Source organism: Ruditapes philippinarum, unplaced genomic scaffold (genome assembly GCF_026571515.1).
Source record: "Ruditapes philippinarum isolate M1 unplaced genomic scaffold, ASM2657151v2 ctg2044_1_1_1_1, whole genome shotgun sequence".
In the NCBI taxonomy this organism is placed as follows: Eukaryota; Metazoa; Mollusca; class Bivalvia; order Venerida; family Veneridae; genus Ruditapes; species Ruditapes philippinarum.
Window position 1 is genome coordinate 40,015 of NW_026863766.1, and position 72,089 is coordinate 112,103.

At 31.7% G+C, this 72,089-nt stretch overlaps 3 protein-coding genes across 3 annotated transcripts; 2 read left to right on the top strand and 1 right to left on the bottom strand.

Annotated features, from left to right (window-relative positions):
* Positions 1–8,169: 8,169 nt before the first annotated feature.
* Positions 8,170–46,038, top strand: LOC132723275 (synaptotagmin-11-like). Its single transcript, XM_060707948.1, has 13 exons — positions 8,170–8,482; positions 34,061–34,213; positions 37,044–37,466; positions 39,547–39,747; positions 40,057–40,077; positions 40,785–40,906; positions 41,428–41,589; positions 41,999–42,117; positions 42,384–42,465; positions 43,065–43,190; positions 43,520–43,634; positions 44,370–44,575; positions 44,820–46,038. The coding sequence occupies exons 1-13, from the start codon at positions 8,470–8,472 to the stop codon at positions 44,940–44,942; spliced, it is 1,866 nt and encodes a 621-aa protein (XP_060563931.1). The 5' UTR covers positions 8,170–8,469; the 3' UTR covers positions 44,943–46,038.
* LOC132723274 (uncharacterized) lies at positions 20,952–26,533 on the bottom strand. The gene is made up of 3 exons (XM_060707947.1): positions 26,405–26,533; positions 25,831–26,108; positions 20,952–24,077 (listed from the first exon to the last, which is right to left on the bottom strand). Exons 2-3 carry the CDS (start codon positions 26,106–26,108, stop codon positions 21,227–21,229), a joined length of 3,129 nt encoding a protein of 1,042 aa, XP_060563930.1. The 5' UTR covers positions 26,405–26,533; the 3' UTR covers positions 20,952–21,226.
* Positions 46,039–55,189: 9,151 nt separating the features above from the next.
* On the top strand, positions 55,190–68,789 carry LOC132723272 (uncharacterized). Its single transcript, XM_060707946.1, has 9 exons — positions 55,190–55,615; positions 55,809–55,829; positions 56,573–56,694; positions 58,704–58,816; positions 59,258–59,313; positions 61,586–62,494; positions 62,667–62,772; positions 63,037–63,234; positions 68,140–68,789. The coding sequence occupies exons 1-9, from the start codon at positions 55,441–55,443 to the stop codon at positions 68,414–68,416; spliced, it is 1,977 nt and encodes a 658-aa protein (XP_060563929.1). The 5' UTR covers positions 55,190–55,440; the 3' UTR covers positions 68,417–68,789.
* Positions 68,790–72,089: the final 3,300 nt, after the last annotated feature.

A 72,089-nucleotide genomic window follows, 5' to 3' on the forward strand; every position in this document is an offset into this window, starting at 1 on the left:
CAAACAAATTGTCTTTTATTGATCGATATTTTACAAGCATACTTACCTTACCTGTTCATAAGGTTAATTCTTTTATATTATATCTCGAATTATACATACAAATGAATATGAAAACCACAGTCTAAAGGAAATGATTTGTATTAGGAAAAACGTCATTATATTTACTTAATAAGGGAAATCTCTTCGAACATTTCTGTTACTTATGCAGGTAGTGAATTGGCATAAGAAATGTTGTTTTTTAATCCTATGCAAAGAGAAATTTTCCTTTACTCTCTTCCTTCTGCTCTGAATTGAATATGAGTTGTGTACAATAAGATAAACAATTAGCATGTCTGTGCCTTGTATTGAAGTCTTACTAAGACAACTGAACTCGTCTATGTCTTGAATACCTGTAGTGGAGGATTACACAACCTAGTCAAAATTATAAGTTAAGAATCATATAAGCCGCGTCACGACAAAACCAACATAATGGGTTTGCGACCAGCATGGATCCAGACCAGCCTGCGCATCCGCGCAGTCTGATCAGGATCCATGCTGTTCGCTATCAGTTACTCTACTTGTTTTAGGGTTTGTAAGCGAACAGCATGGATCCTGATCAGACTGCGCGGATCCATGCTGATCGCAAACGCATTATGTTGGTTTTGTCGTGACGCGGCTCATATGATGTGTTTATAATTGTGGCGATTGCCGTTGGTCAAGTGGTAACAAAATTGTTGAGAATGAAAGATGGCCAAGTAATTCAAAGATTTTCAGTGTCTTTTTCACATTTCTGCAATAGTAATTAGCCAAGATACGCATATAAAAAGTATGTTTGTTTTTCTAAATAAAATAGTAAAAAATGTACTTAAGTTATGTTGAAATGTATATTTTAAGCAAAAGTCAATATTCTATCGAGTTCAAACTGTTAGAGCTAAATTTCTATACGATAGAAGTATTTTTAATGTTTTACAACTTATTCACATATGTCACGCTAAATGAAATTTGAACAAAAAATACAAAAAGGATAAAGTACTAAAATAAAATTTCTAAAACATTACACAAAATTATTTAATAAATGTGCTAAACATTCTAAAGACTAAAGAAGAATACAGGCAATGAAAGGCTGATTCCTACAGGTGCTTATTATGAGCTGTTATCTTTAAGACAACACACCTCGAGCAGTTAATATAAAACAATGAAATGTACTTTCAAGGAAATTGTCAGTACGGTTAAATGTGAACATCCATTATTACTGACATTTTGACAAAATGTATTTTTCTTTACATATTCTGCTGCGTTGACGAAAAAGGGGACACTACATGTCAGCATATGAACATTTTAAAGCGATATTTCGATTTCTATCTGAAAAATGAAGAAGTTGAAATGTAAGTACCACGCTAGATTCTTCTTATCGTCTAGCGGCATTCTGTTTTAAGGAAATAATATATCAATAACTCATATTCTTAAAAAAATCCAAATCAACTGTTTAAATCTATTTCTAAGTGTTTCGAGGTAGAATGACTTGACTTTTCATCTGTTTCAAAGTGTGAATTTGTTGTCCATTGTTGTTTAAAAGTAAATTAACTTGACATTTTCATTTACAAATTGAAGTTCTTGATCCGTAAAAGTAATTATTTACCAAGAGCCGTTTTGAATACATTTGCACATTGCATCACACATCATATCCAAATAAACTATTGAAAAATATATCGCAATTCCATTATTACACAATGTACACCTGAATAGTCTAAAAAATAGAAACAAAAGCTTAATTACAGTTAACCTACGCAAAAATGTATATTTATAAATGATGCATACAGTTTCCTTTGTGTTGTTTTTAATTGGATATCGTTAAGATATTATTTGAATAAATACAACAACCTTGGTGAAACACACCTTATTCGGTTCAGCATGGATAACTATACCACTGCTATAAAAGTAAATGTTTGAAATTGTTTTGGTATATGACGTCATTCGGGGAATACGTGACTACAATATATTCTTGTGTTATTGACACTTTTCAATAGAGATTTCTTTACTAGTCACAATAACAGTCTAATGTTATGGATAAACAAGAGTGTTGAAATGTTTAAAAATCAATACGAATATATTTTACGAGCTTCTATCTTTATCTTTGTTTGTTGAAGTATTTGTGTTTCCTTTTAGTTAATCTATTACCATCACCTGTAAAAAGAACTTGATTGAACGGTTTAGAGAACTGAAATGAAAGCATTTCCATGTTTGTAGTAATAATTGTTAATGGATTTTATCATCTTTTTTTATCTTACCAGCAAAACTACATTGTTTTCATATTCTAAAACATGTTCAAAAACACAATCAAAATGTGCAGATATATTGTTTCCGTCTATAATGTGCAAACGTTTATAGAATTTGGAACTTTTATATGTATTTACTTTTTTGCTAAGGCGAGCGTCCGATTACTTTGTCTTTTGATGCTGATATTAATAATTACTCTAATGAACATCTCTAACATGCGTTTTCATTCTAATAGCATGTTAGAATGATTTCATTGATACGATATATAATCAGTTATGAGAACATCAAAAAGATAACTTGAGCACAAGTCTTCCATACAAAAGCACACTTGGATGACAAACAATTCTACAGTGATGTTTGTGACAGATAACATACAAATGGAAGCGAATTAAAAATAGTTAAATTTTAAAACGTATTTTATTTTTAAACATGGTGTGATCAGATGGTACAACGAATTGAAACGCTGTATTTGATTTTGCTCTTTTCTGGTTCCCTTTGTATTGTAGATTATATAAAGTTCTAGTGAAGATTTAGTGCTGCATTTTTATGATCATGCAATGAATTATTGTCATGATACGAGTAATATATTTGATATAATATCAAAGTTTATGAAAAGTAACCAATAACCTTCCCGCGTTTGCACCATGTGATGTTCTTTTATAAATTTTATTATTCGCTTTCGTTTTCAGAAAAGAGAAAGAAAATCCATATCTATCCATATTCAGAGAGAAGACAATGTGTATCAGATTTATATCGTACTCAGTATAGCTTTTTTCATTTTCTGAGTTCAAAAATGCGTATCAAATATGTATTGAATATCATTTTCCGAATCCTGATATTTCATATATTGTACTCAAAATAACAAATATTATTCAAAATATCAAAAGTGTTCAAATATTAATGCAGCTAGAACGTTATATAATTCAATATAATTGCAAAAGACACGAGGTAATAAAGTTTATCGGGTAGATTATTGTCCAACAATATTGACCTGGCACTTCATTAACTTTCGTAAAGGTCATATGAATAAATACTGACCTGTATCTATCGAATATATCGATATATTTGCTAACCTCACTCGTCAGTGAGGTGTGGTTTATTGGTATAGATGTCGGACTACCAATCTGATGGTCTCTGGTTCGATTCCTTACCAACACCACGTTATTTTTTTATAATTTACTTGCAAGAATTAATTTGAAATCGTTTTATTCAGAACATCTGGTTTTAGAATACCTCTTAAGTGGTGTTTTATATACAAATATATTTTTTATTTCATTACCGTATCTTTCTTTCAACGGTTCTTTTTATAATATTATGCAATTGAATACATGTATGCTTTAGCACATACACGCTATAAAGGCATATATTAAAATACTACATAGATAGTACACACATAAAAGGTGTGCAATAGTTTAAATTTAAAATGAAATAAAATAAAAAAATAAATCGGTGAAATTGGGTTCGAACCTACCAGTTTATGTCTGCATTCTTCAAGTGAACCCTCTTTACCAACTGCACTAGAGAGACTTTTTAATTAACATCATTTTAACAATTAGATATTTATACATTCATATCGATTTACATGTAGATCGTAACGTTTACGGAATATACCGACTACAGGGTCAAATGCAAGAGTGCCAGGTCAATGTTGTTGGACAATAACATGTTAGCTTTAGATTGACACCACATTCATTAAAATTTGTTCACTTTAACTGAATTTATAGCTCGCTGGTATACTCAAAAACAAAATTGGTCGAAATACGGCCTTATATTAGGAATCGTTGTATGATTGCATTGGCATTGGGTGCAATATTCTCTGTGTATGGATACAACGATTCTATATACATTTAAAGGATTTTAAAGATAATACTTCTCAATTTAAACGGATAAATATTTTCTCTTAACCGTGTATGAAATCATATTTAAATTTAATGCATTATGTTCCATTGAATTCTTAGCTTACGGACGGTATTGTTGAATGATACACACTGTATAAATATTACAAATACATAAAGAGATATATATATATATATATTTCATAAAAAGGATACATTAAACGTATTTAACAAACTTACTTACACACTTATATATTAAATTGACCATTTATCTTAGGCAAAGGCATTTATCAGAAATAACATCTAGAAATTTCAGATCAACTGCGCCAATTATCTGCTTCTTAAAATAATGATATAATTACCAATGGTTTCATGTTTCATTTGCTTGCTTTCGCCCACAGCTCTTACTGTCTGAACGAAAAGTTTCTGTTGTTTTCTTATACAAATTAACCTTCGTGAAAGAAGAACCACGGTTCTAAATCATCAATAGCGAGAGTAGGCTTATTGTTTGTACTGATACATTAGTGTAACATACATTAGTGTAACATGATGCTTTATAAATAGGATAATGTCACAAACATACTTGTCATTCGTCATGACTGTAGTGGAACTTCACTGTTTTCAGAATCCAGTTAAACATAAACTTTAGTCTGAATATAATCAAAATCATTTGCACTGGCTAGAATTCAATATGAAAACTGTACTATGGTTCAATGAGGAAATTGAGAGGGACGCTGGAAGCTGTAAGCCTACATATAAATCTCACCGTCTCTCTGCACTTTAAAATAAATCAGTAAATTTTTCAAATACTAATAAAAACAATAAGCATGTTTCATTTTGATATTCATATAAAATTCCCATGAAGTATTATAATCTTGACTGCAACATTTTATACTTTCTTAGTTAGGATGGTTGCGATTCATATCTTCATACTTCAATTGGGGTCAAAAAACAATGCACATGCATGAACATTTAATAAATTATTAACAATGATACAAGATAAAAAAACAAAATTTTAAAAATCTGTTGTGTTATCTTTTTAGATATAATAAGGCAGACTTCTAACAAAAAAGGGGAAAAAAGAGAGGAAAAACACTGGTTGAAAAATAATAATACCATGTTTTTGAAGTTAAATAAATGATGTGGTGTACTATAAAAACTTATAATTATATGTTTAAGATGTTTTTATGTAACTATAGACAACACGTAGATAAAAAACGTGACAAGACATTTAACATATTGCGCGGTGGTTAACAGAGTACATTATTGGTAGACTTGCATTATATGATATAATTTGACAACTGATTTTATGTTAAAGGTTACTTTTGAGTTCATCTTATGAGTGTCTGTAAGCGTTTAAAGATAAAAGTAAAGAATTGTTTGATGTTATCCGTTTCATTGTGTATATAGATTTACTGGTGAAACAAACGATTATCCATTAACGCTGATGCTTTTTATCAATAAACACAAATTCTTATTCTTGTCCAAGAAAATGTTCAATTGATAGTTTAGCAAAAAGAAACGAAAGAATGAAAATCTGAGACTGAAATCACTTCCAAAATTAATCTTTATTTCCTTATACGCTGTATTGTTATATCAAGCAAGAATAAAAAGAGCGTCACTTTCTATCCGTGCTATTACTACGACAGTGTGAAGTTTAATAATTCTGGATTTTTGAAAAAATTTTTGAATTAACAAACTGTATTTAAACAACAAGCTATTGTAATTTTGTGAAGACGCAGGAATGTCTTGTTCTTTAAATACGCAGTGTATTATCGTTAAACACCATTCTGTAGTTTAATGGACTTGGTATGAAATACATGTATATATACCATTATATTTTTCTCTTGAATCCTTTACTTAAAAGCATTCGGTAATAGAATGGCGCTGAAAACAATGCATTTCTTTTTCTAAACCAAGGAAAAATTCAATTGATTCCAAATTTTCCGCATCTTATTGCAGGTTATTTCCATCTGAAATGACGTTTTATTACCAGTATGATTATAACCATTCCATTATCCCTGTAAAAAAACCTGGGAGTATACACAATGCAGGTAAATAACTCCTCACATAGATTTTACACAAGTGATAAAAATGAAATGTAGGCGGTAAAAATTAACATTTAAAAAAAAACATATATTAAAAATTATAATTCACAACACTAAAGTTCTCTTATTTTATACAGTGTTTAAATTTGGCATTTAGATTAATTCAAATATTTAAAAAAAATTGTATTTATTATAAAGATATCCTAATAATGTTTACTAAATTAAGTCTGTGAAATAGAAAATGGAGATCCGTTGAGAGCAAAGACAGCATTAGTAAAATGATGAGAATTGACTGAAGGCTCGGTGCATGAGAGATAAAGAATGATTTGACTGTCGTCGTATATTTTATATATTTTTGTTTGTTTGAAAACTTGTAAGGTTATATAATGGACGGACCTCGAACCTAATTTACTTATGTCGAGGATAGTAAACGGAGTTTTCTCTTTGGCAAAAAAAGAAGTAGAAAAATAAAAAATAAAAATAAATGCACTTGATATACGAGTATACGCACATTTTTATTCAGATGTGAGTATAAAATTAGTAATAGAAAGAGCACCGAAACACGAGGCTATCTGATTTGTACGATGGGGCGTAGCCCCCTAGTATAAATCAGATTGCCGAGTGCTTTGGTGTTCTTTCTCTTTTGTATCATAGTCAAACATAAAAGCACGTTCTCTGTTGTCACAATATGAAACCACGGCAAAAATGAACCAATGAACGAACATCTGAATTTCTGTCGCTTTCCCTTTCTCTGCCGGCACAATATGTAAACCCCAGCAAAAATTAGCCAATCAATGGCCATGTTCTGGAGTGCGGGTAACTAAAAACCGCACTCCAGTTAACGCACTGTGCATGTATATGTATACGATTTAACCCTGACACATTTTCAGCAGAAAGGTCTCCAAACTATGATACAATTAGTAGATCGCGACCCTTCAATTCAATTTTAGTTTCGGTGACTGTTGTCGCTAATATCTAGCGATGTTCTTTTGTTTAATTTAGTTTATCACCTTTCATAAGTTTGGCGCGAATCTGACATGTTTATTTCATGTAACTTACTGTAAGTTCTCATATTTCACATGATTTTATTGAGTATTTCTGCTTATGTAATATTATCTATAAAAGCTTAACTCCGTTTAGCTCCTTATTTAATTTTGGTGGGAAAAACTCACATGTTCTTAAATGTTCACGATGATCGTGCTTTTCTTGAAATCATTAAGTTCTTTTGGCGCTAAAATTTGGCTACTATATATGAGCCGTGTCACCACAAAACCAACATAATGGGTTTGCGACCAGCATGGATCCAGACCAGTCTGCGCTTCCGCGCAGTCTGATCAGGATCCATGCTGTTCGCTTACAAAGTCTATAACAAGTTGTGAAACTGACAGCGAACAGTATGTATCTTGATCAGACTGCGCGGATGCGCAGGCTGGTCTGGATCCATACTGGTCGCAAAGCCACTATGTTGGTTTTGTCGTGACGCGGCTCAATTATATTGATGTAATTGTGTTATAGCCATTTGTTATAGGAAAAAGAGTGAAAAAATTTCACATAAATAACTGTATAATTTTCAGTTCATGACATATCATGAAATATTTTAAATAAACACACGTTGCCTGGCACTAATGTGCTGTTACAAATAAAAATAATAATAAAAAAACTAATTAGATATGATTGCCAATTATATCAAAATATTGTCTAAAAATATATTGGAGAAAATCTTTCTTTGGATTTATCAAGTAACTTTGATTACGAAACGAATAAAAAAGAAATATATAAACCCGAACCCTTACAGTTTTAAGTCAACATCGTATGCTGTGACAGGTATGGTACTTGCCACGAGCATCAATATTAAAAGTCTACAACAAAAACATTTAAGACTTTAAAAACGCTTGAACGAGCGTCAGTTAGTTTATGCTCAAACTAGTTTGGAACTCCTGCAAAAGTGTTCTTTATTCCTCTACAACGTGTCACCAGCCGCAAGCCTGGAACTGTCGTCCAATAATTACCTGTCGTCTGCAGTTGAAAGCGTCTCGCAATCAATATCACTGGACGCTCTGTCAACCTACAATTCTAGGCAAGATTGAAATGTGGCGTTACTAGAAACATTGAAGAAAAATCACTGCATAGCATTTATCAAGTTATTAAATTTCAAGAACTTTCTCTGTTTAATTTTGCTTTTCTTTGTGAATGAGTTATATTGGAAATAGACAAGTATTTAAAAGATTTTTATAGGAACTTATAACAGAAGTAAAAGCAGATACAGTGAGAGGAATTTATTCTTGTTGCGCTTTACGGATTTTAATAGCAAATGCAAATTTTCTGGAAATATGGGCAGACGTGGTAAGGATACAATCATTTGTTTGTATATTTTGGAGTAATATTTTCTATATGATATTTTTGTATACTGTTATGGTATTGATCTTGATTAAAAAAAATATTTATATCTAATAAATGAACGGATATTTTTACGTGCGGTTTTGTTTAAGGAAAGCGATGGTTTTATATTACCTATGAATACATACAAGGAATATGATCGTCTGAGTGTGGTAATTTAACTTTAAGTCTCGTAAAATTAATGTACAATATTTTAATCAACTGTTATAGTTAAAAAAATGATGCCTGTAGAATACGTTTATTGCAATAGTTGAGAGAAAAAGTCCGCTGTGAAAATCTGCAATTTCAGATTTATTCAAATGTAATATGATTAATATGATGCATAGGGAAATAATTATGAATGCAAACTGGTATTGCAATGTAAAGTGACCGCGTCATTATTTTCCTGTATATTATCTGTTATATTGTTATAATTATTGGTTATTAGCATATATACGTGCTAAATTTATCACAATCATATGTATACAATATCTACCTATTACTAATATTGACCAGTATGTAATGTTACGCGTATTGTTCGGTGTATTATTACGGTATAAATTAATTTTATTTAATGTAAGGAACGATAAAACCTTAAGATAGACTTTTGTATAAAATAAAAAAATAAAATAAATGACGTGAATATTATTTTACGAATATTGAGAACATTTAATGGCGGGACATTATATATTTACATTATATTTACACAAAGTATCTATAAATAGTAAGTTCATGTATTGTAATGAGTATGATGTTTTACTTGAAACGTTTTTAAGAAATCTATATACTCACCGGCGAGATTAAATAAATGAGATTTTAATGACTCCTTATTTTTTTAAAGTTCAGGGACATTCCTATCACGTTCACGTGGCTTTATTACAAATGTTCCTTTTTTGCCCTAAGAGGAGTGGTCTTGATTCAATCATACAATAATTTCGTGTATCAATGAGGGAATATAAGTCGTTAATATCTGAGCCGCGTCACGACAAAACCAACATAGTGGGTTGGCGACCAGCATGGATCCAGACCAGCCTGCGCATCCGCGCAGTCTGATCAGGATCCATGCTGTTCGCTTACAAACCCTATAACAAGTAGAGAAACTGACAGCGAACAGCATGGATCTTGATCAGACTGCGCGGATGCGCAGGCTGGTCTGGATCCATGCTGGTCGCAAACCCATTATGTTTGTTTTGTCGTGACGCGGCTCATTTATTTTTATAGTATCGTGTCATCTCTCTTTTTCAAAACGTGCTATTCAACCTACAATTTGACAAATTAAATTAGTGTTACAGTGATGAAATGTTTTACAGTGTTTCTCTTGCGCAAAAGCATTTGATGTATGCGCACGTTAATTCAAATATTATTGTTGAAATAATTGCAGAGGATGAGTAAAAGCATGTAGCATAATCGCGTGACTGCAGGAGCGTTGATTAGTTTTATAGTTGCTTTTACTTGCTTGATTGCAAGTTCAATGTAGAAAATATAATTGTTAGTATTTTAACATATGTATCTGTTCGATAATTTATTAAGTTTTAGAAAAGTCAAATGCTAGTGTCAAATGAATTTTCGGCCATCTTTGAATAGTCCCTTTAAGTGATCAATGATTTTAACCAAGAATGAAAAACGGGCAAGTCCATTTAAGATTTTAGGTGGGAAGGGTCAATGTTGAGCATGTTTTCATCAGCCGCATCAATTCAATTCTCACCTTAGTTCGTCTCACAAAAGAGTTACATGGAAAGCAATGCATATAAATTGCTGAGTAACAACTTGTTGTTTGTTTCACATTAAATTTGTCTAGACTAAAAAAGGACTAAATAAAAACAAAGAAAAAACAACAACAATCAATGCCTTACACGTCTGTTTATGCATTACGTGATGCTTATACTTACGCAAAGACAAATTGTTTATACGCTTGAGATGTAAATCGCAAATTATTTTCTAAATGTTGGATATTGTATTTTTTCCGAAACAAATTATCTGGTTTTGAACCCCGACAATGGTCTTTCCGTCTTTTTTCTGTTTGCACCAAGTTCGCGCATTACCAGCAAAATTTTGGCACGAGAGTCAATAATGCTCGGAGTAATGAATTATTAGTAGATATAATAATTGTCAAAACGTTATCCCACAGGTTACAGTTACGCAATAATTGCACGAATAATTCTTCCAAGAATAATTCTTACACGAATTATTCTTACAGACATTTGCTACATGGTTGATCAGATAATTATATATCTATTAATTCTTTTACTTAGATTTATTTGTAACCGTTTATTACAAAGTAAGAAGTAATAACACAATTTAAAAATAAAACATAACAAACGGAGCTGCAGAATTGATCAATATAGAATGATATTTATAATAATAAACTTTAGTTAAAGTATAGAAATAACAAAATGCATATGCTCTAAACAAGTGTGCATGAATTTTTCTCTTTTTTATTTATTAATTATTTCATTTATTTATCTCTATCTTAATATATAGTTTATAAATTACATTTGTATACGTTCTCTTTGAATTCGTTTTTAAACTTCAGGAAAATCACTGTAAAAATAAAACATTTTCCATTCTGTTGATCACTATATTTGTTATTATGTCATAATTGACAGACGTTAAATATTTGTATAGAATTAATATATATAAGAGTTTATATTGAACAAGTATATGCCTTTTGCATTGACCTTAGTTTGTTTTGAATTATGTGAGATTATTTTCTCTTAGACAGTAAATAACTGTTAAGGGCACTTTGCTCTATGCCTTTTGATTTTAGTTAGCGTTTGTTTTATTGCGTTGGTTATTTAAAAGTCTTGTAACGGCGTACTTAATTAAACATAGTCTGTTTTATGGCTGGTGAGAATCGCTGGCCTACGATCATGTAATGGGTTATTTTCCTTTGAATAATTTATGTATTTGTATTGTGTTATCATTTATTGTAGGCGAAGAGCATTCCCGTAAGATTTTTTGTCATGATATTGTTTCTTAGTTCAGCCCTAGGCACTCCCAATTTTCTCCGCAGACTTGACTTTGGTTACGTTATTAACAAAGGCATGTGGTGGCAGTAATTCGAAAATTCGATGAGACATAACGAAAATGGTATAATGTCCACGTGCCATTGTACATATAATGTTTATTTTCTCACAAACTTTGAACACATTTTTTTCAATGAGCCTCAAAGTAAATCTATAGTTTATCATCTTGTATTTAAGAGTTAAAAGCGCCCACTTGTTGTTGTGTAATCAAAGTATTATGAATGTTGTCACGCGATATACTAATTATGATTTTAATGCAAGTCTGAAGTGAATGTATCAGAGAGCATAAGGTTTAACATTGACTCATAAATTAAATATTAACTACATAACTATTTTATCCTTAACAGTTGATATATGGGATTTGTAGCAGGTATATTTAGACACTTGTGGTTTAGTACAATGTAACATTCTCATAAATGCTTTTCTTCCATTTGTGTACAATGTCTCCTGCTCTAATATTATATATCCATGTATTAGCAGAATATTAAAAGATAACATTCAAATAGTTTCCCAATTGATATGCTATAACGTTCTTACAAAGAATCGTTTTAAAACCCATTTTATTCTGATTGTTTTTTTAATAAAAGTAAGATTTTGATGGATTAAAATAAAAGCAATACTATTATTTTGCGAAATAAAAAAAAACAACAATACGCGAATCATCAACGGCACTTCTGATGTTCTTGCGTGGAATGGAAACGCGATATCTTTAAGGCCATTCAGTGTCATTAGCAGAAACATTGTTAGATACAGATTTACTTATTTCCCAGTTGAATAAGTTTGAATATATTGTACGAAAAACCCGTATTATATTCCTGATATAAAAATATTAAATGCATTGAACTGGAAGTTTCTGTTCTAAGTATGTCTCATAAGATTCGGTTCCATCAATCGAAATGGGGTTAAGTCACATCTGTTTTAAATTCTCACATGATTTCAAGCCTGCTCAAACCGCTAAAGACAATTGCTTTTAGTGATAGTTCTAACATATTAGCAATACTGTAAAATAACAAAGGAATATACGAGGAGCTAAACAAGCTTGAAAATTGTTTCTAGCTATAACATATGCTTCTCATTTTAAGTAGTTAAAATTTCAGAACAAATTTTGTTTATAATTACGCAGACAGAATGTCATTAAAGTTATAATAGTATATAAGACGGTCTACGTATTATTGGATTAATTAAAATAGCACACGCTCTCGCTGTCCAACAGTGCTTTTAATTTCTAGTTTGTCACTGTTTTATTGAGTTGATGAGAGTCAGAAATATCAGATTATGTTTGTAATGTTATTATTACTTCACCAGAGGAAAGTCATGGTTATGCTTTTGTTTGACAAGTTTGGTATTAGGGCGCACAAACACAATTTAGGTCTGTCACATGGCGTCGAAAAAGGAACTATGATTTTGGCCAACTTCGGGTGTTACAAATTTAAAGGAACATCAGAGCTAAAAACCATTTCACCTGAGGCAAAGACGGCAGTAATTCGATTGCCGGTGGCAAAACGGTGGCTACAATTGTGATGCCTCAAGCCATAAAGGCAATCCTTCCGCCACAAGGAAAACGGTATTTGATTTTGAAGCAACAATAAATACGCATAGTCATGTGTTGAAGTTAAATGAGCCGTGTAAGTATGTAAGTAAGTAAGTAAGTAAGTAAGTAAGTAAGTAAGTAAGTAAGTAAGTAAGTAAGTAAGTAAGTAAGTAAAGGCTTTATTTATCGAGGCTACACATTTGGTTTCCCAATCTTCCATGTGGGCCTCTATTGTGTGTCACGACAAAACCAACATAATGGGTTTGCGACCAGCATGGATCCAGACCAGCCTGTGTATCCGCGCAGTGTGATCAGGATCCATGCTGTTCGCATACAAACCCTATAACAAGTAGAGAAACTGATAGCGAAAAGCATGGATCCTGATCAGACTGCGCGGATGCGCAGGCTGGTCTGGATCTATGCTTGTCGCAAACGTATTATGTTGGTTTTGTCGTGACGCGGCTCAAATATGACTAGTGTATTCATAGGATCTAATAACGAAAATGATGTGCCTCATTATATGTTTATTGTAAAACATTAGGCTAGTAGTTTACTTAACACGATCTTATGCTGATAAAATATAATATAGAGCCATTTGTCACGGCAAGCAGGTGCATCGGTGATAAAAGCTTTTTAATTTAAAACTGGTCTTTTCTATAATCATTCAAAATAATTTCAAACAATTTATCAAGAATGCAGATAAATCAATTTTCTGTAAGCAAAATTATTGAATTCTTTCAGATACTTATCATTATCTATGAAATTCATTTATTAAAAAAAAGAATGTTTTTGAATTTTCGTATTGTCATAATTATCTTGGATTTTTTCCGTTTGTTATGTTTTATGTAAAATAAAGATAAAAAATTTCATTAAATTTAAGGTACAATTATTATATTAAGACTGTTTCATATAAAGAACTATAAACAACAGAATAAACAAAAGTGAGACTGATAAACGAGTGGCATGAGTCAAATAGTCGATACTTTTGAAATGGATAATTTTGAAGGAAACGTTGGTTCTATATTTAACAGTTTACCCATGTAACAAGTAAAACAAATCGTATTTTATAATTTTATTTTATTTTTTTATTATTATTATTATTATTTTTCAACAAAAAGTAAAAGCTAGGAGGGCAGTTTCCGAATTTCATAACGTTCCTTATGTCATGATAGGCTGTTTACCTCTTAGAAGCAGTTTCAATACAAAAACATTTAAATCTACACCAATGAACAGAAAATAAATGTTTATATTGTAATTATATAGTACTTATAGCATTTTTACTAAGCGTGTGTGCAATGTTTACACACGCTTGGCTAAATAAAGTCTTGAATGCATACCTCCTTCTTTAGACAATAACGTTCTATATAAAAATAGCAATCACTTGAAAGTAACCTATAGGATTTTCATAAAGAAACACAGCAAGTTAAGAAATGTCATATTTTGTTTGAAACCTGGGTCACTTTAAATTGATAGACTATTTTACTGTTTGGGAAAGAAGTGCTTCTTTGGCATTTTAGTAATATCAAGTGAAAGTTCATTTCTTGTTGTTGTAACAAATGAATTCAATATGTTAATGGGAGACACAGGCACAATTTTCATTTCATCGTTTTGAATTTTTCATTCATTACTATGTAAATGTACTCAAAATGAATACACTAGGCAGTCACAGGAACAAAACCTTTCTCCTAATAAATAATGAAGTTTCCTAACTTGACTCTGGAAACGTTAAAAAACATGGCAAATGAATGACTTAGACTTGTTTCAATCATACAATATCCACAATATCTGTTATTGTAACTTCAAGGGTATGTTCAAGTCACACGACTTGTATTAAAACATTAAAACTACTCGGTGATTCTTTCGGCGTCTAAATTGCGGTCAACATATATACATTAAGATATATTTACGCTTCAAATCCAAAATACATAGAACTTATACAGAAATTCATGCTGGGACTTTAAAAAATATCATTTTTGCGTGATTTGAGTACATAAGATCATTTTAATATTTTTATCTGTAATTTGCCTGTGTATCCCATTAAATCGTGACAATCTAATATGTAAAAAATATGTTTTTATTTTCCATTTTTCTTATCAGGAAATGAGTTTGATTACGTGACTTTTTGTTTCTATCAACTGTTTTCCATGTTCTGTAATTCAGTATATTTGGCAAGTTAAATACCCATTTGATTTTAATTATATTAATTATACATCCAGAAAAAAAGCTTGATTTTTCAACAACTTGTTTATCAGATGAACAAGTGTGTGAAATTTTACATACATGTGTAACTGTTCGTTTCTGTTAAATGACATGTTTTTCTACATTGAGTCATTAGCTAATACAGCAAAGACAAAAAAGCAAGCTTGCAAGGTAAAAGAGTCAATGTATACGTAAAACAAGCATGCAAAGTAAAAGATTCAACGCATACGAACACAAGTTTGCAAGGTGAAAGGGTCAATGCACACAAAAAAAAACAAGTTTTCAACGTTAAAGAGTCAATACATAACAAAGACAAGCTTGCAAGGTAAAAATCAATGCATGCAAAAAGTAAGCCTGTAAGGTAAAAACAGTCAATGTATACGCAAAGTCAATTTGTCAAACTGAATTTATACGCTTTATTTCAGAATTAATGTGAGATTTCGACTTCATTTGTTTAGACTTTATTAATAATATTAATGCAGAAGTTGCGTGATATCGGAGACACAATGAATCACGTGACTAGAAAATTCACTGTTTTATAGCTTCCATTAATAAAATTGTCTGATTGCCTTAACAACATCATATTAATGAAAGAGTATGACACAGCAATTAATAACGAGTCGGTGCCAGACATATATGATGTAATAAATCAATCTAAATATTCAAGTGTTACAATGATCAGACGTTTCAACTTCAGAAAATATATCTGATACGCGACAAAAAAGCATGCACAGACAATCCTTTTATGGTTTGAACCAGTTTGCCATGTAGCACAAAGATATTCAATTATAATATTTAACCATTTATAAAATATTTCACTCTCAAATTCTCAATACTCCCAGCAATATGTTTTATGTACCATATTTATATCATATAACAAACACTGCTATGACGAAGGTGATAATCATAGCCTTTATTCAACAAAATAAATTGACGCAATATATCAGTTATTTCACTTATTTGAGAATAAGTAATCAAATCCGCTATACTTGGATCTTAATTGTAATAAAACATTCTTTTTCAAACACATTAATTTAATACTAGATGCAAATTATTCTTATGAAAAAAAGACACGAGATGACTTTTGACGTTTAACAAATATATATTGGTGGCATCAAATTATGTGTGCATACCTCAAGATGAGCCAAGTAATAATGTACATGATTTATGTTAGTAATGAATGATTTTTCAATATTTATCACCATATTTCATATGAGTTTTTTGTATGTTCTGATCCCTTTTTGGAAATTCACATGGCTTTAAAGTGCCATTTGCAATCTGCAATTTATTTTTAATGCTCATTTCACAATATTTTAATTTTAAATATATTTTAATAAAATGTTCATTATAATTATCACTTAGACATTCAGTTGGATGACGTTTGTCGCTGTTTCCAGTGTGCGATAATTAACAAAAATTGAAATGTTTTTCAAACATTTTGAATAAATATTGTTTGGTTTTTGTAACCATACATGACGTTACGTTAGCGTTTGACATTATGAAATTACACACATAACGTTTCGTTAACGCACATATTAATGATGCTGACTTGACATTGTGCATGAATGAATAGACAAATCTTTTACTAGAATGATTTACTACCAATGTAATTGTTATATATTGTGTAGCTTTATTCAATAAATCGTCCTACAATTTTTGTCTAAAGTACTTGTTAAACATTATTAACTGCCTGAAGGCCAATATCTGCAAACACATCATGTACGATAATCAGTTTTCGTCTTACATACATTTAATATCCTCTGAAAAACACACAAAAATTAATGTCAATTTTCTTTATATTCTAAATGTTGATTAAAAAATAACTTTATCTGGCTTTATGAATACATGTCATTGTGTGTTTTAATTAAGTATCACCTCTTTCATCATTAGCCTGTCATTTGCTGTATGAATACGATTTTTCAAAATTGAGGAAGACAGTTTGAAAAATACATTGAAATAAAAGAAATAATTATCTCTAATTTCTGTTAATTAAAAGATTGATCTTAGCTATAAACATTTTCGTACATCAGTTTATAAATAGAAATAAAGATGTGAAAAGTAAGAATTAATTCCACTAAAACATGTTAACAGCCAATAAAAAGGTTAAAAACGTTAACTTTTAAAAATCCGTACTTCTTAAGACTTCGCAAAACAGAATTAGTCAAAACAAAATAATTCAGACATTTATTGCAGACAGAGAGTAAAATATGACTAAGCCAGAAGAGTTGAACGGTAAAATCGTAATTATAAATAAATGGCATTGTATACAGAAATCCGTCTGGAACCCCGACATTTTGTTCAGCCAAGGTTTGCCAAGCCAGTCTCAGGTTTTCAGAGTATTTTTATTGTATTCTTTGTAAAGAAAAGAAAGCTATCCTTTAACGGATTTTTTGATTTTCATCTGTCTGATATTTGAAGCTTATTTTCATATTTTGGGTAATTAGATAAATTAAACTAACTTAAATACTAATAGTATCTTTGATCGCAATTTAGTGCGTCTAAATCACAAATAAAACTTAACATAAATTCATGCTATCGAATTCGACGTCTGAGAAATAAAGTATTTTTTTACCTTAAGAATAAGGTATTGTATTTCATGGTCATAATCAGATTTTTACTGGCGGAACAAAATATTCTCGTTTATTGTATACGCTATGATGTTTCAAATTAGCCATAAATAACGAACTACGTGGATATAAAATCCATTTACCAAGAAAAGCTTTCAGCGGATTTTTCATTCTTCTTAAGCTAAAAGCTTTCTTTCTCCGCTAGATTTCTGCTGGAAAATAAGTCTTTTTACGACGCATGCAAGAACTGAAAGAATCCCGAAGGATTATCTTTATTGATGCTGAATTATATATATGAATGATGTCGCATAGAGTAGTAAATGGCTTGTAATGGAAATGGTTTCATTTACAGTTTTACACTTTTCTCATGTACATCAGCTTAAGGATGATTGAGCCACGCTATGACAAAACCAACATAATGGGTTTGCGACCAGCATGGATGCAGAGAAACTGATAGCGAACAGCATGGATCCTGATCAGACTGCGCGGATGCGCAGGCTGTCTGGATCCATGCTGGTCGCAAACCCATTATGTTGGTTTTGTCATGACGCGGCTCACAATTGTAATTTATCATCCTCAGAAATTTTGATACAACAAAGTTTTTCTCAAGGCCGCACAGTTTCATCTTAGTGCGTATTCCAACAAGATATTTGTAATGTAAATGTAATTTGTTTTATTTCCTGTTTAGTTTCAATTAAAAGAAAATAATAAAGGAAGACCAGACCTCAGAAAATATGTGTGTCTTCTTCAGATCTTATCATGTTTTAGATCTTATCATAGTATACTTAAACGAATTACGTACTTAACATATGAATTGAAAAGCGCTGAATGAGAAAAAAGTGGTATTTTGTTTTCTATAAAATACTGAATCACTACAATTATAATTGTACTTATTGCGAGAATGGAGTAAGTAGCAAAAGATGGATAGATGGCCAACGATTTTATTATCTTTTTTAGATTTGATATTGTAACAGGACACATAATATAAAGGAGTTTTGAGAAAAGGAAAATAATAACGTATACTCAGAATAAAAAAAGATATAAACATTTTATATATACTCGTATATAGTAATATCATTAGATTTACCATAGTTAATTCTGTTAATTTCACTCTATCTCTATATATCTATCTTGTTTCAGCCATCTAAAAAGGTTTTTTCAGAAGATGGATGAGCGATATTGACAATTGCAAACGCTCCTTATAGAGCAAAAACAAAAAAAAAATCTAATATGATTATATCAAATCAAATATTTAAAATCATTATCGTATAAAACGTTCAAGGCACTAGAAAACTAAAATGTAAGAGAGTAATGACGTGTTAGTTCAAAACCAAAACATGCCAAATTATCAGGAAGCCACAACTAGATACAGTATAATCTCTGAAAAGCAACACCCTATGGGAGACAAATATTTCTACTTCCGATCGGTAAAAATAATGCTGTTCTTGCAAAGCGGTAATTGCTCTTCAGATGGCCGCTCTCCAGAAGTTACACTGTATATGCATTTTACTTATAATAAATTACCTTCATATAATACACCTTCTGTCAATGTTACATTTTGTGTATGCAATTATGAAATGTGTATCTGTTGCGGATAATGTTGATTAATGAGACATTGAGAAAATATAGAATTGCAGGTTGCATTGATACATTGACATTAAATCTACTCGCTAACCTTGAAGGTGCATTAATACTTTTTCCAACACCATGATTGTATTCTTATTTAGTCTTTTTCGAAGCATGCTTCTATTCAAAGCCCACAAGCGTACTATCAGTGCTTCAATCATTGATTGTACCTGGCTAGTTTTAGATAATTCACTCCCCCACAATGGCGCCGTGTTTCACAGGCTTTAAGTGCAAGTTACACTGTTTATATTAATTGTTAACCGCAATATTGATGGGGGTGGAATAATTAGCCAGTTGTCTAAAATAGCAGGAGCGAAAAACGACGACAATATTCATGATAAATTATCGTTTATGCAATAAAACACAAAATGTAGTGCTATCGTGAAAGAAATACTTAATCTTGATTGGTTGCAGAACAGTGTAGAGGTTATGCCTTTATACTCTATTTATACAAAAGTAACAGCTGTTCACTCCATAGCATTATCATTTCATACTGGAATTAAATGAAAAGATACTCACATATCAAAAATGTAATTAATTGGGTATAATTTGTAGATTTAGTCTTTGCTTTTGCATTTAGTCATAATGACATGTATTAGAAGAATACATAGTAGATTGTGGTTATATTAAGCTAAGATTGTTTATATTGCATTAGATACTTGCATATATGCGATCGAATAAGATATTTCTAAGATGCTTAAAAGGGTACTTAAATGCAAGTGTAAATATTTCATGTTCATTTAAGTTGTATAAATAAAGGTCATTTGTATCATAATGTCCTTTAAATCTGTGCATGTCAAAAAAACAGATTAAAATAAAGTAGTATAAACAGTGTTCTTTAGATTATTTATGAACGTATTTTCTATGAAGACACTACTCCGTCAAGTCAGATTTCTTTGCTAAATTTAACTGACAAATTTCATACTGTAAAATACCCTTCGTTAAGAGCTTTTATTACATAGCTGTATAATTACAAGACAGGAAACTTCAATTCAAATAGGAGGATATTTAATTTAAAGTATGTAAATTTTTATTGTATATTAAATTCATTGATACTGTCACATCAAAGTTTCTTTTCATTCTGAAATGGTAATATTTATTTTCTGTTCTCAGATATATACGCGTGTCTATATTTAGATTGTTAACATTCATCACTATGGCGACAGAATAATTCAAATAATTACACTGCAAGTGAAGAATGGTGAAAGCTGCAAAACATTAATTCGACACAATATCAAAAAGTCTACTGTAAAACCTTTTACCTCCCAGTGTCAAACGACAATACATCAATACAGCATTTTCATACAGTGTAGTTACATTCAAGAACACAATCTTAAATACAGTTAGTTCCTTTGTCGGAAATTACGTTAGCCGGAAATTGAAATTGTAATGAGAAGGAAATGAGATGACCAATATAGAAATATTGAGGCGCAAGGATACAGGGAATTCTGATCGTATATCTAACGGCATCATATTGAGACAAGCAATACGAAGAGGATTAAACCACTTGTTTAATTCAGAGATATTCTCAGCAATGTGTTAGGCATGTCAATAAAATACAATCACAGTAATGATTCGTAGACAGACTGCGTATTATTTCGAGAAAACAGTCTCTCAATGTAACAGAAAAAGAACGTATAATTTTTATGAATTAAATCAAACATTATCTTTGCATATATCATTGATTTTGTCTTGTACATCCGTATATGTTATATCGTGTTCAAGTAGTGTCTGCTTTTGTTGAAAAGTCTAATAAATGTCTTTAATTTTTGTGTAATTTGAAAACGGTAACAGAGCGTGTCAATGATTGATCCATTGAATCTTCAAACTGACTTACAAGTACAGTATCTCCATTGATCGAACTGCCAATGGCTGTTGGAAACTTTATCCTTATGTCTATCAAATTATGCTTGTCAACAGGACCCGATAATGGAAGCAATTTATGTTTTTGTCTGTCAGCAACATATATCATGTTTTCTAAAAATATCATTGAATGTGCGTCTATGTCAGCCTTACTTGAAATAAACATGCCGTTTGCGTCAAACTTCGAGACTCGACCTTCGCCTAGTATGAAAAAACGTTTTCCAGATGGTGGAATAAATAATCTCCCATTCAAGTCCACTCTTAAGCATTTCAATTCCGATCCGTCTTCTGAAATTATATGTATTTCCCCAGCTTTACATAAGACAAACATCATAGGTTTTGAAAATGCTATGTCAACAATCCATTCAAGGCACGGTACGCTGATATCCTTTTCTGTCAAGATTGCATCCATTTTAACACTAAACATAGATACACATTTTTTGTAGGGAAAAGCTACTGCAACAGTGAAAGAGTCGATTTTAATACAACTCTTTGGCTTTTCTAACAACTTATAATGATCTTTGTGCCGAAATAGTCTGTCAAAATAGTGAATACAACCGTGCAATTGGTCCAACAGAATAACACTCCGGTCGTCGAGAACAACAATAGCAGAAATGAAACAGCGAGCTTTTTCTGGGATAGAAAAAGAGCCCCAATACTGATAAACCGGTGTACTAGATTTATTAACGTCATCAACACGAGATGTCAACGATGACGATCTTCGTTTGCTCCACTGTCTGCGTATCGAACTTGAAGTTTCACTTGTCACTAGATTTAAAAGGTCGTTTTCTGTGCATGATTTTGCCAAGATTAAAGATTCTCCAACGTTGTTCGATTCGCTTTTTTCATCTTTATCTGAGCTATGACTTTGATAACAATTACGTGGTTGCAATGCTTTACTTGACTTTGCGTAAATCGGCATTTCGGATGTCGATCTGTGATTCAATTGGGAAACAACTGCGCGTGGTTCACTAGCTGATCTATACTTTCCCCCAAAACCATATTTTACCACTGGTCTGTGTCGTCTTTCCGAAGTACAGTTCAAATCACTCTTTGAAGCTTTCTCAAATTTTTCGATTGCAGAAGTGACAATTGAAGATTTGTCGGCTGTTTCAAAATCAGTCCTTAAGAAATTATTCAGTTTTCTTTTCTCCGTTTCATAAGTATATACTAATTTACTTTTATAAACCCCAGAATTTTCACAATTTTGTGCAGGAATGTGACCACCACGTTTGTCTTTACCTTTAAATTTAGGGCTGACCCCAGAATTTCTAACCGAAGATGGTGAGTTCTGATCTGTTTTGCATGGAAATCGGTTTCGAGAATAATCGTCAGTAGAAGCATTATGTTTACTTTTTGTTTCAGTTAAATCTTTTTCATTAGACACAAGCTCCTTATCGTTCCTATATTTACTTTTAAGCGTGTTCATTATTTCTCGCCGTGCAGATCTTATGGTTTCTCTAAATTTGATTTCATCTACGTCAATATAATCGTCTTCATACGCCATTGGTCTTCTCGCAAGCGATATGATTTCACTGTTTAAGACTCGATTTCCGTCTTGTGTAAGATCTGCCGTCTCCGACAAGCGTGCATTGGAAAGCATATCCTGTGCTGTATTCAGAAGTTCAATTGTATTGCAGGCCGAGGAAATAGAAAACGAGTCAGTAGTATCACAATCGATTACTCCATCAACTTTGTCGATACCATGCTCCTTTGTTTGTGGATTGGTATTAAATTGCTCTGGCGAATTTCTATAACTTTTGTCTTCATTCTTTACTTTCGGTGTAGCTGGAAGATAACGTTTCGGTACTGTCCGCGAAGACATTGACGTTTCTTGTGCATGCTTTGCATTTAAGTGGCAAACATTTCCGTCATTATGGATTTGCATTTGAACTAGATTATTGTCCATATTATTGTTATCTATAAGTCCAAGCTCAATTGATGGTGACATTCTTTTAATGTACTCTTTAATAGGAGCGCCTAAACTTTCAATCTCTTTTTTTACTGGTTTTTCATAATCATCGTAAATCACTGGCGAAATTGACCTACGGTGCGGACTCAAACGACTTTTTGATGGATTTTTGTCAATGTAACCGCATCTTCTGAACACATCTGAACTTGTTGGCTTATTAAGTACTTCGTAGTCAGGACTACCGGACTTTTGTTTTCCGTACTTTTTATGAGATCTTGATTTTCTATTTTCATTCCCGGCAGATTTTGGTCTTTTTGTACTCACTTTAAGTTTTGTATCACTAAATCCATAATCCTCTTCACTATCACTTGAAAATAACAGAACACTGTTAAGTCTTGTGCTTGAAGTATCTATATCATGACTATTTACCTTCTCGGTTGCGATTTTCTCCGTTGGTAGTTCGCATGTATTTCTTCTTGGAGTAATGTATGCTGAGTTTCTCGCTTGAAATACATCTATTTCGGTATAGATATGACTCGTAGGTGTGTTAACACGACTGCTTCCCTGTGAATCTGAATCAGATTTCTCCAAGGGATCAAAGTCGTTTGGATCATCTCTTGCCTCTTGTCGGCTTATCTTTGGCGGTATCTGCATCAATTGTTGACAAAGGAGTGTAATTTGATCTGCAACAAATGTGGAAATCCCGAAATCGGTATCAGATGACGTGCACTCTTGTAAAGTTTTATTTGCATCTTTTATACGACGTTTTGCTTTTTTAGAGTCTGCATTTTTACAATACCTCTCTGAAGCTTTGCATTTTGATTCCGACTTTGACAGGCTGAAATAGAACATATTTATTATCACAGAATATATTATTACGTTAAAAAGACATAAACTGTCTACCTCATCTCTTTGCAATGTGGGAAAACGCCGAGAAAGTTAATTATGTCTAGTTTAGGATAACTCTTTGTTATATTGTGTGTCTAGAAAGTAAGGTTATTCAGTTATTTTCATTGTACGAAATAATATAAAGTCAGTTTATCCTGTGATTAAGATGTCTTAAAAACATGACTGAAATTCAGTTGAAACTACTTTTGAAATGAAATGTTGACCTAGTTAAAATGGGAAACAATTATATTTCAAGTGGATACTGTGGTACATGTATAAGAAATTGTGTCAGACACATAAGGATCCATGAAATATATTTGCGAAATGTAAAAGTCTTATTGGACAGTCGATAAAGTAAGATGAATGTTTCCTCCTGGGAATGCTCTGTCTGTTACATTCTTCTTTAAATTTTTTCTAATTTCTAACATATTTATTCCATTTACAGAAATTTCTCTCTGCTATATCTAAACATGACAAATTTGCTACAAGTAATTAACGCATTATAGCTCTTTTCGCAGGATGTACAATATCTTGTTCAGCAAATCTCTATTGACAGCGACAAATGAATATCACGCAGGTAATAAAACTAAATAATTAGATTGAAAGCAAAATACTTCTTGTTGAAAGCGGTAATAATAAACAAAAACAATTGGTATCCAAGACAACTCTTCCAATTTTAAGGTGCAAATTTGCACCAAATGCTAGGAGGTTTTTATATTGCGGTAAAAGATTAGTGTGTTACAAACTGATACAATATACACAATTTAATGGCTCATATCTAATGAGAGTGCATTAATCATTTTTGCTGAGAATGAAGGAAACTTTTATACATTTCAAACATTTACAACAAATAATTACTAAAGTTTTACATATCTATATAATACACGATACATACTTAAAGGTAAACAGTTAACCTGAGGTTTAAACATTTTTCTTCCATTAACATACATTTATATCCCTGTGGTAAACTGCTAACTGCAAACGAATGCTATGTAGGTAATAAAAAAGTAAATAATAAGATTGATTTGTGGAAGTTGTATCATGCAGTCTGCCCAGCCCTTTAAAGGCTGCTATTAGCCCAAATTTTGTATTTTGTTTTTGAAATACCATAAACTTCGGATAGTCTGATCCAAATTAAAAGCTGAGCAAGTCCATTCAATAGATAAAGTATTAAGACCGCCACATTCTGCTGATCTGGCGCACTTGAACACTTCTCGTTGAATGCATTCATTTAACTAAATTGTGAATAAGTATTTGATTTATCTATATTTAGTGATTATTAAGAGACGACGTGTAAAATATTGCAAACAACAAAATATACTTTTTTATTACAGGAAATTTTTCTAAGTATCAAAAATCAATAAATAGTTTACCTACTCTTGGGTTTCTTGAACTAACTGCACATTCCATGTTTTAAAAGTAAGTAATAAACATATGATAAATAATAAATCATTTTATGACTAAGTATCACGTCACATCTCGTCTTTATTTGAATATTAGATATTTTTTTATACAATTTTATAGCTCACATTTTATAATAAGAGAACGTTGTTTCTTAATACGGTTGTTAAGGTTTAAATATTAGTTATCATTCCGATAGCAAATAACCTAAAGAAATCAGACCTAGGAATTGATATATATTGATACAATTGTAAAAGTGGAAGTCATTGTTAAAGAATTGCATTTGCCAGTATATATCTTACCTTTTTAATGAATCTTGTAATCTTTTTATACCGGGAATTGTTTTACGTCTTCTTTTTTCATACTCTGTTTTAAGATTTCTTATGGTCGTGTCAATGGCTGACCGTATTTGATCTTCCACATCGGTTAATGTATTTGATAAATCAGACAGTCTTGTGTGCTCAGTTAACAAAGTGGCATTAACTGTGTCTTTAACTATCAAAAGCGTGTTCAGGAAGTCCCCGGGTGTTGGCGAAGGGGTCCCGGCTGGTCTGCCACTACTCTTCGGTATAAATGGCATCTATAAAACAAAAAATAAACAAAATCTCAACATCAACTATCAATTTTAGTTTTATTTATTCATTTTTTTGGAATGAAAATTAAATATATATCATGAAAGATACTTTACACTAAATCACTTCGTGTTATAGCAATCAATTAATCAACTGAAATTAGAATAATAGAGTTTATTTACATTTTTTAAAATATTATGAGTGTGAAGTTGATGTACATGTTATAGTCTATGATATGATTTTATAATTTGACTGGTTGTTATTTTATATTAATTAATAAAGAACGACATAAATCAAAACTTACATTTAATGATTAATATCCCTCTAAAGTATTTAAAAAAACAAACACATTTTTGAATTTAAAAAGTGTCGATTTAAATTACGTTAAATTTCACGCCATTTTAACACTTAGATTTTAATGTTTGGTTTATATACTACACTCGGTTTTAAACAATGCGAACTTTAATACAGATCAGTTATTTAAATGGATCGCTATGAAATATGATATATTGTATAAGCATTATCGTTCATGGTAAAGACAAAGTTTGATATTGATATCATCTCAACAAAAGAACATTGCCACAGTTCAATGAAAGCGACAATAATAGATTTAGCGTAATTTGATATGAGAAAAATAAAATAAAGAAACAAAGAAAATCTTCTTTACAAATTATAAAATTTTCTTTCCAATGTCACATACACTCAGTTTATTGTAGTCGTTACTACAACTTGTAAATGATTAAAAAGACAGTACCGATTAATAGGAAATAAACCGTTGTTTAAAGAGATACTATGTTAATCTTTGGGCAAAATACTTTTACTGCATTCCCTATCACTTTTTACAAATCAATATGGTATATTCTTATAAAAGCTGCCAGTTTTTTGCGTTTTTTTACTGACACTATTTTATCATACTATGATTACTTGTTGTGTGTAGAAATAAAAAAACAATATTTTTCTCTGTGTGAATACAAAATATGTTTATTTTACATTCCAAAGAGACTTTTAGTAATTATCAGGTTTTTTTTGTAAATATCAAATTTGAGCATAATATATTTTTGATATCAGTCTTCTGTCTTTCGTATCCATAATCAGTTTGCATTTAATATACATGTTTTTGCGACGTTTTAAATAATAATTGTTTTTTTCGTTCTTTTACAAAGACAAAAACAACAATTTATAATAGCTTTTAATGTTTAAGACTATTTTGGTTACATAAGTAAGTATATGCGGAGTGTGAGGCAATATATGTACGCCATCGCTTGGAACACTGCGTTGGTTCATTTCTGACGGTATATACGCATCTAGTTTCGTTGTTAAAGTTGTCTTCTACACAAGAGTAACGACCCGATATGTTTGATAAAAAGGTTCGGTCATGCTATGAACGACTATTTTATGCTCTTCTCGTCGTCAGAAATAAAACCGTTCTTAAATACTTTATTTTTGTTTTATATACCAGAGTAAAATGCCAGCTTATGATAGATTCTATAATTTGAAATATGATTATACCTTTAAATATTTCGAGGGGGTCTTAAAGTAAACCTAAATTGTTTTTCAGGGCAGCATAAACAATTTATAACGATCGGATAAATTTAACACATTAAAAAATTAATGAGAATATATAGATATTTTCATCAAACTTTTCCCTTTCATTTTCTTTCTGGAAAACTATAGTATATACATGTTCATGTATATATGCCTAAAAATTATGTTTAACAAATTTGCTTATAATGCATAAATTTAGAATTACCGTGTGAATGTTTATCTATCAATATCAAGTTTCTTCAGCCGCATTTATATTTTAAACGTTAAACGATATATAAGCAAATGAAAATGTACTAATCACCGATACGACAGGTGTTTATGTGAAATATACTGCCGATTCCTGTATCATGAAGCGAGGATGTATTATATTATCTTCTTGCGTATGTCTCTGTACCCAGAAACACCGTTCATTGTTAATTTGCTAATATGACATTGCTACTGGTTAGACCGGCAAACAAACTTTAATGTCAATAGATTAATGCCTGACATCCTTTCTCCTAAACTTTCCTTTAATGAAATTACAACCCATTAACGTTGCAAATTGTCAATAGATACGTACGTTATATGATTATATGTTACTATCGACCTATAGCAGTATTGTAGCTTTTAACATCCGAACATTAATGCTGTTATCATGATCGCGTTTTTTTTATATATATTATTTTTTATGGAATACATCTTAAATATCCAAAAACAGGACAAAGTCGGTTTATGCTTCCCGAAAATTCTCCGTCACTGTTTCGACGTGCAAAACGAGCAAGCAAAATCTTACATTGGTCAATCTACAAATTTCCTTAAAGCCTTTTAATATTGCCTTTTACGCATTTACGTGCACTGTTAAAAGCTGTTTAAGCAAACAATTTTTAAAGCTTGAAACGTCAGATTTTTTAATCAAACAAACCTTTCACTTTCATAAGACCGAAAATTAATATGACAATATACGACAAGTGGCAAAAGCATCATTAATCGTTCATTCTTACACGACCCGCATTTTTTCCCTATTGAACATATTGTGTGTTATTATCATGCAATAAAATCACAGTTTGACGTTCTATATAATGGCATGTGACGTTTTAGTTATACGTGACGTAACCATTAAAATCTTGACTTGCTGAAAATAAGTACGGAAACACATCAGGAGCATCTAAGCTTAATATCAGGTATGGCAGCATTTATTTGTTGATGTCGTGTTAGAATCGAAATAATATATCCAAATCGGTGATGATTTAATCATTTGATAAAATTATTGTTTGTGGTTCGGATGCACATTATTATATCACTCGGGCTACGCCCTTGTGATATAATTCCCCGCATTCGAACTCCAACAGTGATTTTACTGAGAGATAAAATCACTGTTTCGGATGTACGATGATACACTGAGCCGATGGCTCACAACATTTATTGTCTTTTGTAAAAAAAGGCCATTAAAGACCTGTTTGTTTCATACATTCGAAAAATCAGATGCAGATGTGAATTACCATGGTAACATGTTATGATAGTTATAAATACCTTTAAATTGTATGTAAGTTTTAATTATATATTCTTGATATAAGAATGGTAAAAGCATAACACATATGTAGCATATAAACTACTGTGTTTTCTTTTACTATGTAAACAAAAAGCTAGAAAAAAATGCTTTAACTTTCTCGAATGAAAATATAATAAATTTATTGAACGATTTATTGGCATATCCGCAAGCTTGATATAAAAACTGCATATATTGAAATATAGATAAAATATATCATAACTACATTATGTTCTTACAATTGTATGTCATTTGTTAAAAATCAATATTAATATAATTATGCATTATCAACTAAGTCTTTCTTAAAAACAAGATTATATGAGCCGCGTCTCGACCAAACCAACATAATGGGTTCGCTATCAGTTGTTATAGGGTTTGTAAACGAGCAGCATGGATTCTGATCAGACTGCGCGGATCCATGCCGGTCGCAAACCCATTATGGTGGTTTTTGTCGTGACGCGGCTCATATCGTAGTGATCACAACAAGATCAACAACAACGGTTGGCATTCAAAAAACACCACAGCAACACAGGATATACCATAAGTAGTCATTATCAATGTATTTTGAATTGCTAAAAACCGAGCTGAGTTGTCACCATCAATTTTAATTCTAGAAATACCAGATACTGAAAAAATAAATAAAAGAAAAAAAAACACAACACAACAATATAATTCGGATAAGATTGCTGCAATATCCCCATGAAGTCGATAAAGTTGTATCAAATTGTTAGAGAGACAAATCCAAATATTCAAATGTTTTATGTGTGCATATTTTAACAGTAAAATGTGCAAAGCAGAACTATTAAAGTAATTTTGTTCTCGCGTTGTTTTGATAAAGTACAATTAAGTCGCAACATTCCAACAGGATATAATTCATCACGTGCTCGAGAAATTCGTCATTCTGTGTTTTATGAACGCAATAAACGAAGTTGATAGTTAAACAGGAATATGGCAACTGGTCTATCACATTGCAAGATTGAGACTTAATTAGGTAGACAGGAATCGATATAATCTCACTAGAAACAAAAAAAAAAAAACAACAAATATTTTGTTAATTAAAATTAAATTGGAAATGGAAACAGTTAAATATTAAATAAAGATGATAAAACGTGCTATTTTAAATCAGATCTTTAGAATAATATGAACTTCTGTCTCGGGGATGTTGTTCTGTAAATTTACATTTTTCTGGTCATTCTGGATTATTTATACCAATACTTTGTTGTGTTGAGAAACGAATATCTCTAACGTCGATCCGAAATACCGTGAGCACTTTTCAGTTCCTTTCATTAACAGATACAAAATTAAATCGGGTTTGAAATTTATACCTTTCAATATTTGTTTTATTTCTCTTGATAAATCATCTCCCCTTTATATATTTTTACAATACAATTTATTTTTTTATTTTGATGTGCATTCTATGGTAGCATAGTGACTTAGATGTGTTTAAGAATCAATTTTAATTACATTTATTAAATGTGAAATATTTATGACGATAGAGAAATTAAAACTTTTACAGGCTATCGTAAAAATATTGATTGGATTTCACCATTGTTACGTGTAAACCTCTAACATGTTAGGTAATAGTATAATCATATAAGGACCGACAATCGACCGACAAATAATAAACTGACCAAACATGCAGACGAATGAGTAGGTCATTATTTGAGCCTGACTGTGAATTCCCTGTAATTCTTAGAGGACTGACTTGGAATTTGTTTTCTCTTATCCTTATATCATATAGCACTACAAATTGAAGTTCTTTATAAATCATGCATTTTGTCCGGTATGTTTTTGAAGAGAGAATACTTGTTGTTGTTTTAATTCTTTATCACCAATACCTGCACGTTTACTATTTATTAAGTTATTATGTGATTAAAACACATGCAAAGCTCTATTTGCCGATACAAAATTGAATTATGAAGCGACTGATATAAATAGAAATAAAATAATTAACATAGGCCATGATCAAGTGGTATCAAAACATAAATAAATCCAACAGTAAGATAGATAAATGAATCAAACTCATAATTGCCACTTCCGTGTCTCCTCTATGACAATATTTACTACCCAGTAGATGCAATATTAACAGTGCAGTCGATACTAGATTTCCTCGTAAATGCAATAAGACCAACATTAAATCAATTATTATCTCCCTTATGAAATCATTGTAAATCATTGTAAATGTATCATAAGTTATCACAAATCACAGAGGTAATAGAGACATTTATTTATAAGAGTTAGTAGTCTTGAAAATGATATACATTGTTTATATATTACCAATGAGTAATGCTATCATAAAATATAAAGAATAATGTCAATAACGTCATTGCAATATAACATAACAGTAATTTCCTTTGTATCTTTACACTTGATCTGCTAAATTTGTGAAGTGGATTTGAATTTTATTGAATTTAGAACAATCAGTTTAAAGTTAAGGGGATTTAAGGTATCAAAATATAACAACTAAGCGACAAGTATAAAGCCTCGTCAGACTACAGAGATGTGCAAGCTGTCATATCTCTAAACTTGTGATACAGGATTACGGATAACCTCTCTCGCCTTATTGACCTGTTTATAAAAAAATGTAAACCATTAAGTATATTATCAAATATTGACACATGGCACAATTCTCGCAAGTAAATGTAAACAATATGCAAATTGTTGTTACAAGATTTTCAGATAAATGACTTTATAATTTCCTTAATTATTCTAATAAGTTTTGAAATTGTCATTAAGAAATAATTAGAAAATACTCAGCGCTTTGAGTTAAATCTTTAAAGATAAAACAAACATTAACAAACAATCAGAAAATGTAAATTATTTTCTAATGTTATGTCTATCATACGATATCTTTATCATTTTGGTCTTGAAAATTCTCATTTTTTTGGTATACATTTAGTAAAATTATGTCCAGGCCTGGTCGTGGGGTTAGAGTCGATGACTTCTAATCCAGTTACCACTCTGGCGTGGGTTAGATCCCCGGGAGATGCTTTGGTAGTTTAGCGCGGAGGTTGGTAGTCTAGTACTGGTGTAACTCTCCAGGAACGATGGTTAGGAAACTACCCGCCTATATGACAGAAATACTGTTGAAAAAGGCGTAAAATGAAACAAACAAACAAAATAAATGTCCAGGCCTGTGCAGGTATTATATAAGCTGCAATTAAAAGTGCATATTTGTTTGTCTTTCTAGCGGAGAAATACAAGCATATTTAACAAAACATCAGAGTCACTGGGGAATTCTAAACCCGTACAATTAATTATCAACGTACAAAATAAATTGTATCGATGTCTTTCTCGGCGCGAATAGTTGACAGTCTAGAAGAGACATGTGCATAATATGTTAATCTGAAAATAACAAAACAAACTAATGTTCTGACAATCTACGTTTTTTTTAAAGGTCATACTTTATAACTATTACAATATAAAAGCTTATGTGTATACACTGTAAAAAAAGTAGAAGGAATAAAATGGTATCCTTGAGTCGTCGACTTCAAATTACTTGCTCTTAAACGCTGTAGGTTCGAATCACGCCAGAGACTTTTGAATAATTTGGGCTTTCCAACTAGTTAACAAATGAAGAAGGTACTACGCGAGTGTCCACCAGAGCTGACAAAATAGAACATGCGAGGTCTTCTTCCACTAATAAAGCTCGAAAGTCTCCACGAGACCATTAGAGTGTCAATATGACTAAACAATCCAACAACACAAATGAACATATAGGAATAAAAGCATTTATATACTTAATGTGACAAGCAGTGAGAAATTTATTAAATTTATTATAATTGAGAAATTGAACAACTCTTTTAAATTAGTCAAAAGTTCCTTTTAGAAATTCACAGGCGCTTTGAACTTTGTATAATTTTATCTATAAATCTTTTACAATATTGTATATTCCTCGAATTCCTTCGAAATATCTTATCTTACTAAGAATGGTGATATTGACGTGTACAATAGTTAAAATATTCAACAATGTTTTCGAAATCGCCGATATAAAAGAACCAGTAAAGTGGAATATGAGCTATATAAATTTGTTGAAAAAAGGTCGATTAATTGTGGATAAATTGTATATATTTAAATATAGAAAACAATCCAGGAAACGCTTAATATTATAATTAATACATGATGTTGTTTATGCTAATCAGACGACATGAATCCTCGATTTCGGGAAGAACGAAGAATGAATATTGTTTCATAGAACTAAATGCTATTTATTGGGGGCGGGAATAAAAACCCTGAATGTGTTGTTATAATGCCGCCCCCGATGAACTCTAGCATTCCCTATGTTGAAGATCTGTAAACTAAATTGATAGCCTTTTGTATGAAATCCCGGCAGAACAAACTTGATTTGATAATCATTAATTGCTTTTTATTATTACCAGTACGCATGCTTATCTCTGAGTATCAGGCTCTTTCTGTACTTGTTAATGTTTCCTCTATATTAATTCTAAAGTACAAAAATATTCAATTTGTTTCATTGCCTTAAGTAATCTTAGGTACTTGATTAATACTTGTTACTTTAAATAAGGACACAAGTTTCTTATTTGTAGTTCGGAACAAACAACTATTGCTAGCTACGTTCTTTGGAATTATTTCTTTATTTATCCTTTTGAAATCAGTTGTCTGGTTCAAATTTATTATATATATCTAGCAGTACAGGTTACAAAAGATGCAAGTAAAATAGCTGAAAAAAGTATTAGAATGTTGAAAATACGAAGTAAACAAATAAAAAAATGATTAGTTGAATAAGAAACAAGCAATATATTAATGATAAAGTGTTACATACTATTGTTTATAATTACAATTTATTGTACAAAATGTACATGTTTTTGTAAATTAAGATATACAAACAATTATCTTTTACTCAAAATCGCCCTTTTTCTTTTATTTCAGTTCCTACAGACGAGCTTACTGGAATAATCATTGGGGTAGTGACACTCGGGATCTGTTCCTTTGTAATAGTATTCATATGTTTTAGATACCCATCCATACGGTCGAGGACTTTCTGGGACAGAGGGCTGAAACGGCTTATACGGCGTTTATATTGTAAGTTTTCTTTTAACATTATTTTACCACTTTTTCTGGTCCTTGGGGGATTACTAAGCCCAGCACGTTAGTGTTAAAGATTATTGAATACCACTTGAGCTAGGGAATGGTGAGAGAATGATTGTGCACTCACGAGTCTTTAATTTTTATATACTATTGATATTTACCTTGCTTCTGATGGATCACTTTTCTCTAAAGTTTAATTTTAACTGGACATTAAGGAAATATTTAAATACTTTTGAATAAATAAATATATACATCTTTTTATGGTTTATGACTCTTTCTAGAATTATATCAGAAAGCAAAATTCTGTTCATAACACAAAAAACTTTTTGAACAAAACGGTTCCTTTTTCAACATTTTTAAAAATTTTTTTTATGTGTAAAATTGTTTTAACAGTTGCTGTTTGATTGCTGATATTTTTCCGGGGAAATTTAAATTTTTTTTGTAATTATCCGATATAAATAAAAATCAAATACGGGTTTTGGGGGCTGATAAAAAAAAAACAAAAATCTTTTGTAAAATCATTTTGGTTGATTAACGTTGATGTTTTAAAAAATATTGCTAAAAATTTTGTTCGCTTTTTTTTTGTAACACGAGAATATCTTGTTGAAGTTGTATAACATGAGTATATATTTGAATACATATTGTGTCTGTACAATTTAGCAACGAAAAGTGCAAAACATGCAAATATTATTCATTCTAAACGGCTAAAAGTGGCGTTGTATACATTTTTCCTTAAGTCTAGTTCAACCAGCTTAAGATAGAACAATAAGTCATTAAACTCGTAGAGATCAATGACTTCTTTAGACGAGGTATAATCATTTTTCTGTTTATTATAAAATGTTTTTATTTTTATGTTCTTGGTTTGAGTATTACTACTTATACCGTTTCATATTAGTAAGAAAACCCAATAGTTGTGATACTTTATTGAATGAATGACATTGTTCAATGTGTCTGGAACGAGAAAATTGATAGTTTTGCTTTAGTTTAATGTCGCATTTGTAATAAACTTGATGTTTTCTGTTTAATCTCTATATATAAAAATATAATATTAGTTTGAGTTCCACAATCTTTAAGCTCGAAATGAAAAAAGTATATCACCACCAACGAATTAAATCTTATATACATGTATTTATGAGAGTGGATTCACTGTTAAATATTTTGTATATAGCCAATTACTATATCACGACGGATATTTTCACTTTTATCATCTGTACTATGTCATTTTCTAGCAATGTCCATTCTGTAGGCGAAATGAAGCGAAAGGTGAACTGAATACATGGTTAAGCGTACACACCACATCTGTATGATTTGCTATACAGTAAAATTTAAACTCTTGACCGAGAGGTTAAATTCGTCATACGCAGCTCAAGACTTGTATGGCTGCTACACCGTATACATCTTAAAAAGAATACGTATTAGCTTATCATTGCTGCATATCGCTGTATACAGCTTTATTTGTAAGATCACAAAGATGAAAATCGTCATCACGTTTTCGTTCAGACAAAGACGAAGATTACGGCGAAGACGACTACGTATACGCAGACGACTTCAACGATAAATATGACAGTGAAGTTTACGAATCCAAGTTCAGCTTTTACCACAACGATGTCGGTTTTGATTACGATAACGACTTCACCAATTCTACGAGTTCAAATACGACTTAGATGATGACCCACACTTTTTCATCTTCTTCGACCACGAGATCGTCAGTTTAAACTTTTACATAGAGGACTACAGTTTTATAATGTTTATTTTTATGACTTGTTTGACTACAAGTTCGGCTACAAACTCCAAATAATGACTGGTTCGACCACAATTCGACTTATATGACTTATGACAACGAGGACAGCTACGACGACAACAAAACGTACGAATTCTACGACTACGAGTCGGGTAAGGCTGCGATAACGACCACAACTTCGCCTTCAAATACTTCTTCGTTGTTAACTTTGCCACATATTCGACTAGTGCAACGTTTATCTTCGCTATATCTATCACCTCAAAATCCTTGCAGACATCTTTTGGGGTCACGAATTTGAACAGGACTGCTTTTATTTTGACTACTTTTTCGACTATATGTCGTTTTCCACAACCAAAACGACCTCGACCGCGAGTACTTAACATATTTACGATACCTTATACAGCTACAACTAACAGTTTATAAAACTTCAATTTATACCAGTATGATTACGAGCACAGTAGCACTTTCGACTTCACGGCTACGAACACTACGACATTAACGACCGCGACGATTGAGATAACGACCGTGACAATGACTCAATGTATTCATGGTATTAGAAAAACAAGAACGTGTACAATTACTACAAATTGCACGATTACAAATACGACTACAATTTCTATAAATACAGACACGACAAAGTCTACGAACACGACTACTGCGACAACTACGGCGTCGACTACAATTTCGGCAGCAAAGACTTCAACGACACTGACGGCTACGTTTTCAAATAAACTGAGACGATGACTACCATTACTTCAACTTCTACGACTACATGAATAGTATTACCCGGCAAAAACTATAACTGACTTCTATTGATACTTGAACTACGACTACAATGACAACTCCTACGTTGAAGCACAAAAAAGTAATAAAGTCATTTTCTAATCACAATTAAACGTCTTAAGCAAGACAAAGAGTTCTTACGTTATTGGTCGAACTACTGTTATGGTCAAAATGAATTTGACATATATTTAATCAATTTTCGTGAAACGCTTATATTGCCATTTTTCTGGTGATGATCAGTTATTGTGAAAGGCATAGGATAATGTGATGATTTTATATTCATTATCCTTTTACTTTCAGCTGGTGTAAGAAAAAAAGAAAAATCAGAAGACAAAAAGAGTTTAGTTATGGGACCAATGCAGAACAAAAAGCAAGAGCAGACGAAATTCGTGGTGCCTCAAATATTTGTAGATTATGGCAGCAGACGACAATCATATGCTTCTGATTATTTACGAAGATGTAGTGCTGAAAGTTTAAGTAGCAGGCGGACTTCTATAGCTTCAAACGAAACTGATCGAAGAGGCTCTGGAAGTAGTCTAAGTAGCAGACGGACATCTTTAGCGTCAAATGATCGACGAGGATCGGGTAGCAGTCTGTGCAGTCGAAGAACATCGTTACTGTCAGACTGTACCTCTCGTAGAAGTTCTGGAAGCAGTCGGAGTAGTAGAAAAGGTTCGAATGCTAGCTCAGGAAGATATGACGACACTGATGAATTACTGGCTGGTGAGATTATACTTGTGTAGTACTTTTATTTATAAAATGGCATGAAATATTGAAGAAATGTCCGACATAACATTTAACAATTCATTAAGAATTTTTTTCTGTAGGTTTGAATCCGGTCAGGATCTTTGGCCTCTTTCAGGTGAAGGAGCTATCCAGCTAGCTTATCGAACGTCGGTGGTTCCACTCACGTGCCACCCGACTTCCAACAACATTAAAGCTATAAAGTCGCCATATAAACTCTACTGTTTTGATGCGACGTAAAACCCAACCATAATATCTAATATTCTGATTCTTTTTTTGTTTTTGATATAAGCAAAACGAGATTGATGATTGTTTTTTTTCATTTTTTTAGCTTCAAATGCTTTTATTAACATATTGTATGATAATGAAAAATATAAAAAAACGACACTGGTTTCATTCTTCCTAAGTATATGAAAATTGTAGCGAATGTCTTAAAGTGGCATTATGCCCATCCAAGTGACAGGTGAAAGTCAAAAAGTTAACATTTTGTCATAATTCCTTTATATTTCATAATTTATTTCTTACGAACGATAAATAACTCACTTTGCCCAAAGTGGGTCAGTCTAAGAAAATTTTGTTTAACATTTTCCAATAGCAACTGTTAGTCAGTCACCATTATGACAGTCAATCTTTTGAAATATATAGCCATTCAGGTCAACTTGATAATGACAATAATAAAACATGAGCATAATGTCACTTTAATTGTAAGTGACCGCAGTAACAAAACTCTGTAATTCTACGTCAGATATATTGGAACGTTAGTTTTCGTATTCTGTGATTTTTATGACGCCCACGTTGAATTAGTTCATTCATTGTTACTAAAATAGCAAGTTTTTATCTCATTGAACGTATTTTCTCGGAGCTGTTTTTCACATAGTGTTTTTCCTATTATTCTATTATCTAAGACGAAATACCTAAATGGAAAAATGTGATGAATTTTGCCAGCCTTTCTTAAGATCAGATAAGGATCTTAGCTAGTGGTCTTGTTGACAATGATGATTTTAAGAATATCAGAACTCATGCGTAGGTTATTAATTCCAACATCTTCTCTTTAGGCACAATTTTGTTATCGAGATTGAAAACATAATATGGCTTAGTCATTATTTTGTTGTCACTGATTTGTATTAAACGCGTAGAATGTCAATTAGAGTTGTAGCAAAATGATGGAAATCTCTACTTTTATAGAAATCTCCCATCAGGAGTAACGTCTTCTTTTTATATGTTTATTGATTTTTACGATAAATTCAATCAGAAAAATGAAAACATAGCCTCGCTTTACAATTAGGTTGATTTCCATACTAAGTCTGTGACAAAAATAGATAATAATTAAGTTAATGGACTCCACTACCTTATTGAGAATATGTTATATGATATAAATTGGAGGGCTATAAATTAATAACCTTTGGTGTCGCACATGTGAGGAAACACCATTTATAGTTCAAATATACTCATTACAAAGTCTTCTCTAAACATTACACTTTTAATTAGAAAAAAATGTTCATTGTCTCAGATATAAAAAAAATCGAAGAGTATTTTAATAAGGACAAGTTAATGTTTAAATCATATAAATCACATGAAACTTCACCAAGCTTAAGGCTCTTTAAGCTTTTCTTTAATATCAATATATGAATGATACAAAGCAGTTTTTAAACTTTTACAGATAAAAGCCACCTAAATAAATATATATTCCTCCAGCACAAGCTTATCAAGATTATCCTGTTTTAGAAGCTAGAGTGTCAAAAAGTGACATTTAAAAATAATTGTTGATTGGTTGATTGGAGTTTTGAGATGTCAGGTTATTTTAATTGACAATAAATAGGGCCGCCTGGGTGTGATTTCCCGACTACCTATTCATAACATCATTTGCAAATATTTACTTGACAAGTAAGGCTCTTGATAGACTTTGATTGTGTTCGTAGACATTTGATTGTCAATAAAGCGATGATTAATAAAGTGGTTATAAATGAAGTTACAAATATACTGTAATGCATATCAGGCTCAGTCAAGAGTTTTCCGGAGTCAAGTCTTGAGATTTTAAAATAATGTATTTATTCTTTAGATTTGTCAGACTCTGAAACATTAGAAATGGACGAGATGTACACACTAGAGGAAGAACTACCACCAGAAAACCGGAGGTCAAGTTTAGAAGAACCTGCTGACATGCAAGAACATGAGAAAAAACGTAAACGACCACGACCATACCGAAGGAGTCATTCACTTGCAGAAATTCGTCGACCGACAGCTATTTTCATTCCTGAAAGTAAGAAATAAAATTTATACAAACATTTGTTTTGCGTAAAAATACGCTTAGATAAAAACTAGGCAAGTGTCCGGTTTCTTGTCAAATATATTGTAATAAATTCATTTTAAAAGTAGAATTTTTAGAAAAGTTAAATATGTTGCTATCCACACCTATTTAAAAAGTTTTATTTTTCTTAGGTACATAGAGAAGTTTAACTCATAACAAATGTTTTGACATTACTGAAAATTGCAAAGTTATCTTTTTCGTTGAAATATATTTATATTTTATATATTTATATGTTTGTATACATTATTTTTCTACTTTCAGTAAAGCAGCCACCAGTACCAGGTATGTTGAACAACTTTAACGGTTCTTTGAAAAAATGGTACATTTAAACAAAACGTTATATATTGTTTGCAGTCAGTGTAATTAATAATACATCGTTTTAAAATTGAATAAATGCATTCATGAAAAAGGGTAAATGCACCTTTTTTGTGCATTTCCAACTGCAGAATCACGTGCACACTTTAAAGCCCGAGACAGAGTGTGTCCGCTTCCTTCTGCAGATATAAATTCACAAGTTTAGGTACATTTGCACTATACTAACATAAAAAGTAAATGTCAGAATTGTGTTATTGCGTTCCCTATCAGTATTAAGCATTCTTGTGTAATGCTTTTACGTGCTAGTGCGATGTCTTTGACAGTTTCTTTTGATGATAAAACTACCAGGGCCGTCATTACACAAAGCTATTTTATTTTGAGCCCCGAGTCACGCTTATTAAAAAAAATCTACCCGTCAATAGATTTTTTCTTCTCCGTTAAAGTATACCTGTGTGCGCAGTTCTTATGCAAGACTGTTGAGATATCTGTACATCCTTTCCAAACTTGTTGAAAATTAAACGAAATAACTCCAGATTTAAATCCAAAGTAAAAGAAATAGTTTGCTACTACAGACGAAAAAATATTGTTATTCAAATACATTAACATAAAAATAACATGCTTTATAATTTCGCTAGTTACATTATAATTGTGACATATTATATTGTTGTATACAGGTCGACCTCGACCAGATGGAAGACGGGTTACACTGTCGTCACTTGTAGTTAGCTCATTAAATGCTTTGGATCATACTCCTAACCCGGTAGCACCGCCATATCAGAGAAAAAAGCCGAAATTGGTAGGATTTATTATATGCCATCAAATGATTGTCTACATAGAAATTCGGTCGTTATCGATCAAATAAAGCCGTTTAGAGTTTAAACTTAAAGTACTAAAATTTATTTTATTAAACATTTGGAATACAGCTGTGTAAAGAAATATTTCATTGGAAAATGTCGTTCGATCAAAAGTAATATATCGTTGTACGTTTTTTTTTTTACATTATTCGCTTTTGTTCAACAAGAAGTGTCTCCAACATATCAATTTAACAATAAGAGTGAACTTGATTCTCGAGCCAAATATAAACAATTGAATAAAAGATAATGATAAAAAACATTGATAGGATATCCATTTTGGGATCAGAATTATGGGTTACAAATTTAAATGAAACGCATATGATACAATAATTTCTTTTCTGTATTTCAAAAGAATATCGAGATTTCAAATGTAATGCAAACTACTACAAACTTCTTGTAAATATTTTTTTCATTTTTAAGAACTTTGCTTTGAGATAGTGTACTCTACATTCATTCCTTACAGAGACCACCAGGAATAGGTTTACCCGACACACCGGTTATGATGCACGATTTGAACCTTGAAGAAATGATGGCTCCAAGGTATGCCACACCCTTACAGCCCACAGGACGTCTGAAAGTACAACTACAGTTTACAGACAATGCTTTAAATGTGATTATTATTGAGGTAATGTTAACGTGACATTCCATTGTGCGTTTATTCATATATTTCAATTATTTGTTCATGTTATGATTTAGCTTACTGATGCATAGCTTTCTTACTGTTGCATAGTTTTCTTACTGTTGAATAGGTGACTTCAGTGAAACATTTATATCCTGCCTATAGACAACTTATTCAGCTAATTCCCCAATGTCATTGTGTTTGCATATTTTAGTCTTGTATTTTAATTTTCATTTTATTTGCGAGCCTAACAATTTTGAAGATGAAAAGGTAATAAAGATGACTTGTTTCAAAATCTAAGTATGGTGATTCCTATAGTGTATATTTATTACAGCCATAGTCAGAAAACAAACAACTTGACATAAAATTATCAGCTAAAATGCTTAAACTTTATACTATGTATTTCCATTTTCAGGCAGGTGATCTCAGAATTGCTGGTCTACCAAGTAACACAGATGTAAACCCGTATGTGAAGGCATTTCAAGTACCTGGTAGAACATTTAAATACAGAACTAAAACAATAAATAAATCAAGGGAGAGTAACATGATTAAATTCATGAGAGCAGAATAGATTCTCAAGATTTTAAAACTGTTGGTTGTAACACCAAAATCAATAAGAGGCAATTCAAAATAGAGATGGTTAACAATAAAACGACGTTGGCATTTGCATGTTTAAAAAAACACATAAAAGCTGACATGTTAAAGCTGATGGCATTAAGGCAAAACAAAAAAGAAATCGAAAAAGGTAACATTCTTACGTGATCTAGTTCTGTTTTAATTAATTTATTTTATATATTACAGACGCCTGTGTTCCTTGAAAAGTTTTCTATTCAAGAAATAACCAGAGAAGAGGTATCAGATGGGTCTGCTCTCGAATTCCAGGTTAGATTGTGTTACTTTCTTAAATTCTAAATCAACATATCAAGTTTTAGATGCTACATTTGTAATATCCCACAAAGGATACATTTGTAATATCATACAAAGATACATATGTAATATCACACTCAAGTTAGACATGTAAATTAACATCGCATATCATCCTAACATTTGTTTGCTTATTGTTCCAACTAAATTGCTGATAAGAAGCAAATACTAAAGATCAAAAGACATTAATACTGTATGACAAGGCGAAAACACGAGATAAAAAAACGTCTAAAATCATGAGACATTATTTTCTTCTTGCATTTGCGTAATGAATTATTTAGTAACTATTTCATTAAACTTGATTTAATTGCATGTGATAAAAATCAATTCATATGAATTTTCAGAAAGAAAAAGAATGGCGCACTAGCTATTTTAACTGACCTGCTTTTATAAATGTTGAAATAAATTAATTAGCCAGTCACGTGATAACGTTTAACGTAATAAAACATATGACTTCAATTCTACTAATATTCTTAAATTGACATCATTATAAATGTGTCTACTTTTACGTCCTCCATACACACTTAAAATAAAATATTTCAATATTTTTATCGTAGGTTTATTCCTCGCATCATATTACTCGTAGACATCTGGTGGGTATGGCGGCAGTCCAGCTGAAAGATATAGATAAATACGAAAATGGACTTGTAGATTTGATAATACTCCCTCATAGTGTTTACAGGGTAATATTTCTTTAATTTATTTTGTCAAACAATTCATCTATCTCAAGTTTTTAGTTGTGTTTTACCATAACAGACATGTTAAAACATATGGTAATGTTTATGACAAATTTGATGTTATGCAGGGAAAGGTGTTCATACTTTTATTTAAAACATTCTTACATTAACTTCAAACTACAAATTGAACCGTTTCACACAATGTCGAAACCTAATCATAAACACATCATACATAATATTCACTGTTTACCATTGGATTGAGTTAATCATAAAACACTTTCTTAGTAAATGCATTTTTTAAAGAACATGTTATGAAATAAGATTTTGTATTTCAGCTACACCAAGGTGATATACATATCTCTGGTTGCTATCAGCCGGTTGCAGGGAAAATGGTATTCAATGTGGTAGAAGCAAGGACATTACCACGAGTATCACTTCTTGGTGCTGTCAGTAAGTAGTGGTTTATTTAGTAAAAGAAGTTTCTTTTGTTTGTACGTAGTATGATTGAAAACATAATTTTTAGCAATATTATTGAATACTTCTGTTGGGGGATCCGTGGCAGAGGGTTTAGGTCGCTGTCTTCAAAACCATTTGCCCCCGCAACGCTGTTGGTTCGAATCCCGACAGGGATCATGAATTCCGTCATGTGAAGAAGCTATCAAGATTCAGTGGTTCTACACAGGTGTACGTTTGTGCCTGAAATAATGCACGAAAGGACAGTAAAGCTGTAAGTCACCATTTGACTTATACTGTGTTTGGTGCGACCCAACCAAAAAGTTATATACAAAAAAGAAGCAGCATAATACATGTTAAACACAATTACAACATGTTTTCGTTGTGCTATGTTTATTATCATTACAGAAACAGTGACAATTACTTTTGCGTAATAATTAACGGAAAAATTATTTTATTGTTCTCCGAAATGGAATTTCATTTACAAGAAAAACATTTAACCCAACCACTCTAATTCGCACAATATGTATAATAAATGAATAAATAAATTAATAAATAAATAAATAAATAAATAAATAAATAAATAAATAAATAAATAAATACTTATTATGCTTTTTTCGTAAAAAACTTAACCATATTAACAAACATCATAATTTTGTTTGATATTGTAATCGTTGTCAGCAAATCAGCATAAGGGCGACATATATTATTATTTGATATCTTTCTTTGTAGATCCCTATGTCAAAGTGGAAATGTACATAAATGGAATAAGAGAAGCAAAACACAAGACAAAAGTCCGTCAAAACACGCAAGATCCAGTTTGGAATCAGCCTTGTGTGTTTGATATAAACAGAGAGAACCCTAAACTTCTTGGTCACGTTTTTGTTTTTCATATAATCCACAAGGACATGATGATGGGAGTTCAGAAGATAGGACAGGTGATATATTAATGTATTATAATGATAACAAGATTCAATCAGAAGATATTTTTGAACACCAGTTTAATGAAAATATATTGATACATGTTTACTTATTAAATACTACCCTTTTCTCGTCCTTCTGAATACAGATGAATAATACATGTAACTGAATAAGGAGGTACGGAGAACTATTATCGACATATTCAAATTGTATTTATGTTTACGTAACAGTAAGCAATTGAAATAATCTTTTGTATTTAAGGTGGAGCTTGGATGGTATAGTCACGGTGAGCAACTGGATCATTGGTACGAAATAATGGAACACCCACACAGGCCGACTGATTACTGGCATCCGATAATAAAGACAAGTAAAATTACGTCATGACCGAACAGTGAGCACAGTTTTGATGGATGTATTAATTATTGTGTATGTGCCCCAAAATATTTGACTATCTCACATTGTAATGGATTTACACTTGACCATTATATCATAGAAATAGCTAAGATTTATCATGTGTGTTAAACAGAATCCTAGTGTGATCATTCTCTACAAAGACGTACGCACATGTACGATAGTGTATATATGTATTTCCATTCTATCAACTAGAATCATCCTACTATTAACGATTGATCTCCATCCAGGATAAACAACAAAGCAGTCTTATAGATGTATATTTAATGTGAAAAGAAATTGTATAGATTTGGTACCCATTATAAGCTTATACTTTCAAAGAATGTTTTTATCAGCGAAGTAATATTGTGTTCCCTTTTACTTTTTTACGTGCAAATATATTTTTTCATCTACTGCACATTGCTGAATATATGTAATGTCCTTGTACTGTATCTTTAATATAGGACGAACATAATTAAACAATATGTAATCATTTGTTGAGCACCAAAAGTGTAAAAATATGTCTAGCTTTTACAGTTATTCTAAAAGATATTTTGTTTTTAAAGACATAGAGACCTAATTCTAAAAGCCAATCAATTATTATAACAAATTGTTTATACTGAAATATGCATTTGTGTATATCAAAGCTAATATAAGATCATAAAATAAGAAGATGCAAAACACATTCCTATACTATAAATGTATATGCCATATACGATGCTAAATATAATGATTTAGATAAAAAAATATCTACGCCAGTCTTTGAATATTTCATAAGTTACAGTCTTGATTGTTTATATGTACTATCACGCATAGCCATTATCAGTAGCTCTGAGGCATCATATCTAAAGGCCAAACTATTTCATCCCTGTATATAATATAACCCAAAGCTAAAGCATAAATGCGTCATTTTTGCCCATGTAAACCTAAATTGTGAATTGTGTATATAATTTATTTATTAGAATATTGTGATATGTCATATTTTATGCTAGTAATACTGTCGATGACACCCCATGTTGTTATTTTTATTGATGATTAAAGTATTTACCATGCGTTAAATGACTGAAAAATAAATATTTTAGTTTGGAAATGTGCTTGTTTTTCATTCATTGTTAAGGAATAAGTACTAAATAATGTTTATAAAACCAAATGGTGGACGATGGAAATTCGTTCTTAAACTGGTTTATTGCGCAAGGCAAGAGTAGAAGAGTTATTGCATTTTTGTGCATGTGATACCTAGAGAAACACGAGGACGTATCTGCAGGTCGAGGGATTTAATATGTACGAGGGTTACTGCAGTTGCCAATTCACGGAAAACTCGCATTAGCGTTATCAACGTATATAGTACAAATCTGGTCGGGTATATCCGTGCTTTCTAAAAGTGGTGCCGTTATGCTTTTAACTTGCGAATACAAAGTGTTGTAAATGAAAATATAAGGTTGTCATTGCAGTGATTCTTTTTGAATAGCGCCCTGAGTCATGCATTTTTATAAAAAGTGCGTCAACGAGTTGTGTTCTTGTAATGTTATCCAATGAACGCAAGTGTTTAGCTATGATAATCAAATTACGATACATTTAATTTCACATTAATACCTATGTTTCTATATATAGTAAAAACAATCTAGGGTATTTCAAGGTCATTTTGGCAAGATTAAGGTCATAATGCAACCTTGGCCGCCTTGCTACTCGTCATTATTTTTCCATAATGGGAGTGTGAATGAGCACACGTGCAGAATGACGTAATCAACTCTCAATGACTTTTAAAATGGCTGCTTTCGTTGAACGAACTGTTGTCACTTGCACATGAGATGACATAATCAGTCGCATTCAACAAAGCTTAACATTGAATAATCATAATTTCAAGAAAAAATTCAGTAACTCTACCAAATTCAAAACATGACTCTCAGAAATTCCGAAAATGATTTTAGATTGATGGTAGAAAAAAAAGATTGGGGGCATTTAGAGCTAAAATATGATAAACAAGATCAACAAGGAAAGGCGGCGTTCAATAAACACAACCCCCATATGACCCAGCAACAAGAACCAATGGCAAGGAGCCCAGGCGGACCCCAAACAAAAACAGGACAGGGCAAAGACAGAGCACGGACAGGTTAAACATTAAATGATAAAAATATTTATAACTGATAAGGAATTCAAAGAAAATTATAAAAGGCCCACAAAGGGGAAGGGGACAGGAGACCGGGGGGAAGGGAGGGGGGGGGTTAATCAAAGTAATAAAAACTAGAGGCAATTGGGAAGATACTAACCGTAGACGAGAAAACAACAAGGGACACAAGCAAAAGTGTCACCAAAACAGTATGAAACAACATAGACATTCATCTGAGGAACAGAGTGGGGCGCCGCCTTGGAACGGTCAGCAGCATAATAATGACTGCTGGGGAGTTTAAACCGGTTAATGGTGCACCAAACCTCACTCTTAGCCCCACCATATTCCTATAAACGAGACAGTGTAAATAAAATGAATCCCCGCCAAGTGAAATTCTAACAGTTGTCATGGTTATAAAAGGTTAAATAACTAAAACACTAAAATTTAATTTCACACTAAATGTGTGACTTGACATCCGAACAATTCTTGAAAGTACACAAATGCATAGAAAACTTGAACTACAAATAAATATAAATAGTATTAGTCAATTTAAACAACAATAAAGCAACATATTATCATATTAACTTTGTGTTATCATGTTTTCTAAGTTATCCGAGACAAGTATTTGTTTACATTGACAACTAAGGGCGATAACCAAGATTAGAGGCAATGTATTAACGCCGTATTTCCGGCATAGGTATTTAAGACGTTGCTGCAATTACTTGGTTGCTGCTCGCCATTATGCGATAATGGTCCGAAGATGTGCATACTGGCTTGAGGGTCATTATTGCCTAATGGCGAGCAGCAACCAAGTATTTACCTCTTATAAATTTTAAAGTGGTTTCTATTTTATTTCATACAGATTTTTTTCGGTAGCGTTACATTATATTATATAATTGAATAATTAGTAACAATCAAAACTTTCTTTTCAACCAACCTTAAATTTTATAACTTGCATTCATAATATATTCAGAAATTTTTCCACCCTTATTCTGCTGTTGAATGTTTATTATACTATGAATTGCTTATAGAATAATAATTATTCCATTTTCATGCATTCTGCAACCTGTGTTTGTTTATAAGGATACTAGCAGTTAAACATTACACAGACCAAGACGCCAAATGCATTGTCAGTACATATTAATGCTAATATCAAATCAGTTTATTTATAATGTTTAAAATCAGATTTAAAGTCTTCTCATGTACAGACTCAAGCAAACCGAGTCTGCAATTTTCATGTAATTTTGCTATTTGACTGCTTCCGAGGGATCACTTTTTTCCAGATATTTCTGAAACGAACAATATTGTCATTTTATAGAGTTCACTCGATGCCTGAAACAGCTTTGTATTCAAGAACTTTGCAAAATGTGTAGCAGGGCTTTATAATCAATAGAAACACTGCCTTGATATCATAAACAACAATTTAATAGCGGTGTTCTCGGGGGAATTCCATCTAAAATGATTTATTACAAACGCAAAAAGTCTTCCAGTGTGTTCATTTCAAGGTTAAACGGTGTAAAGAGGCCAGTTTATCGTTTATCAGGCTTAACCAACATAAAATTGTGCTAAATGAATAATTTTATTGAACAAAAGGCAAATGCCTGTGAGTACATTTACATAAACATATAATACAAGGGTTTTATTTTTACAAAATAATCAGTAGCGGTCCAATTCTATATAAATCGTCATAAAAATATGTAATCGTAAAAAATATCAATCATCACTGCATGCAATAGAAAAATGAAATTTATTTTATCAAGTATGTTAAGTATTATCATGAAATAGTAAATATCATACTCATGACCTAATCGTATTATTTTGCAAACTATAAGAGGCAATTGGTGAAACAACAGTATCAATCAATAAAAATGTAAATGCGTTTATGTAAATGTTCTCATTTAAAATATTTAATTTGACTTTTGGAGTATTTTCAAACAGTTAGACATCGTCAATAAGATTTTGTTTTGCTAAATACAACATCATACAGTTTGAATTATTTTTCGTTTTTACCTGCTTAAATCAAAAACATGTTAGTAACGTTTAATATATTTTTAGACATACTAATACTATGATTTACTTTGATTGGATTTGTATCAGTACAGATGTTTTTAAAACATTTGGTTACATATAAATTGAAATTTGTTTTTTTCAAGGAAGCTCACAATGAAGACGGATTCAACATTCCAGTAACACAGCAATACAGTCAAAATAAGACTACCATTCAATATTTTTTTGCTGTTAAATTACCTGATTAGAAATTTATTCACCTAACATGTAAAATCATATTTTTTCACAACAGAAATATACATAAATCATCAACAGATATGACATTCACCGTCCAGCATATTTACTCACTTTAAGGTGTATGCTACAATTATCATATATACTTTAATTGGAATGAATTAGCTTTCAATTAAATTGTCCATATTAAAAGTTTCATTGAACTTGTACATTAAGTTTAACCATGACAGTTCTATGTACCCTTCATGTATATGATACTTAAATTTACAATAAAACAATTATTGAGAATCATGTTCTTTTATCAAGAAATCGACAAACACACAATACACGTATATTTTATTTGAAAAAAAAATGTTTTATTGATTTATAGAGCATATTTATATAAAATATAAATACTTACCTCTCAAAATATCTGAAATGGACGTGTCCTTCTTCGAATGCGGACAAAACCATTTATCATTTTAGGATAAGTATTGGCTTAACAGCTAACAGTGCACAACATTCAAGCTGATCATTGTCCGCACTGATCGCAGGTTTAATGAAAATTAGAAGTCAAAAATAAATAAACAAGTTTGTTAACGATTTACTTAAACAGTATCTGTTATTTACAACCTACGTTATTAAGTACATACATGTATATATAGAGGATATTGAATGGGTGTAAGTTCAATACTGAATTTATTGCACGAGTTGAATAAACTTACATTTTCCCCTTTTTCTTTTATTTCAGTTCCTACAGACGAGCTTACTGGAATAATCATTGGAGTAGTGACACTCGGGATATGTTCCTTTGTAATAGTATTCATATGTTTTAGATACCCATCCATACGGTCGAGGACTTTCTGGGACAGGGGGCTGAAACGGCTTATACGGCGCTTATATTGTAAGTTTTCTTTTTATGTTATCTTACCACTTTTTCTGGTCCTTGGGGGATTACTAACCCCAGCACGTCAGTATTAAAGATTATTGAATACCGCTTGAGCCTGTGCTAGGGGATAATGATGGATATTGCACATTTACGTGATCTCTCATGACAGGCGCAAACAAAGACTGTAATTTTTTTTATATAATATTGTTGTTTTATACCATTGCTTCCAAAGGATCACTTCTTTTCCAAATTTTAATTTCAATTGAACATTTAGGCGCACATATGGTCTGTCACTCGTTTAAAATATTTAAATACTTTTGTAACAAATATGTTTATACATCTATTTATGGTTTATGACTCCTAATAAAATTATATCAGAAGCAAATCCGTTCATACACAGGAACATTTGAACTACGTTTCCTTCATCCTTTCTATATTTCTATTAGTTGTGTGTAAAATTGATTAACAGTTGCTGATGATTGCTGTTATATCCGGTGAAATAAATGTTGTGTAATTATCCGATATCAATGAAATCAATATACTGGTGTTGGCGGCTGATAGATATTAACAATATCATGTAAAATACATGTTGGTTGATTAACGTTGATGTATAGAAATATTGCTCAAATATTGTTTGCTTGCTTTGTAACACGAGAATATCTTGTTGAAGTTGTATAACATGAGTATATATTTGGATACGTATTGTGTCTGTACAATTTAGCACCGCAAAGTGCAAAACATACAAAATTATTCATTCTAAACTGCTTAAATTGGCGTTGTATACATGTTACTGGATTACTATTATTTTTTATATTATTTTTCCTTAAGTCTAGTTCAACCAGCTTAAGATAGCTTAGAGATCAATGACTTCTTTATAAGAGGTATAATTTTTCTGTTTATTATAATATAAAATGTTTTAATTTTTATGTTCCTGTTTTGAGTATCACTACAACATTATACCGTTTCATATTAGTAAGAAAACCCAATAGTTGTGATACTTTATTGAATGAATGACATTGTTCAATGTGTCTGGAACGAGAAAAATAATAGTTTTGCTTTAGTTTAATATCGCATGTGGAATAAACTTGATGTTTTCTGTTTAATATACATATATAGAAATCTAATACTAGTTTGAGTTCCACAAGCTTTAAGCTCGAAATGAAAAAAGTATATCATCACCAACGAATTAAATGTTATATACACGTATTTATGAGAGTGGTTTCACTGTTAAATGTTTTGTATATATCAAAGTTACTATATCACGACGGATATTTTCACTTTAATCATTTGTACTATGTCATTTACTAGCAATGTCAATTCTTGAAATGAACCAAAAGATGAACTGAATACATGGATAAGTGTACACACCACATATGTATGATTTGCTATACAGTAAAACGTACACTCCCGACCGAGAGGTTAAATGCATCGTATGCAGCTCAAGACGTGTACACATTACGACGATTGCTGCTACACCGTATACAGCTTAAACAGAATACAGCTTACAATGTCATTGTTGCATATTGCAGTATATAGCTTTATTTGTAAAATCACTATGATGATGATCGTCATCACTTTTTCGTTCAGACAAAGACCAAAATTACGACGAAGACGACTACGTATACGCAGACGACTTCAACGGTAAATATGACAATGAATTATTTTACGAATCCAAGTTCAACTTTTTCCACAACGATGACGGTTTTGATTACGATAACGACTTCAACAACTCTACGAGTTCAAATACGACTTAAATGATGACTGCCACTACTTCATCTTCTTCGACCACAAGAACGTCAGTTTAAACTTTTACGTATAGGACTACGGTTACATAACATTTATTTTTAAGACTTGTTTGACAACAAATTCAGCTACAATCTCCAAATAATAACGGGCTCGACCACAATTCCACTTCTAACGACCACAACTTCGTCTTCAAATACTACGCCGGTAACTTCGCCACGACTGCGACTAGTGCGACGTTTATCTTCGCTGTATCTATCACCCCAAAATCCTTGCAGACATCTTTGGTGACTTTTTCGACCACAAGTCGTTTTCCACAACCAAAATGACATTGACCGCGAGTACTGTTTACATATTTACGATACTTATACAGCTACAACTAACATATTATAAAACTTTAATTTATACGAGTATAATTACGAGCGCATGTTCACTTTCGACTTTACGACTACGACCACTACGATTTTAACGACCACTGACATTAAAATAACGACCATGACAACGACTATAAGAATAACAAATCTGGCTACAAATACGGCAACTACGACTTCAACGACACTAAAGACTACGTGTTCAAATAAACGGAGACGGTGACTACAATTACTTCAACTTCTAAAAGAATAGTCAAGTTTACTCGACTGAAATAAAAACTATAACGATGATAATGCTTCGACTGACTATGCCGATGGAACTACGACTAAAATGACGACTCCGACGTTGACGATCATCAAAAAGCAATAAAGGTCATTTCTCAATCATAACTAACCGTCTTCGAAAGGCAAATCAGTTATTTCGTTATTGGTCGAATTATTGTTAGTGGTCCAAATAAATTTGACATACATCTGATCAATTGACGTTAAAAGTTCAAAGGGCATTTTCAGGTGATCAGTATCCCTCCGAAATACGGAAGGTACAGGTGAATTGACGATTTTACATTCACTATCCCTCTACTATCAGCTGGTGTAAGAAAAAAAGAAAAACAAGAAGACAAAAAAATTTAGTTATGGGACCAATGCAGAACAAAAAGCAAGAGCAGAGGAAATTCGTGGTTCCTTAAATATTTGTGGATTATGGCAGCAGACGACAATCATATGCTTCTGATTATTTACGAAGATGTAGTGCTGAAAGTTTAGGTAGCAGGTGGACTTCTATAGCTTCAAACGAAACTGATCGAAGAGACTTTGGAAGTAGTTTGAGTAGCAGACGGACATCTTTAGCGTCAAATGATCGACGAGGATCGGGTAGCAGTCTGTGCATTCGGAGAACATCGTTACTCTCAGACTGTACCTCTCGTAGAAGTTCTGGAAGCAGTCGAAGTAGTATAAAAGGTTCGAATGCTAGCTCAGGAAGATATACGACACTGATGAATTACTGGCTGGTGAGATTATACTTGTCTAGTACTTTTATTTATAAAATGGCATGAAATATTGAAGAAAATGTCCCATATAACATTTACAATTCATTTAGAATTTTTTTCTGTAAGTTTGAATCTGGTCAGGGTCTTTGGCCTATTTGCAGGTGAAGGAGCTATCCAGCTAGCTTAACGAACGTCGGAGGTTCCACTCACGTGCCACCCGACTTCCAACACCAGTAAAGCTATAAAGTCGCCATATAAATCTACTGTCTTGGTGCGATGTAAAACCCAACCAAGATATCAAATATTAAAGATTCTTTTTTGTTTTTGTTTTGTTTTTGATATAAGCAAAATAAATTCATGTATATCAAAGAAGGTAACCCAAAAAGCGGGAATGATGACTGCTATTACCTTTTTTTTTTGCTTCAAATGCTTTTATTAAGATATTGTAAGATAATGAAAAATATAAAAGAAACGACACTGGTTTCATTCTCCCTAAGTATATATGAAAATTGTAGCGAATGTCTTAAAGTGACATTATGCCCATCCAAGTGTTGTGAACAGGTGAAAGTCAAAGTAAGTTAACATTTTGTCATAATTCCTTTATATTTCATAATTTATTTCTTTCGAACGATAAATAACTCACCTGGCCCAAAGTGGGTCAGTCTAAGAAAATTTTGTTTAACATTTTCCAATAGCAACTGTGAGTCAGTCACCATTATGACGGGTCAATCTTTTGAAATACATGAATAAAGCCATTCAGATCAACTTGATAATGACAATAATGAAACATGTGCATAATGTCACTATAATTGTAAGTGACCGCAGTAACAAAATCTGTAATTTTACGTCAGATATATCGGAACGTTAGTTTTCGTATTCTGTGATTTTTATGACGCCCACGTTGAATTAGTTCATTCAATGTTACTAAAATAGCAAGTTTTTATCTCATTGAACGTATTTTCTCGGAGCTTTTTTCACATAGGGTTTTTCCTATTATTCTATTATCTAAGAAAAATGTGATGAATTTTGCCAGCCTTTCTTAAGATCAGATAAGGATCTTAGCTAGTGGTCTTGTTGACAATGATGATTTTAAGAATATCAGAACTCATGCGTAGGTTATTAATTCCAACATCTTCTCGTTAGGCACAATTTTGTTATCCAGATTAAAAAACATAATGTGGCTTAGTCATTATTTTGTTGTCACTGATTTGTATTAAACGCGTAGAATGTCAATAAGAGTTGTAGCCAAATGATGGAAATCTCTACTTTTATAGAAATCTCCCATCAGGAGTAACGTCTTCTTTTTATATGCTTATTTATTTTTACGATAAATTCAATCAGAAAAATGAAAACGTAGCCTCGCTTTACAATTAGGTTGATTTCCATACTAAGTCTGTGACAAAAATAGATAATAATTAAGTTAATGGATTCCACTACCTTATTGAGAATATGTTATATCATATAAATTGGAGGGCTATAAATTAATAATCTTTGGTTTCGCACATGTGAGGAGACGTCATTTATAGTTCAAATATACTCATTACAAAGTCTTTCTAAACATTACACTTTTATTTAGAAAGAAATGCTCATTGTCTCAGATGTAAAAAAATCGAAGAGTATTTTAATAAGAACACGTTAATGTTTCAATCATATAAAAAAATTCACCAAGCTTAAGGCTCTTTAAGCTTTTCTTTAATATCAATATATGAATTAAGAGAACATATACAAAGCAGTTTTTAAACTTTTACAGATAAAAGCCATCTTAATAATTATATATTCATCGAGCACAAGCTTGTCAAGCATCCTGTTTTAGAAGCTAGAGTGACCAAAAGTGATTTATAAAAACATAATTGTTGATTGAAATTTTGAGATGTCCGGTTAAATTGATAGAGCATTTGACAATAAATAGGGCCGCCTGGGTTCGATTTCCCGACTATCTATTTATAACATTATTTGCAAAATATTTACTTGACAAGTAAGGCTCTTGATAGACTTTGATTGTGTTCGTAGACATTGGATTGTCAATAAAGCGATGATTAATAAAGTGGTTATAAATGAAGTTACAAATATACTGTAATGCATATCAGACTAAGTCAAGAGTTTTCCGGAGTCAAGTCTTGAGATTTTAAAATAATGTATTTATTCTTTAGATTTGTCAGACTCTGAAACATTAGAAATGGACGAGATGTACACGCTAGAGGAAGAGCTACCACCAGAAAACCGGAGGTCAAGTTTAGAAGAACCTGCTGACATGCAAGAACATGAGAAAAAACGTAAACGACCACAACCATACCGAAGGAGTCATTCACTTGCAGAAATTCGTCGGCCGACAGCTATTTTCATTCCTGAAAGTAAGAAATAAATTTTATACAAACATTTTTTGCGTAAAAACACGCTTATATAAAAACTAGGCAAGTGAAGCTTAACTCATAACAAACGTTTTGAAATTACTGAAAATTGCAAAGTAATCTTTTTTTTTGTTGAATTATATATTTGATATTTTATATATTTATATATATATATACATTATTTTTCTACTTTCAGTAAAGCAACCACCAGTACCAGGTATGTTACACGACTTTTATAGTTTTCTGAAACGATTGTGCGTTTAAACTAATCATTATCTTTAAATGCTAAGCATATTGTTTGCAGTCAGTGTAATTAATAATACATCGTTTTCAAGTGAATATCAAATAAATGTATTCATGACAAAAGGGTAAATGCACCTTTTTTCGTGCATTTCCAACTGCAGAATCACGAGCACGCATTTAAAGCCCGGGCCCGAGTTTTTCCGCGTTCTTCTATAGATATAAATGCACAAGTATATAGGTACATTTGCACTATACTAACATAAAAAGTAAATGTCAAAATTGGTATTATCGCGTTCCCTATCAGTATTAAGCATTCTTGTGTCATGCTTTTACGTGCTAGTGCGATATCGTTTGACAGTTATTTTTGATGATAAAATTACCGGGGCCGTCATTACATAAAGCTATTTTATATTGAGCCCCGAGTTATGCTTATTAAAAAAAATCTACCCGTCAATGCATTTTTTCTTCTCCGTTAGAGTATACCTGTGTGCGCAGTTCTTATGCAAGACTTTTGAGATATTTGTACATCCTTACCAAACTTGTTGAAAATTAAACGAAATAACTCCAGATATAGTTCCGAAATAAAAGAAAATGTTTGCTACTACAGACGAAAAAAATGTTGCTATTCAAATCACTAACATAAAAATATCATGCTTTATAATTGATCAGTTTCGCCAGTAACATTACAATTTTGACACATAATATTGTTGTATACAGGTCGACCTCGACCAGATGGAAGACGGGTTTTTCTGTCGTCACTTGTAGTCAGGCCATTAAATGTTTTGGATCATACTCGTAACGCGGTAGCACCGCCATATCAGAGAAAAAGGCCGAAATTGGTAAGATTTATTAAACGCCATCAAATGGTTTACTCAGATTGATGTAAACATAGAAATATAGTGTTGTTATCGATCAAATGAAGCCGTTTAGACTTTAAACTTAAAGTACAAAAATTATATTATTAAACATTTGAAATACAGTAGCGTAAATAATTTCTTTTTTGAAAATTTCATTTGATCAAAAGAAATATATCGTTGTACTTTTTTTTTCATTATTTGCGTTTGTGTAACAAGGAGTGTCTCCATCATATCAATTTAACAATGAGAATGTAAGTATAAACATATTTTATCAGTTTACATGCCTGTTACATGTGGGGTTCCCCAGGGCAGCATCCTGGGTCCTCTTTTATTTTGTGCTATGTAAATGACATGAGAATTAGTATAGATCAAGAATGTAAACTTATTCTATATGCCGATGACAGTGCAATTCTTTTGCTCACAAAAATCCAAGTATTATTTCTCAAAAACTTGGACAAACACTAGAGTCTTGTTCATCTTGGCTTGTAGATAACAAATTGTCACTTCATCTAGGAAAGACTGAATGTCTTATGTTTGGTTCCAAACGTAAACTGAAACAAGTTAAAGAGTTTAAAATTGTTTGTAATGGACATACTATTGAATCCACAAAATCTGTTAAATATCTAGGTTTAAATATTGATGATTCTTTGTCAGGTGAATCTATTATTAATTGTATTCTTACAAAGGTGAATTCACGTCTTAAGATTTTGTATAGGCAAGCAAATGCTTTAGATTTTAGGACTACAAAATATTTATGCTCAGCACTATTACAATGTCACCTTGATTATGCATGTTCTTCTTGGTACCTGAGCCTGAACAAGTGTTTTAGAAATAAGCTTCAAATTTGTCAAAATAAAATTGTTAGATTTATACACGGTATGAGACCTAGAGATAGTGTCAATAATGATATTCTTGCTAATATGTCTTTACTAAATGTAGAAAACAGAAATAAGCAATTACATCTTAATCATGTTTTTAAAATTGTTAATAACCAGTGCCCTTCATATATGATAGAAAAGTCTATACCTGTTAGAGACATTCATTCTTATTCAACTCGGTCGAATCAGTACAATTTTAGGGTCCCAAGAAGTTATGGGAAAGATAATGTAACTTTTTTTCAAAAAGCAATTAATGATTGGAATTCCTTGCCAACATGCATAAAAAAATTGATAAGATAGGAGATTTCAAAAGCTCAGTGAAGGCCCATTTACTAGAACAGTTAGGTTAGGAAATCATAATTAAATCCACTAGTATGACTAGAAATTGATCTCATTTTTATTGTTTTCCTTTTAGCAAAGTTAATGGAAATACTAAAGTTTGATATTTTACGTAAATGACATCTTCCAGTTTCCAAAGTTTTGTATTTTCAATGTTTTTGTGTTTTATATTGTATATTATAGTAATATATCATAGTAAGTATATATCCAAGGACCCCATTGGAAATAAGCCTTCGGGCTTTCATGGGCAATCCGAGGTTATTGCACACTACTCTATACATGTTTCCACTTACGTCCTCACATTTTATTAAACTAGTAATTTGATATCTAGTCATAGGAAGGAAAGAGATTTAGATTTTGTTTTTAGTTATAATATTTTATTATTTAATGAGCCTTCTGTGATATCTATGTTTGACAAACTTCCGAAATATTTTATTACAATTGTGTCATCCGTTTTATATAAAATGCTTAAGTGTTTGTATTATGTATACATGTATATGTGTTTTAACCTGAATAAATATCTATCTATCTAATATCTAACAATTGAATCAAAGAAAAAGACATTAATAGTTTATCAATTCATTAGACCAGATTAGAGGTTAAATATATTTAAACGCGTATAATAAAATGATTTCTTTTCTGTATTATAAAAAAAAAACAATATCGAGATTTTAAATGTTATGCAAACATAATAATCCAAAAATCTTGTAAATATATATTTTTCATTTTAAAGGACCAGTTTGTGATAGTGTTCACTATTTTTATTCGTTACAGAGACCACCAGGGATAGGATTACCCGACACATCGGTAATGATGCACGATTTGAACCCGGAAGAAATGATGGCTCCAAGGTATGCCACACCTTACAACCCACAGGACGATTCAACGTACAACTACAGTTTTCAGACAACGCTTTAAATGTGATTATTATTGAGGTAAAGTTAACGTGACATTCCATTGTGCGTTTATTCATATATATCAAATATTTGTTATGATTTAACTTACTGATGCTGTTGCGTAGCTTTCTTGCTGTTGCATAGGTGACTTCAGTGAAACATATATATCCCGCCTATAGACAACTTATTCAACTGATTCCCCAATGTCACTGTGTTAGCATATTTCAGTCTTGTATTCTAATTTGGATTTTATTTGCGAGCCTAACAATTTTGAAGATGGAAAGGTAATAAAGATGACTGATACAAAATTTACATATGATAATTCCTATATTGTATGTTTATTATTATAGCCGTAGTCGGCATACAAACAATTTGACATAAAATTATCAGCTAAAAATGTTTAAACTTTTTACTATTTATCTCCATTTTTAGGCAGGTGATCTCAAAATTGCTGGTCTACTACAATGTGAAGGCATTTCTAGTACCCGGTAGAACATTTAAATACAGCAATAAAACAATAAATAAATCAAGGGTGAGTAAATTTTATCAAATAAACTTTTCGAAAATCAGTAACATGATTAAATTCATGACAGCAGAATAGATTCTCAAGATTTTAAATCTGTTGGTTGTAAAACCAAAATTTAAAGTAGAGATGAATAACATAAAACGACGTTGGCTTTTGCAGGCTTTTAAAAATACATAAAAACCGCCATGTAAAAGCTAATGGCATTAATGCAAAACAAAAAAGAAATCGAAAACAGGAAACATTCTTACGTGATATAATTATGTTTTAATTTATTTATTTTATTTATTTATTACAGACGCCTGTGTTTCTTGAAAAGTTTTCTATTCAAGAAATAACCTGAGAAGAGGTATCAGATGGGTCTGCTCTCGAATGCCAGGTAAGATTGTGTTACTTTCTTAAATTTTAATAAACATTAGTCTTAAATGGTACATTGGTAATATAACACAAATGATACATTGTTAATATCAAACAAAGATACATCTGTAATATTACACTCAAGTTATACATTTAAATTAACAGCGCATTACATTCTGACATTTGTTTGCTTATTTTTGCAACTAAATTAGCTGACGAGAAGCAAACTCTGAAGATTACAAGACATTTAAAATGTATGACAAGGCAGAAATACAGGAAAAAAAAGTTTAAAAGATGAGAAATTATTTCCTTCTTGCAATTGCGTAATGAATTTTTTATCAAAAATTAAATTAAACTTGATTTAATTGCATGTGATAAAAAATCAATTCATATGACTTTTCAGAAGCGCATTAGCTATTTTATCTGACCTGCTTTTATAAATGATGAAATGAATTAAGTAGCCAGTCATGTGATAACGTTTAACGTAAAAAAAACATATGACTTCAATTCTACTAATATTCTTACATTGAACTCATTATAAATGTGTCTACGTTTACGTCCTCCATACACAATTTGAATAAAATATTTCTATTCATTTTTATCGTAGGTTTATTCCTCGAATCACATTACTCGTAGACTTCTGGTGGATATATAAGATATAGATAAATACGAAAATGGACTTGTAGATTTGATAATACTCCCTCATAGTGTTAACAGGGTAATATTTCTTTAATTTCTTTTGTCAAACAATTCATCTATCTCAGGTTTTTAGGTGTGTTTTAACATAACATACATATTAAACCATATGGTAATGTTTATGACAAATTTGATGTTATGCATACTTTTATTTAAAACATTCTTACATTAACTTCAAACTACAAATTGAACCGTTTCACACAATGTCGAAACCTAAACATGAACATACATACATGAACCGGTGACGGATATGGCTTTTTCCCGGCAAATTTGCCCGCCCACACAAATCAAGGAAAGTAGTTGTTTTTTTCGCTTTTAGCAAACTTCGGATATAACGAACGGTATTTTTATGTCCCATTGAGTTCGTTATAAGCGGAGTCGACTGTAATTATAAATTCAAGGAAAAATTCAGTAACTCTACCAAATTCAAAACCACAGGGACTTAGCACAGTGTTGGGATAGTGTAAAAAAGTAATTCTAAAAAAAAATATATACCTTATATATAATATATAGACAAGGGGTTGAACTCGCCAAATCGGCCGATTGTCACTAGTCCAGTACATGTCAAAATTACAAAGTCATTTTTACGTAAATCATATAAAGCTTTATATCAAATTGCAGGTAAATGACATCACTAGACGTTGACAATAACATTATTGTCCCCACTTAAACCGTTTTTGAACAACAAACCGATATTTCAGATGGAAAATCGTATTTTTGCTAGGTCGGACACGACCGTGTAACCAGTCCCGACTCAATTTTCTACGTGTAAAAACGCAATTCCAAACAACGACAGTGTATCATCCCGCAATAAATCGATAAAACACATTCAAAGAAACAACTTACCGCTAAATATTGATTTTCAAAATGTTTTATAACAGCTGAAAACAACTAATTTCTTGTACGTAAAAATGAAAGTTGTAATCCGAGGGTAATCCGCATCCAGTGGTTATCACGTGACCGATTTGCAACGGATAATTTCATTGGTTGATTTCTGGTTCCCTGTCCTGCAAGGTAGGTTTCTACGAAGCTGCAATAGAAAAATGGTATAAGTATCAGATAAATGTAAATGTAAACAAATGTACATTGCTGGTTTACGAAAACGTAAATAAAATTGTCTTTAAACCAAAAACAAAGGGATGCTTTAAGCATTGCAAGTGCTGGACACACCCTTCTTTTATTAGGATCGGCTGGGACGGGTAAAAGCCATCCTATTACTGAAATTTGTAAGGAATTGAATGAAAAAGGTAAACAAGTGAAACTGACATGCAGCACGGGCATAGCATGTGCAGTGTACCCCACCCATTTAAAACCAATGACAATACACAAATTCACTGGGATAGATGATGGAAGGCATGATCCGAATGAAATTGTGTCAGTATTGAAAAACAATGCCAAGTGTGACAAGATTATTGATGCAATTATGACAACAGATGTATTAATAGTAGATGAATGTTCTATGATAAGTAAACGTACATTCGAGTCCATAAAAAAGGTCTGTCAAATTAAAAATCCATGTAAAATATTTGGAGGAATTCAAATTATATTCAGTGGTGACTTTTTTCAGCTCCCACCTGTACCGAACAAAAGGTACAATGACGATGGCACATATTGTTTCTTAAGTGAGTTCTTTCAAACTTGTTTCTCTCATACAGTAACATTAACTCAAAATGTGCGGCAGGATGAGGAACTTTTTGTTAAAGTTATATCTGATATATATCAAGGCAATTTAACTGAATGTGTCATAGAATTTATGAACAGTGTCAATAAATCTTTACCGGGTGGCAGCCTTAAATTATTTTCAACCAATTTATTAGTGGATACGTACAATCATCAGTGTTTACTGAATTCTCCTGGAGACTTGTTTGAATTCAAAGCAACATACAATGGGAATGCAGCAGAACTGAAATCTTTGACAGTGCCTAAAACATTATGGTTGAAGCTTGAATGTCCAGTGATTTTGCTGCGAAATTTAAGTGACACACTTGTGAATGGGTTGAGAGGAATATTGAAGTATGCTACTGAGACAAAACTGGCAGTGTACTTTCCCAGTTTACAAAAGACACAAACATTGCATAAAGAGTCATTTACAGGTAAAACTAATATTTCATGTCAGAGCCTTTTCTGTTTTAATATTTAAATCAGTAATAACATATGTTTAAAACACATACATGCTAGTCTAAAGTAATTAGTAATTGGTTTGTGCACATACATGTTTTTTTCAAAAAAGTAAAAAATGTTGTTATTTTTATTTTCATTGAACAGTGTTTGATCCAAGGACAAATTCAGATATTGCAAGCAGAATGCAGTTTCCTGTAAAACCAGCATTTGCATTAACAATTCATAAAGCACAGGGGATGACATTGCCTTGGTAAATATACATGTAGTTCATAAAAATATTTTCCTAAATGTATTTTACTTCCAAACAGTACTGTCTGTATACATTAGTAACTGTTACTATCTTATATAATTGAACTCAATATTTAAATTTTTATTAGTAATAAAAAACAATAATAAGTCATTTGAAATAGACAATGGAAATATTGCATCTTCCTCATGTAAAGTAAAATAGTGAGATTAATATAACTAAGAGCATGGTTTTCTATTTATTACATACAAAATACATATTTTTCAGGCTTGAAGCGGACTGCAATGATATATTTAAGACAGGTCAGCTAGGGGTTGCGATTTCTAGGGTTAAGTCTTCAAAGGGGTTGCGTGTAATCAATTTTCACCCGAGGTACATATTTAGCCCACCTGCTGCTATCAAACAGATTTCGGATATGAAAAGCAATGGAATGATTGAAGACTTTAGCTGTTGTAGAATGATAAGGTGATAATGTTTTCAAGTTAATAAGAATCACAACCAATCCAAGCAATGAAAGAATTGTTTCTTCCTAATGTTATGATACATATTTAGCTTGATTATTTAATGGAAAGTACTTTTGTCTTACTCACCTTAGTGTCATCACTGGCAAAACACTTGCTCAACCACTGGAGTTGTGCTTATTTAACTTCCAGCAATACCATTTTTTCTAGATGACATTTGTTGTCCAAAATCTAGTATTCTTGCATGGATTATTACTGAATAATTCATTTGAGAACTCCTTGATTTAACTTTTTGTTACTGTTCACTTTTACAATGTAGTAATGTTATTCTGGATCTTCACACTTATTGATTCCAGTATGTTAAATGTTGAGTACACTAATTAATTTCTATGTTGCTTTTATTTAACTGTCCAGCACCGAGAAAAGTGCAGCCTGCTGTCCCAAGACGGGTTTTAGTTTAAATTTGTTTTCATTGCTCTCGAAGGATCTCCTCTTTTCCAGAGAGTATGGGGGTGTCATAAGGCCTTGTTAAAATTTCTTTGTGGACCTATTAATCAATCAATTATTTCTTGTCTTTAATTTCCTTAAGTATCATTTTTGTGATTATCCTGTCTGTGCTCTGCCTTGCACCCTGTCCTGTTTTGTTTGGGGTCCTCCAGGGCTCCTTGTTGCTGGGTTGTTTGGGGGTTGAACTAATTGAACGCCGCCTTTCCATGTTGATCTTGTTTAATTATCATATTTCAGCAGGATCAGTATCCAAAATGTTAGTGTCACTTTTACATTATCTCTCATAAACATACTCAAATCAAACTGTCTGCTTTTTATGATTATAGTTTTGTTGTTTTCATTGCTTCCGTGGGATCATCTCTATTCCAGATTTTTATGAAACTTCACAAATTGTCCTAGATGTCATATTTATATTTAATTACAGTCGGATGACCTTTACATCACTTGAAGTACAGCTTATTGATGGCCTTTTTCGTAAAGGCTGGTTTAAATTTAAATGGCATGGTTCATATTTGACTCTTGCATTAGTGGCAGCATTTGATTTTTTGAGACCATGTTTTGGCCTACAAGAATACTATTTATTGCTCGCTGATACTGTAGTGCACTAGGATTTGAATTTGCTCCATGATAAGTGGATCTCTGCTGGTTGAAAACATTCTCGATAACATCAGAGTTGACCAGTCCTGGAGTGATATACATTATAGATGATTTATTTAGCACTGCTCTGCAAAGTGCAATAAAAACCCAAAATACATGACTGTACATCTTCTGCGCATTGTTGAGATAAGAGTTTTTTCCTTTTTTTTTTTCTGAAATTTCCGTGCTATTCATAACTAAATTGTCCCACTTGGAAAAACCATTCAGCAACAGCATGTAAAGTTCCAAGTCTGTTATCATCTAACACTTTAACAGGTCTCATATCACGAAAAATATCAATTAATTTTGATGTATTTTCAAGCAGTTCTATAACTCCATTTAATACTTCACCTTTTTGACCGAGATTCTTTTGATACAATTTCATTGAATGCAACATTTCAGAATTTAACACATCTTCTGCTAAACGATTTCGCATTTTCAATTGTGAATCAAGATGAAAATGTTCTCTAGATAATTTTTTATGAGTTTGTAGAGCATTTTGCTGGTCCCAGTTGAAAAAGTCAATAAACATTTGCCACTGGATAGTGTAAGAACTTGGTAAAGTTAGAATTCTTGTACTTTTTGGATGAATTCCACTTTTAAGAATGTTGTTTCTCAGTTTTTTTACCACATGTAAAAAGTCCATTAAAAATATTATGTCATTTGATGTGCAAGGACTTCTTGCTATATAACTATGTGACTTATCTCCCAAGCACATGTGCATTAATGAACGGTTAGCTTGAGCCCCATCCATACAGGTATAAAGAACTGTAAATCCTGCTGATCTGAATAAGTAGACTGCTTTCCAGAAAATACTAAATAGCTCAGATGCCTGTACACAGTTGGTTATAAAATATGCCAATGGAAAACTAAAACCAATTCCAAGGAAAAGTAATTGGAGTGCATATTTGCCTAATTTCTTTTCTTTAGACCCTTGTTTTAAAGCATGGCAGGTGTCTCCCTCCTTCCCATAATCAGTAAAACCAGATATTTCAACAACATCACCATATTTATCAATCTGAATATCAGTTTGAATGGCCATTTCATCAAATATGACACCCCCATATCTCTCACCCTCTGGTATATTTTGCCTGTTTGCCTCAGCATACATCCATTGGAAAACAACATCTTCAAATCCTGGTTTTTGCTTTATAGCATTTTTATATAATATTAGCAGTGATTGTGATGGTAGTACTAATAACTTGCTTGAATATAAGAGGCCATAGCAATGAGGACTTCTGTTATACATTTGCATGCATACACCAATAAATTTCTTTGACCATCTGCGACCTTTTGGGTGTCTGCCAACATTTTTGGCTTGTTCAACAAGTAATTCTATCATATTTTCATCTGCTCGTGGAAAAAGATTCCTCACTTGCTTGATTAGGGACTCAGGACCAGGAGCATGTGGTTCAGGCTGGTTTTCTTTATTGTCAGACTGAGAAAAGGTCATTTTCTGACAGGTTCTACAAACAAATGTATGGCTATTTAAGGAAATTACCTTCTCACACATTACAGACCTCATTGATCTGACAGCTGTATTATCAGGTCTTTTCCACAAGTCTAGAGTTATGGTATCGGCTTACATTTATGGACTTGGTAATTTCTAGGCCGCAGCAAAGTTGAATCTTGTCAACAATGGAAAAAACTACTTTTATACCCTTTTCACTTGCATGAAATGTTCCATCAATATATGCTTTGGATAAATTGACTTTTTTCCCTGCAATTTCAAGTTCCCACATGCCATTCATATGTAAAGTTATTGATTTTGTTACACCATTACCATAACTTAAGTAGCCACTTTGTATTTCACAAATAATCTCTTCAGGGCTTATCTTCTTTATATAATAATTGTCTGGTTGACATTTAGTAATACATGTAGTTGTGCATCTTAAATCAGATACAGAACATGTATCAATAGGGTCAATGCAAAGACCTCTGTAATATGTCTTGAGTTGTGTGCCAACCTTTTTTCTTACATTTTTAACACCTTGAATTAAAGCTTTCAAATGTTCCACAAATATCATTGAGCCAGGTATTGAAGAGCCTTTTCCAGATTCTAGACATTCAAACTTGAAAGTGTCCAAGAGCATATTTATGTCTACTTCTCCATCTGGGACAGGTGTCAGTCTTGACAGAATCCTATCAAATAATTGAGTAAAAAATTAGATGTTGATTTTTTTATACACCATAACAAAATACAGTTGAACCTGTGATAGCGTTCATTTGAATTAAACACAATTATATGGGAATACATGTAGTAACATTAAGTTTTGCATTTCTGTATTTCAAATTGTTATGTATAGTAGCAATTTTAAAGGCCCATCATGCTCCGGAAATGCTTTTTTAATTCTCACAAAGTTTTTCATTTCTTGCGTCCTATTATAGTTTATAAAATGTCATTCATTGGCCAATATGCATATAAATCAAAATACTACTTTATTTAAATGTAAATACTTTTATGACAATATGGGTGATAAGGCTTCTCAAAAACCATTAATATCAATCTTATGAAACACCTGATTTCTCTTTCTATATATTTAGTAAAAACTCTTTCATTTCCAAAGCATTATGTGCCTTTAAACTTTTTTTTAATGAATGTAGGAATTGACCCACAGATTAACTTCATCAACTGCATTACACAGGTTTAACTGTTTGACCATGTTTAAAGTGGAGAAAAATTGTTTATATCAAAAATAGCATACCCTGTAAAGTAACTATAAGAAATACATTAGAAATTCATATTTTTTTCCTATCTGAATTCAGTATAAATGGTTGTACATTGTAGTTTAACTGGATTTAAACCAGTTTGTAAATAATTTCTATATTGTCATACATTTATATATTAACAATCTTCATCTGAAAAGAGCATTTTATATTCCTGAAACCTTTATTTATTCAGAAGACATAAATAGAATTTTAAAAAAATTATACATGTATATTTGTCATATTTTAGTTAAGCATGTCACAATATGAAATAACTTTCACCTGTATAAAATATAGCTATACACAACATGCCTCCAGATGTTTCATGCAAATACAGTGCATTTTTAACTTAAGATATGATATGGTAGATGTTATTTCCTTAGCTATTCGCCAAAAGTTATTTTCTTTAAAGGCACATTATGCTGTAGAAATGCTTTTCATTTTAAGAATTTTTTTGTGTGTGTAATATTAGGTCCAAAAAATAACTAACATTTTTTTTTGCTGTTTTGAACCACCTTTTGCTGTTTTGGCATAGTTATTATTAATTTTTTTTGTATGGAAGTCAAAATGCACTGTGTTTACATTTTACTACTTTTATTACATTCAAATAATGATTTTGTTAAATATAGGCAGATTATGTATAGCTTTATACACCTTTAATAGATTAATAATACATAGAAATCATAATCAGATAGTTAAAAAAAGCATGCATAATTACATGCATTGATGCTCTGGTAATCTAAACCATGAATTCAAATTCAGCTGATATTGTCAATTTGGCTGACAAAAATTGAATCAAACTATGTATACATTATTTCTGGGGATAAATCTTCATGTTATATAAGCTATGGTTCAGTTAAAAAGATCAGTAGTATTTCTCAAAAATGATATGGATTTGAAATATTACAAAATTTTTGGTACCATTTTTAATGACAAATGCAGCATATTTGATATTTCACAAATATAATTACCAGAGCAACAATACATAGATATTGATACAATTCAATTATTAGTTCTTTATTAATTACAATATCTTATGTTCATTATATATTCATTCCAGTAATGAAACAGAGCAACTGCTAATACCAACACCAGTGAAAGCAACAAGCACAAGTATTCTCTTAGACACTACTAGCGAAGAAATGGAACTTGAGGATGACTTCAATGATATACTTGCTTCAATTGATAGTGATGAACAAGAGGTATTACAGTTTGAAATTCACAATAGATTCATCATGAAGAATATGCTTGCAGAAATTGCTTTCAAAAAACCATTTGGAACTTCTCAGCCAAAATGTAATCTTATATATTATCACAACTTCATCCTGAAAACCTAAAACTAGTGACTTTTGTAAAAAGATTATTCTTAACATGTTCAAATATTTTCAAAGAATTAAATATGGACAGTTTTCAACCTGGTACTTCTATACCAGAGAGTGTATTGGCAATTTTTTTTAAAAAAATGTATGAATATACACTTGATGTCCAATATACAATGGATTGTCTCAGCTTATTTAATATGGGAACAGATAATTTGTTTGAAGAAGAACACAAAATGGTTTGTTACATGATTGTGGAATATATTAGAGACTTTATACTAACACAAAGACTTGAATTACTACAAACACAAGGAATGAATGTTAATAGAAGGTTTGTTACAGATGCTTCCCGGTCAAGAATTCGCTATGTTGCAGGTTACTGTGTAGCAAAGCTAAGAAAAAAATATGTGCAAGTATTACAATCTAATATGTTTACTAAATCTAAAACATCACAAACAAAATTTAAAGAAGCTAAAAATACTCTTCTTATTCTTAACTCTTTCAAAGAAGAAGAACATTATTTACATCAGGTGACATCTGAACCAGACTCCCTCATAGACACTGAAAGAAAACAAAATGTAAAACGTGGTCTTACCAATGTAACGGATAGTATGTTCAAATTTTTCTTGACTTTAACTGATTTGTGTTTGGCAAAGCTAATAAATGAAAATTTGATAAAATATGGCAAATCAATGTTTAACAATTGTTTGGAGCATGTGCTTAGTGAAAAAGGTTTATTTGAACAATTTTCACATATGGTTATTAATAAATTGAAAGAGGAGACAGTAGAAGAATTTTCTTTAAACCAAGAACATATGATATTAACAGAACTTGTCGACTCTTTGGTACTTACAACTGCCCAGATATGCAGCATATACAATGAAATTATTAATAAATATTTTATGGTTTTATTTGCCCAGTTCTGCCGAGATATCAAAGGAGCTTTTCATATTATGAAAACAATGGCTCACAGGAAGCAAATAAAAGTGTCAAAATCTTCGGAGCATACAAAGCAGAAAAAAAGGCTACTGAAACTTCTACAGAAACAATACAATTAGTGGAGTCAACTACTGAAGTACAACCCACAGTAACTGTTCAACCCAGTCCAGAGCCTGAACCCCAACCAGGGTCATCAAGTTTGACAAGTGATCTCTGTAAAAAATGTCAAAAGTCAGAAGGAAATCAATGGATTCTATTTGATTCTTGTAATTATTGGTTTCACAGAAAATGTGCTGGTTTGCATAATGCAAAAAAAATGGAAAAATATTCAAAGGAAGGAACTGAATGGAACTGTCCCGAATGTGATTGAAAATTGTATTGAAAAAACTCTATAACTTATCCAAATTTTTACATAATATAATAATGCTTACCTATATGAATACATGAAATTGTCTCAAAAAAGGTACAAACCCTTGAGAAGTTATTGAAATACCAGCTTACACGCGAAAACTTAAACATTTTTAAGTTGTATAAGTTGCTTAATTATGCAAAAAAGCAAACCAGAGTTAAGGTTCTTGTACCAATCATTTTAGATAATTACAAGGAAGAAGCATATGAAGTTTCAATCCATTTCCTTCGGAGTCATGGAGATACCAGCTTATGCCAAAACACAAATCAGTTATAGGACTTTTCAAAATCATGTAACATAATCACAGAGAATAAGTGAAGTTTCAATCCACTCTCTTCAGTAGTTATGGAGATACCAGCTTACACGCAAAAACTTACCCAATAATTTCTAAGTCGAAAAAGGGGCATAAATATGCAAAAAAGCAAATCAGAGTTATGGTACTGGTATCAATCATGTTAGATAATCACAGCATATGAACTTTCAATCCAATCCTTTTAGTAGCTATGGAGATACCAGCTTATATGAATAAACTTTATCATGGGGACGCCACTAAATGGGTTCTTTGAATAGTATACCTAAAAAAGGAGTTTCCAACTTTCCACACTGTTATTTATATTGATATAGGCCATATATACATGTATATGCATAGAATCCTGCATAGAATCCTTTGAAATGCAATGTAAACAATGGACAATTCTTGTGTAAATTTAATGTGTCAAGTACTTTTAATGTCATTATTTCCACGGAACATACAATCTTACCAGTTTACAAGCATTTTCGCTATGAATCAGGAACGAATTGTTGAAAAGCTGAAAAAATAAGTTGTTTTCACCAAAATAATTACGGACTTTCAAAATTAGCGCTAAAATTCACGTGCCATGGAACCCGAATTCAGCATTGAAATAGATAGCTGAGCTGGGACACAGAATCGTCCAATCAAAAGGCGTCTTACAACCGGAGCCGAGTATTTATCTCGGACAAGAAACATGTCTTCAGCTGTTTATTTTCACGGAAGAGTGACAAAAAAAACCGAATGTTACCTGTAATTGATTGGTTTTGGATCAATATTTTAGCGGTAAGTTGTTTCTTTGAATGTGTTTTATCGATTTATTGCGAGATGATACACTGTCGTTGTTTGGAATTGCGTTTTTACACGTAGAAAATTGAGTAGGGACTGGTTACACGGTCGTGTCCGACCTAGCAAAAATACGATTTTCCATCTGAAATATCGGTTTGTTTGTTCAAAAAACGGTTTAAGTGGGGACAATAATGTTATTGTCAACGTCTAGTGATGTCATTTACCTGCAATTTGATATATAGCTTTATATGATTTACGTAAAAATGACTGTGTAATTTTGACTTGTACTGGACTAGTGACAATCGGCCGATTTGGCGAGTTCAACCCCTTGTCTATATATTATATATAAGGTATATATATTTTTTTAGAATTACTTTTTTACACTATCCCAACACTGTGCTGGGTCCCTGTGTTCAAAACATGACTCTAAGAAATTCCGAAAATGATTTTAGATTGATGGTAGAAAAAATATTGGGGGCATTTAAAGCTTAGTTTGTGACTTGACATCAGAACCATTCTTGAAAGTACACAAATGCATAGAAAACTGGCACTAAACGTTATTCTCACAAATAAATATAAAGAGTATTTATCAATTTATACAAAAAAAACAACAACATTCTTTTATTTATTTTGTGTTATCATGTTCAGAGACAGATATATATTTACATTGACAACTAAGGGCGACAACAAAGATTAGCGGCAATGTCTTAAAGCCGTATTTCCGGCAAAGGTATTCAAGACGTTGCTGCAAATACTTGGTTGCAGCTCGCCAATAGGCGATAATGGTCCGAAGATATGCATAATTGCCTGAGGGCCTCAGGCCCGAAGAACATTTTGGATACGATTGCCATTATTGCATTATGGCGAGCAGCAACCAAGTATTTACCTCTAATTAATAAGTAAAAGTGGTTTCTATTTTATTTCCGACAGATTTTCTTCGGTAGCGTTACATTATATTATATAATTGAATAATTAGTAATAATCAAAACTTTCTTTTCAACCAATCTTAAATTTTATAACTTACATTCATAGTATATTCAGAAAATTGTCCACCCTTATTTTACTGTTGAATGTTTATTTTACTATGAATTGCTTATAAATATTATCATTAAACCAGTTTCATGCATTCTGCATCCTGTGTTTGTTTATAAAGATATTTGCAGTTACACATTACACCAGACCAAGAATCAAATGCATTATCAGTTCATATTAATCCAAAATATTACATCAATTTATTTATTATGTTTAAAATCGATTTTAAAGTC

Bases quoted from the DNA above. Each gene is read 5' to 3' on its own strand.
- LOC132723274 (XM_060707947.1), bottom strand. From the start codon at position 26,108: ATGCCATTTATACCGAAGAGTAGTGGCAGACCAGCCGGGACCCCTTCG. The intron at 24,078-25,830 runs GTAAGATATATA...GTTCTATTTCAG, and splicing joins TTACAAGATTCATTAAAAAG to CCTGTCAAAGTCGGAATCAA.
- LOC132723275 (XM_060707948.1), top strand. The intron at 40,078-40,784 runs GTATGTTGAACA...TGTTGTATACAG, and splicing joins AAAGCAGCCACCAGTACCAG to GTCGACCTCGACCAGATGGA. The intron at 43,635-44,369 runs GTAAGTAGTGGT...CTTTCTTTGTAG, and splicing joins ATCACTTCTTGGTGCTGTCA to ATCCCTATGTCAAAGTGGAA.
- LOC132723272 (XM_060707946.1), top strand. From the start codon at position 55,441: ATGGACGAGATGTACACGCTAGAGGAAGAGCTACCACCAGAAAACCGG. The intron at 55,830-56,572 runs GTATGTTACACG...TGTTGTATACAG, and splicing joins AAAGCAACCACCAGTACCAG to GTCGACCTCGACCAGATGGA. The intron at 62,495-62,666 runs GTAAAACTAATA...TTCATTGAACAG, and splicing joins GCATAAAGAGTCATTTACAG to TGTTTGATCCAAGGACAAAT.